The sequence below is a fragment of the Lepidochelys olivacea genome (genome assembly GCF_965140295.1).
Source record: "Lepidochelys olivacea isolate rLepOli2 genome assembly, chromosome: 3".
Taxonomy (NCBI): domain Eukaryota; kingdom Metazoa; phylum Chordata; order Testudines; family Cheloniidae; genus Lepidochelys; species Lepidochelys olivacea.
In genome coordinates, this window is record NC_140413.1 from 45785195 (window position 1) to 45848127 (window position 62933).

The 62933-nt window shown below is 44.0% G+C and overlaps 1 protein-coding gene and 2 pseudogenes across 4 annotated transcripts; all 3 read right to left on the reverse strand.

Annotated features, from left to right (window-relative positions):
• Positions 1-7420: 7420 nt before the first annotated feature.
• On the reverse strand, positions 7421-18815 carry LOC311518233 (glutathione S-transferase-like). 2 transcript variants are annotated; one of them, XM_084623842.1, is made up of 7 exons: positions 18634-18815; positions 14155-14256; positions 13891-13942; positions 12563-12695; positions 11413-11548; positions 8061-8192; positions 7421-7668 (listed from the first exon to the last, which is right to left on the reverse strand). In XM_084623842.1, the coding sequence occupies exons 2-7, from the start codon at positions 14239-14241 to the stop codon at positions 7543-7545; spliced, it is 666 nt and encodes a 221-aa protein (XP_084479968.1). In that variant the 5' UTR covers positions 14242-14256; positions 18634-18815; the 3' UTR covers positions 7421-7542. The 2 variants fall into 2 exon arrangements, with proteins under 2 accessions (XP_084479968.1, XP_084479967.1); XM_084623841.1 differs by having other exon boundaries at positions 14155-14261; positions 18634-18797.
• Positions 18816-26672: 7857 nt separating this feature from the next.
• On the reverse strand, positions 26673-37086 carry LOC311518840 (glutathione S-transferase 3-like; annotated as a pseudogene). The gene is made up of 4 exons: positions 37000-37086; positions 29906-29954; positions 27136-27258; positions 26673-26809 (listed from the first exon to the last, which is right to left on the reverse strand). The product of its transcript is annotated as a glutathione S-transferase 3-like (transcript).
• Positions 37087-49377: 12291 nt separating this feature from the next.
• On the reverse strand, positions 49378-59525 carry LOC311518841 (glutathione S-transferase A4-like; annotated as a pseudogene). Its single transcript has 4 exons — positions 59436-59525; positions 58356-58407; positions 55438-55607; positions 49378-49611 (listed from the first exon to the last, which is right to left on the reverse strand). The product of its transcript is annotated as a glutathione S-transferase A4-like (transcript).
• Between the last annotated feature and the right edge of the window lie 3408 nt (positions 59526-62933).

Sequence of the window (62933 nt, forward strand, 5' to 3'; positions counted from 1 at the left end):
ACTGCAAACAAACATGTGGTGTTAGTATTGACCATCAGGATTGCAGTTGTGCACAGAGGCCTCAGCTCTGTTGTGCTATGCCCCGTACAAACATATAACAAAGATGAGTTTAAGGGTTTGCAGGATGAATTACCCAATTGTACCAGATACCAGTAAAAATGAACAAGATGATAAGTTGCTGCCCTGACAGACGTTAAAAAGCCTTTGCTCAGCACAGAATGCTGCTTTTCATTCTTAGGTGCTGCTAAGTTATTTCAGTATTGGTCTCTTGTCCTGTATCACACTGGAGGAATAAAAATACTGGCTTCTCAGTGCCAAATCCTCTAGAATCCTGAGATATTCCACTAAAGAACACTAAACTTTCTAAACTACTACATGCCACAAGGGGCCACAGCAACACCTCCAGCAATATTGTTAACCTGTCCAACTATACCCTCAGCCCAGCAGAAGCAGCTGTCCTATCTCAGGGCTTCTCCTTCTGCCCCTCCACCCCCACAAACATGATACAGTTCTGTGGTGACCTAGAATCCTATTTTCGACGTCTCCGACTCAAGGAATATTTCCAACATACCTCTGAACAACATACTAATCCACAGAGACCTCCCTACCAACACTACAAAAAGAAGGATTCTAGGTGGACTCCTCCTGAAGGTCGAAACAGCAGACTGGACTTTTACATAGAGTGCTTCCGCCGACATGCACGGGCTGAAATTGTGGAAAAGCAGCATCACTTGCCCCATAACCTCAGCCGTGCGGAACACAATGCCATCCACAGCCTCAGAAACAACTCTGACATCATAATCAAAAAGGCTGACAAAGGAGGTGATGTTGTCATCATGAATAGGTCGGAATATGAACAAGAGGCTGCTCGGAAGCTCTCCAACACCACTTTCTACAAGCCATTACCCTCTGATCCCACTGAGAGTTACCAAAAGAAACTACAGCACTTGCTCAAGAAACTCCCTGAAAAAGCACAAGATCAAATCCGCACAGACACACCCCTGGAACCCCGACCTGGGATATTCTATCTACTACCCAAGATCCATAAACCTGGAAATCCTGGGCGCCCCATCATCTCAGGCATTGGCACCCTGACAGCAGGATTCTCTGGCTATGTAGACTCCCTCCTCAGGCCCTACGCTACCAGCACTCCCAGCTACCTTTGAGACACCACTGACTTCCTGAGGAAACTACAGTCCATCGGTGATCTTCCTGATAACACCATCCTGGCCACTATGGATGTAGAAGCCCTCTACACCAACATTCCACACAAAGATGGACTTCAAGCCGTCAAGAACACTATCCCCGATAATGTCACGGCTAACCTGGTGGCTGAACTTTGTGACTTTGTCCTTACCCATAACTATTTTACATTTGGGGACAATGTATACCTTCAGATCAGCGGCACTGCTATGGGTACCTGCATGGCCCCACAGTATGCCAACATTTTTATGGCTGACTTAGAACAATGCTTCCTCAACTCTTGTCCCCTAACGCCCCTACTCTACTTGCGCTATATTGATGACATCTTCATCATCTGGACCCATGGAAAAGAAGCCCTTGAGGAATTCCACCATGATTTCAACAATTTCCATCCCACCATCAACCTCAGCCTGGTCCAGTCCACACAAGAGATCCACTTGCTGGACACTACAGTGCTAATAAACGATGGTCACATAAACACCACCCTATACCGGAAAACAACTGACCGCTATTCCTACCTACATGCCTCCAGCTTTCACCCTGACTACACTACACGATCCATCGTCTACAGCCAAGCTCTGCGATACAACCGCATTTGCTCCAACCCCTCAGACAGAGGCAAACACCTACAAAAGCTCTGTCAAGCATTCTTACAACTACAATACCCACCTGCAGAAGTGAAGAAACAGATTGATAGAGCCAGAAGATTTCCCAGAAGTCTCCTACTACAGGACAGCCCTAATAAAGAAAATAACAGAACGCCACTAGCCGTCACCTTCAGCCCCCAACTAAAACCCCTCCAACGCATTATTAAGGATCTACAACCTATCGTGAAGGATGACCCAACACTCACACAAACCTTGGGAGACAGGCCAGTCCTTGCCTACAGACAGCCCCCCAACCTGAAGCAAATACTCACCAACAACCACATACCACACAACAGAACCACTAACCCAGGAACCTATCCTTGCAACAAAACCCGTTGCCAACTGTGCCCACATATCTATTCAGGGGACACCATCCCAGGGCCTAATAACATCAGCCACACTATCAGAGGCTCGTTCACCTGCACATCCACCAATGTGATATATGCCATCATGTGCCAGCAATGCCCCTCTGCCATGTACATTGGTCAAACTTGACAGTCTCTACGTAAAAGAATAAATGGACACAAATCAGATGTCAAGAATTATAACATTCATAAACTAGTCAGGAAACACTTCAATCTCTCTGGTCACGCGATTACAGACATGAAAGTTGTGATATTACAACAAAAAAGCTTCAAATCCAGACTCCAGTGAGAAACTGTTGAATTGGAATTCAGATTGCAAATTTGATACAATTAACTTAGGCTTGAATAGAGACTGGAAGTGACTAAGTCATTATGCAAGGTAACGTATTTCCCCTTGTTTTTTCCTACCCCCTCCCCCCGACGTTCTTGTTAAACCCTGAATTTGTGCTGGAAATGGCCCACCTTGATTATCATACACATTGTAAGGAGAGTGGTCACTTTAGATAAGCTATTACCAGCAGGAGAGTGGCTTTGTGTGTGTGTGTGTGGGGGGGGGGGGGGTTAGAAAACCTGGATTTGTGCAGGAAATGGCCCAACTTGATTATCATACACATTGTAAGGAGAGTGATCACTTTAGATAAGCTATTAGCAGCAGGAGAGTGGGGTGGGAGGAGGTATTTTTTCATGCTTTGTGTGTATATAAAAAGATCTTCTACGCTTTCCACAGTATGCATCCGATGAAGCGAGCTGTAGCTCATGAAAGCTTATGCGCAAATAAATTGGTTAGTCTCTAAGGTGCCACAAGTACTCCTTTTCTTTTTGCAAATACAGACTAACAGGGCTGTTACTCTGAAACCTGAGATATTCAAACGCTGAGGAATGTAACAGCCAATTGTATGTTTCATTCAATTGTTGCTTCTGGCTGCTTGATTAACTGTTTGCAGGAGATGGAAAAACTCTGACTCTCCCATTCATGTTGAAGGGGTACAATAAGGTTAGAACTTTGCAACACTTTACAAATCTACACAGCTATAAAATTCATAGTTTGTTTGTGGGTGGTGGTGGTGGTAGGGGGTTGGATTATTTTTGCAAGACACAAGAAATCATCTGATACCTCTTTGTTCTACTTTTCTGCTTTTTTAAATTCCCCTTTTAATTTCTTCCTCATTGTCTCTCTTCTTCCTTTGTCATCTAAATTCTTTTGTAATATTAAAATTAAGCACTAACTCCTGTAACTGATTATGTAAAAAAGAAAACCCTTTTGTGGTATATTGTGCCAGACTTCTTTGTGAAGACAAAGCCTTTTGAATTGTATTTTAAGATGAGGCTGTTTGAATCTGCACATCACACGATTCTACAGCGATAAAGCTATATTTTTTAAATGTACAAATGAAATCCTGCTAAGATCTTGTGCAAGGATTGGAAAAACTGGCTCACAAAATAAAAATGAGATTTTGCACAGAAAACTTTGAAAATCAAATTCACTCATAGGCCATAAATTAAAGAGATAGTATTAGCAATTACATTTTGATCTATTTCTGAACATGTCAGAAAGTGTGTGAATCCAAAGATTGTCAAAGTAATTCCACTTGCATATTAAAAAATCCAATCTCCATCACTTTTGGTATATTCTCTGAAAATTTCTTCTCTCCCATCTGTATTCCACTTAATTTCTCTCTCTCCCTTTGCAATTATTCTGAATTTCCAACTGTGCTATTTCACTCCTAAAGCATTTTAAGATACTCCTTGCATAAGATGTGCTCTACAAAGCAGGGGCTCACTGCTGAAAACACTTTCATGCACAATCTCATTACAAGGCCCAGAACCCTGTCCCCAACCCCTTTTCCCACCTGCTCACACACAATATTCCAGGTTCAGAAACCTCCTTCATGACTCCTTGTTGCTTGTTACTGGACCTGGAGAAGCAGGGGCAGAAAGCTGAGAGCATGACATAGAGCCTTCCATAAATCAGTATTAGTATTCCCTGCTTTGTGCTTTTCCCTTGTCAGCAGTCTATGCGCTGCAGAAGCAGAAAACCCCGGTGCGGGGTATACTCAGTGATGAGCTGCCAAAATCTTAACAATGGGTTCCCTCTTCACCCACGTGGGGTCGTTGCCCACCCTCGCCCCCTGGGACTCCTGCCCCATCCAACCCCCCCACATTCCTTGATGCCCCCCCAGGACCCCTGCCCCATCCACCCCCCTTCCCTGTTGCCTGACTGCCCCCAGAACCGGGCAGGAGGGTCTCATGAGCCACCATAGTGGGTGCCCACCCCACCCCTAAGAGCCAGAGGCACCTGATGGGGGGCGTGGTGAGGAGTCCCAGAGGTGCTTACCTGGGGCAGCTCCCAGGAAGCATCCGGCAGGTCCCTCTGGCTCCTGGGGGTGGGGGAGCGTAGCTAGGGGGGGAGAAGGGGAGCGAGCACTCCCCCCACTGATCACATCAAAAGTGGTGCCTTAGGAGCCGACTCCTTGGGTGCGCCGGGGCTGGAGCACCCATAGGGAATATTGGTGGGTGCAGAGCACCCACCAGCAGTTTCCCTCCCCGCCCTGCACCCGGCCCCAGCTCACCTTCGCTCCGCCTCCACCTCCTCCCCTGAACGCACCGCTCCACTCTGCTTCTCCGTGCCCCCCTCCGCCAGCTTTCCGCAAATCAGCTGTTTGGCGGGAAGCCAGGGAGGGCTGAGAAGCAGGCCGCGGCTTCTTGCTCAGGCCGAGGGAGGCGGAGGTGAGCTAGGGCGGGGAGCAGTTCCCCTGCATGCCCCCCCCCCCGGGTTACCTGCTGCAGCACGGGCAGCCCTCCTCAAGCGTCTCCCCCCGCCCCTGGCCCCAGCTCACCTCCGCCTCCCTGGGCCTGAGTGGGAAGCCGCCGCCTGCTTCTCAGCCCACCCTGGCTTCCCGCCCAAACAGCTGATTCGCGGGAAGCCTGGGGGGAAGAGAAGCAGAGCGGGGAGGAACATTCGGGGAGGAGGCGGAGCGGAGGTGAGCTGGGGCCGGGGGAGGGAGCTGCCAGTGTGTGCTCTGCACCCACCAAATTTTCCCCTTGGGTGCTCCAGGGCTGGAGCACCCATGGAGTCCACGCCTAAGGCACCACTTTTGGCCGGTCAAATTTAGAAGCCCTTTTAGAACCAGTTGTCCCTCGTGGAACAACCGGTTCTAAAAGGGCTTCTAAATTTAACAACCGGTTCTAGTGAACTGGCTCCAGCTCACCACTGGGTATACTGCAAGCCTGCCAGGCTGGAACAGTTTCAGTCCCATTGGGAATCCTGCAGTGGTAGTAGGTGGTACTGCACCCTGAGTTGCATCAGTCCCAGTGGAGCTCACTTACCAGATTGCCAGCTCAGGTGATTTTATCATGAGTCTCATGATATTTGGTATTTGTCTTAAAGCCTCAGCTCCTGCAGTCAGGTGATTATGTGAGAGTCTCAGCTTTCATTTACAAAATCCAAGAAAGCAGAAAACAAACCAAGACCCCCCTCTCCAACCAAACCAACTGAATCAACCAACCAATGGTAAGTTTCTAGTCCTCATGGCTGTAGAAAAAAAGCTTGAGAAGATGAACCCATGCCAGGATGGCCTGCTGTGCTGTAGAAGTATTCACCTGGGACGGGGGTGGGGCTCTTCCTCTGCTGCCCTCCCTCTGAGGTTCTGCCGGTTAGGGACAGCATTAATTCCACTGAGGACTCCACAGAAGTGTCAGGAGATGGACTAAATCAGAGCATCCCACACTACCTACATTTGGGGCTACCCTGGCCTGGGTGAAGGCCGCTACTTTGCACTGCCACAACCTCTTCCCCCATCCTTGGATTATGTGTCCCCAGAAGGCACTACACCCTGGTCAATGCTTTCAGAAGCTGCACTTGTGCCAAACTTAGCTCCCTTCCCCAGAGGAAGGAGATGAATGAGGTTGTGTCACAAAGAGCCAGGTGACTAAGAGCAGGCCTGCTTGGAAAATTAGACCAGCCTCTTAGTTGTTAGTTCAGAAATGGGGAGCCTGGAGTCAGGAGAGCCCTGCACGAAGAAGCATCCCCTGGGGTAGAACAGAGCCATGGTGGGCTGAGGAGGCCTGCCAGCACTGAAGCACAGCAAGGGGGGGAGGCTGAGAGTACCTTGTTTCAAGAGAGAAGAAGTTTGAGCCAGGCTAGGAAAGACCAGAGGGAAAGCAATTCAGTGTAGATATCACCTCTGCTGAAGCCAGGGATTCTCCCATCAGTGTAGGTAATATACCTCCCTGAGAGACGATACCTGGATCAGTGGAAGAATTCTTCTATTGACCTAGCGCTGTTACATGGCTTAACTATGCTGCTCAGGAGTGTCAGTTTTTCATATCCCTGACTGAAGGAGTTAAAGCAACATAATTTTCTAGTGGAGACCAAGCCTAAGACTAAGGTAGAACACTTCTGTTTTGTGTTTGTTTGGACTTTGATACTCCAGGAGGGGTGTACTTTTGTGAATAGGCCTGGTCTACATTAGAAAATTAAGTCAACTTAACTATGTTGTTCATGGGTGTGAAAAATTCACACCCCTGAGCAGTGTAGTTAAGACAACTTAACCCCCAGTGTAAACAGCGCTGATGGAAGAATTCTTCCCTTGACCTAGCTACCGTCTCTCAGGGAGGTGGGTTGCAGGGTGCAGAACTCCTCCTCTTGACGTAGGTAGTGTCTACACCAAAACACTACAACAGTGCAGCTGTTCTGCTGTAGCATTTTAAGTGTAGACAACCCCTTCCTTCAACAACTGAACTATGCTGAAGGCCATAAGAATCTTTGAGGATTAGAAGAAACTGAGGCAGGGTGACTGCAGTGCCACACCGTGCCAGGGGTGGTCATACTCTGCGACTGTACCCTGCAACCACTGTAAAGGAAAGATGTTTCTGGCCCATTATTGTTTAATAGGTTCTTCTATAAATAAATTCAAAACAGTGTGTGTAGTGTATACCATACTAGAAAGTTACAAGTCAATGTCTTTAAGGGGTCATAACTCAGTGGGAGTTTCTTTTCTGCTCCAGAGTTGAGGTTTTAACACCTATTTGCATCTAGATATAAGCTTATTATTAATTATTATTATTATTTATATTCTGATAGTGGCAACAGTGTGACAGCTTCCTTCCAAATGGAGAGGAAGATGCAGACACTGTCTTAAATAATCTTTTGTTTTCATATTTTATCAAGGACTTGACAGTCATTAAATAAACCACTGAAACCGCAAGAGTAATTAGATACTATTTTCTGTCACTGGAATGTCATTGCTTTTAATTATGGTAGCACTGATCATCTAAATTGGCCTGTTCTGTAGATTTTGATGACTTCTCTAAGTGGAACCTGGCATTTAATCTTTTTTGAAAATTGCCATCACTGTTGCCACATATTGGTCATCAGGTGGGGGCTTCCTCTGGCTTCCAGGCTGTAGGAATTTCTTAATTGTAGGTATGTTGCTTATTCTTGCTTTAAAAGCCTGAAATGAGAAACAACAGAAGCCTTAAGAGTAAGAAAACAACATCCAACTACTTCATAAATAAAAACTTCACAAATTAGTTTTGAAGAAACAGAGCTCATTACATGAGTAGCAGAGCTTAAATCACCTTAATTCCACAGACTTCTATTGTTATTATTACTTAACATTTATATCATGGTAACACTTATAGGCCAACCAGATCAAGACCCCATTGTGCTTGGTGCTGTACAAACCTACAGAAAATTATTGTTCATGCTCCAAAGAGCTACTGTTGATTTACACAGTTTTAATGAGATCAGAATCAGCCCAGGAACTCCTGTTAAATAAGCAACTTGAAGTCTTTGTTCTGCACAATTCTATAGCTGCTGGTTGAGCTTTAGTAACAGAATTACCTGTAACACAGGGAACTTGGAAAGCACAGTGGGCTCTTTCTCCTCTACCATTAAAATGGCTTCAAGCAGCTGTACATCTGCCCAGCTGAATCGGTTGCCAACAAGAAACTCTTGCCCGTGTTGTTTCAAAACCTACAGAATACAAGGGAACACAGATGTTATGGATATGAAAGAGATATATACACTGGATAAATACTGGCAACTGAGCTCATTGTTATACTTTCAAAGTATAGCAAGGTCATGGGCTTTGTAACAATCTTCTATGAAGCATCTGTGTGGGATTTTCAAAAGCACTTACGTGATTCATTGGCATCTGTGCTCCTCAATCGCTCAAGTGCTTTGGCAAATCCCACTCTCTGAATACAAAACCCTAGTATTAATAGCTGCAATAGAAAAAGTCTGAATTCTTGTACCTAGACGAGTATTTCCAGGTCACAGTAGAACCGTTCCACCCCTAGTCCAACAGCCTCTGTGCTTTTGAGGAGGACGAAAGTCTCAGGGAAGGAGAACATCAAGCTGTAGTGAGGGAAATGATCCCATAGTTGGGGTCTTTCTTCCAGATAATGTCATTGTGTTCTCTCACAATGAGGATACCCCTCTGTGGGAGGGGACCCCAGTTATTAGGAAGAAACAGGTAATAGTAATGTGGGACTTGATTATCTTAAATATAGATATTTGGGTTTGTGATGAACGGGAGAACTGCATGGTGAATTACAAAGGTTGCAGACATCTCAAGACATCTAGATAGACTTACGTGCAGTGCTGGAGAGGAGATGGTGGTTGTGGTACATGTAGGTACCAGTGACAGAGAAAGAAAGAAAAAAGGCCCGGAGGCCAAATTTAGGCTGCTAGATAAGAGATTAAAGTCTAGGATGTCCATGGTAGCATTATCTGAAATGCTCCAGTTCTACATACAGGGTCAGTTAGACAGGCAGAACTGCAGTGTCTCAAAGCATGTATGAGACAAAGGTGTTCAGATGAGGGACTTAGGTTTATTGGGATGTGGGGGACCTTTTGGGAAAGGAGGAGCCTATATAGGAAGGATGGGCTCCACCTAAACCAAAATGGAAACAGATTGCTGGCATGTAAAATTAAAAAGGTTATTGAGGAGCTTTAAACTAAGGGCTGAGGGAAAGCCAACAGGTGTGGAGGAACACGTAGTTCAGGCAGAGACATACCTTAGGGGAGGATTTATTAAAGGAGTTATTCTATAGCCTAATAAAGAGGAGAGGACAGAAACTGATAAAGTGCAGGTAGGAACTGAAGAAAAACAGTCAAATGAAAAAGAGTCCCATTCAACTACATTGCATGAAGACAGACAACTAAATATTGACAAATTTTATAAGAGCTCATGTGCAAATGCTGTAATGTAAATATTAAGATGGGTGAACTTGAGTGCCTGGTATTCAGTGAGCATATTGATATAATAGGCATCACAGAAACTTTGTGGAATGATGATAATCAATGGGACTTGGTAATATCAGGGAATGACAGAATAGGTCATGCTGGTGTGGGAGTGGCACCATATGTGAAAGAAAGTAGAGAGTAAAATATAGTAAAAATCTTAAATGACTCACACTGTACCATAGAATCTCTATGGATAGAAATTCCATGCTTGAATAATAAGACTATGGCAGTAGGAATATACTACTACTAGAGAGTCTACAAAAAAAAAACCTAAACAATAAGGAGGGATTTCAACTACCCGCATATGACAGGGTACATGTCACCTCAAGACGGGATGCAGAAAAATTTCTAGACTCCGTTAATGACTGCTTCTTATAGCAGCTACTCCTGCGACCCACAAGGGGAAAGGCAATTCCTGATTTAGTCCTAAGTGGCACACAGGATCTAGTTAAAGAGGTGAACATTGCTGAACCACTAAGTAATAGTGACCATAAAGTAATTACATTTAACATCCTTGGGGACTCAGCATGCTCAGTAACACTGGTGAAGCTGGCTGCCCTCACTCTGCCCTCCAACTATTGGCAGGCATGGGTTGTCTCTGCCAATTTTTTTAAAAGGCTCCAGAGGCGATCCTGGCAATTACTGGCTGGTACACCTAAATTCAACACCAGGAAAACTGCTTGAAACTATAGTAAAGAACCGAATAATCAGACTCAGATTAATACGATTTGGTGGGGAAGAGTCAACGTGGCTTTTGTAAAGGAAAATCAACACCTCACCAATCTATTAGAATTCTTTGAGAGCGTCAACAAATATGTGGACAAGGATGATCCCATGGATATAGTACACTTGGGCTTTCAGAAAACCTTTGACAAGGTCCCTCACCAAAGGCTCTTAAGCAAAGTAAACCATCATAGGACAAGGAGAAAGGTCCTTTCATGGATCAGTAACTGGTTAAAAGATAGGCAACAAAGAGTAGGAATACATGGTCAGTTTTCACAGTTGGGAGAGGTAAATAATGGGGTTCCCCAAGCATCTGTACTGGGACCTGAGCTGTTCAACATATTCATAAATGATCTGGAAAAAAGGGGTAAACAGTGAGGTGGCAAAGTTTGCAAACAATACAAAATTACTCAAGATCGTTAAGTCCAGAGCTGACAGCAGAATGTTACAAAGGGATCTCACAAAACTGGGCGACTGGATGAAAAAATAGCAGATGAAATTCAAGGTTGATAAATACTAAGTAATGCACATTGGAAAACATAATCGCAAATATACATGCAAAATGATGGGGTCCAAATTAGCTGTTACCACTCAAGAAAGATGTTGGTGTCATTGTGGACAGTTCTCTGAAAACATCTGCCCAATGTGTAGTAGCAGTCAAAAAAATCTAACAGAATGTTAGGAACCTTAAGAAAAGAGATAGATAATAAGACAGAAAATATCATAATGCCACTACATAAATCCACAGTAAACCCACACCTTGAATATTGTGTGTAGTTCTGGTCATCCCATCTCACAAAAGATAACTTAGAATTAAAAAAAAGTACAGAGAATGGCAACAAACATTATTAGGGGTATGGAACAGCTTCCATACAAGGAAACTCCCTTCCCATATATATCTATTGTCTCTTACTGTAGGTGATCAGGGGTGCAGTTTTAAAGTAACACACTGGGATTTATCTGTGCAATTCCCATTAACTTTAATTGCAGCTGAGAGATTACAAATCATTCTGAACACTGAGCACTTGTAAGGACAGGTCTACTCCTTTTTCAGACGTCTATCTAAAATAGGGGGTGTGGTCATTCGATTCCTTTTGTTCAGTTTGGCAACAGAATATTGTTCATTGCAAACACAGGCATTCGTTCTACTGCCTCCATTGTATGTCTTCATTCAATGATATGTAATGGAATGACTATAAATTGTTGCCTCACTACCACTTACTTTTTCATAGACTGGGAAGTATCTGGTTGTGGCCCTCTCGATGATTAAGGCAAGATTCCTCTCCTGAGGTGGAGTGAAAACAAAGGTAATGATCATTCCCATGAGATCAGCTGTTCCTTCCACATACATGTCAATGCTGGAGGGGGGGGAGAGAAAAAAGCATGTTCAAATTCTTTCAGGTTTTTCTTGCAAATTAGTAAAAGCAATTTTTGTATGATCCGTTACTGTTTGTATAATCGGCTTTTGTTTTATACGATAGCACTGTTAACATTTCACTGTTGCATTCATGCCTTGCTCCCTTTTTAATGACAATGCAGAATGCAAGCAAAGTTTTTCTGGTGACTGGTTCTTCTGGTTCATTTATTTTTGCTCTTAAAATAAACCTATTGCTTATCAAAGATTCTAGGTTGAACAGCCCTGGAAGCTCAAGTCCTTTTCAGCCACAAAACCAGTGTTGTTATGTAATGGCAGCAAAACCATTTTAGTACTGTATTACAGAACAAGTTATGACTGCTCTGCCTGTATTAAAGATGTTTCACCCACAGGAAAACTGCAGATACTTGGAATTCTTTACTATTGGTGTTGCAATCCCAATTTGCTCAGCAAAATACAATACAAAACAAAAACAATAAACTACAACACTAAGGGTCCGATCCTGTTCAGACCCATTTCAGAAACAATGGTTAAAACCTTAGTGCATAACAGCTTTTTCTCACCATTTCATACTCAACTTATCATACTACAGAAGTATTAACTGGTATAATATAGACCAGTGGTTCCCAAACTTGTTCTGCTGCTTGTGGAAGGAAAGCCCCTGGTGGGCCAGCTGGTTTGTTTACCTGCCGCGTCTGCAGGTTCGGCCGATCGCGGCTCCCAGTGGCCGTGGTTCGCTGCTCCAGGCCAATGGGGGCTGCAGGAAGCGGCGCGGGCCGAGGGACATACTGGCCGCTGCTTCCAGCAGCTCCCATTGGCCTGGAGCAGCAAACCACGGCCACTGGGAGCCGCGATCGGCCGAACCTGTGGACGCGGCAGGTAAACAAACCGGCTGGCCCAACAGGGGCTTTCCCTCCACAAGCGGCGGAACAAGTTTGGGAACCACTGCTATAGATATTCATTGTAGTTTATTAAGCAAAAAGGGGTGTTACAGTACAATGCTCTCTCTTTCAGATCCTTCCCGTAGAGGTTGTACTTGGCAGCTATGTAGCTGAGAATGGCTCTGGTCTGCACCATCTTCATCCCATCAATTTCCACCAATGGTACTTGGTCAAACAGCAGGGCTCCATCTTTCGAAAGGAAAATACAAGAAGTATAATGAACAGGAGTATTTGTGGCACCTTAGAGACTAACAAATGTATTTGAGCATTAGCTTTCGTGGGCTACAGCCCACTTCATCAGATGCATAGAATAGAACATATAATAAGAAGATATAGATATATATAGATATATATATACGCATACAGAGAACATGAACTTTTTCCTTTTCCTACTCCCTTCCTTTCTCCCTGCCCCTAATCCTCAATAAAAGAGCTGCAGTACATGTTCTGTGCACCACACTTTAGGAGAGATGTGGACAAATTGAAGAAAGTCCAGAGGAGAGCAACAAAAAATGATCAAAGGTTTAGAAAACCTGACCTATAAGGAAAGTTTAAAAAAAATAAATTGGCATGTTAAGTCTTGTGAAAAGAAGACTGAGTGGGGAGCTGATAACAACCTTCCCATGTGTTATAAAGATGACCGTGATCAATTATTCTGCGCAAGGGAGATTAGGTTAAATGTTAGGAAAAAGTTTCTAATTATAAAGGTCTTTAAGCTCTGAAATAGGCGTCCAAGAGAGGCTGTGGAATCTTTGTCATTCCACGTTTTTAAGTACAGTACAGGTTAGACAAGCACCTGTTAAGGATGGTCTAGGTTTACTTGGCCCTGCCTCAGCGCAGAGCCTGGGCTAGATGACCTCTTGAGGTCCCTTCCAGCCCTACATTTCTATGATTCTATATAGCTAACAAAGATGGACCAATTCTTCATCAGATTCATCTGCTTGTATGTTGTCTCTCCAATCCACTACTCTTCATTTGTTTGTGTATTTAGATTGTAAGCCTCTGAAGGCACGGATGACTTCCTTTATGTTTGTACAACACCCAGCACAATGGGCTCCCTACCTGAATTAGGGCCTTTGGGTGCTCCCATAATATAGAGATTTAATAAAAATAAACAGGGGCATGATCCTGGGAGATGCTGAGCTCCCTCAACATCGACTGGCTCCAATGGAAGTTTGGATGATTAGCACCTTGCAGGCATTACTTGGCACCAGACAGGATTGGGTGGTCAAGGTTAGTGATTTATTAATTTAATACATGATGTAAACGGAATTAAATGTGTCCACACAGCGGTTTACACTGGTTTAACTAAACTCATATAAAACCAATTTTAGCTAAATTGGTGCCACTTTGGGTGTAGAAAAGCCCCAGTCTGCAGTCTTACCTTTTATTAACTTTTGATACTGTTCTCTTGTTTCCAAAAATTCTTCTTCAAACTGCAAAAGGAAAGATGAAATAGATTAGTTACATTGTTATATTTCAGGCATCTTCTTTTAGGAAGCAACCCTGTCACAACAATGAGCCAAAAGGCAGAGTCATACACCAGCATAACAAAATAAATCATGGCTAATCCTGAATCAGTCCAAACAAGAGCACCCCTTTCAGTCCCTCAGGAGCAACTGGATTTCTTCATAAATTATGGACTAACCTCCACCCCAGCTGCTGCCAACAGCCACCGTATTGATTCCATGCGTCCTCTTCCATTGGGGTAGGTAAGTTTGGGTTTCCCAGACATGCTTCCTTGCTTCTGCTTCCCTGACAAATATCAAGCAAAGGAAAATGTTTCTGAACAAAAATGAGTTTTTGCTACAATGGAATGTTTACAGCACAATGAGGATTCAGGCCTCTGCTGCTGCACTGAACACTTTACTTAGGATATGTCTATACTACAAGTCCTACAGCTGCAGTAGTATAGCTATGCTGCAGTAGCGTGTACACTTAGCCCTGGTCTACACTACAAGTTTAGGTCGAATTTAGCAGCGTTAGATCAATTTAACCCTGCACCCGTCCACACGATGAAGCCATTTTTGTCGACTTAAAGGGCTCTTAAAATCGATTTCTGTACCCCTCCCCGACGAGGGGATTAGTGCTGAAATCGACATCGCCGGGTAGAATTTGGGGGTAGCGTGGACGCAATTCGATGGTATTGGCCTCCGGGAGCTATCCCAGAGTGCTCCATTGTGACCGCTCTGGACAGCACTCTCAACTCGGATGCACTGGCCAGGTAGACAGGAAAAGGCCCGTGAACTTTTGAATTTCATTTCCTGTTTGGCCAGTGTGGCAAGCTGATCAGCATAGGTGACCATGCAGAGCTCATCAGCACAGGTGACCATAGAGTCCCAGATTCACAAAAGAGCTCCAGCATGGACCAAACAGGAGGTACTGGATCTGATCACTGTATGGGGAGACGAATCCGTGCTATCAGAACTCCATTCCAAAAGACGAAATGCCAAAATATTTGAAAAAAAATCTCCAAGGGCATGAAGGACAGAAGCTATCATAGGGACCCACAGCAGTGCCGCGTGAAACTTGAGCTCAGGCAAGCCTACCAAAAAACCCAAGTGCCGCTTTGGGTCAGACCCCCAGACATGCTGCTTCTATGATGAGCTGCATGCAGTTCTAGGGGGTGCCCCTACAACCACCCCATCCATGTACGTGGACTCCTGCAAGGGAGTCTCACGCAACAGGGATGAGGATTTTGGGGATGAAGAAGATGAGGAGGAGGAGGAGGTTGAAGATAGCACACAGCAGGCAAGCGGAGAAAGCGTTCTCCCCGACAGCCAGGAACTATTTATCACCCTGGAGACAGTACCCTCCCAACCCGGGCTCCCGGACCTTGAAGGCAGAGAAGGCACCTCTGGTGAGTGTACCTTTGTAAATATAATACATGCTTTAAAAGCAAGCGTGTTTAATGATTACTTTGCCCTGCAAACTTGGGATGATTTTGTGGCCAGTACAGCTACTGGAAAAGTCTGTTAACATGTCTGGGGATGGAGCAGAAATCCTCTAGGGACATCTCCACGAAGCTGGCCTAGAGGTACTCCCAAAGCCTTTGTAAAAGGTTGCTGGGGAGGGCAGCCTTATTGCATCCTCCATGGTAGGACACTTTACCACACCAGGCCAGTAGCACATAGTCTGGAATCATTGCATAAGAAAACATGGCAGCGTATGGTCCCAGTGTTTGCTGGCATTCAAGCAACATCCGTTCTTTATCTCTCTGTGTTATCCTCAGGAGAGTGATATCATTCATGGTTACCTGGTTGAAATAGGGGAATTTTATTAAGGGGACATTCAGAGGTGGCCGTTCCTGCTGGGCTGTTTGCCTGTGGCTGAAAAGAAATCATCCCTGCTGTTAGCCATGTGGTGTGGGGAGGGGTGAAACAATCGTCCCAGAGAATTGGGTGTGAGGGGGGGTTTACTTGGGTTTGTGCTGCAGCCCCTCCTTTTAAATGGCCAACCGAAAGGGTGCTTGGTATGGGAAATGAGGGCGCTGCTGTTTGAAACCATTCCCACGTTATGAAGGTTAAAGAAGCCAAAACACTGTGGCTTTCCATGGTTGCCTGCAAGCTGAAGTCTGTTGCCCGGCCCTGCATGTGTGATCTCTCACACCAAACCGGCAGGCCCTCAATATAAGAGGCAAAATGTGACCTTATAAAGAAAGCACATGTTCTATGTAATGTTAACAGCTTGGTTCACCATGAAAGAGCCTACCCATTGTTCTCAAAAATGTGTCTTTTTAAATACTACTCTCCCTTTTTTCCCTCCCGCAGCTGCAAATGTTTCAACGCTCCCCCTATCATCTCCGTCCCAGAGGCTAGCGCAGATAAGAAGGCGAAAGAAAACGCACTTGCGATGAAATGTTCTCTGAGCTCATGCAGTCCTCCCACACTGAAAGAGCCCAGCAGAATGCGTGGAGCAAACAATGTCAGAGTCCAGGAAAGCACAAAATGAACACGAGGACAGGTGGCGGGACCAACAGGAGAGGTGGTGGGATCAAGAGGCGCTTAGTGAGGACACACAATCGACTGTATAAAATCGCTTCCTAAAAAAATCGACTTCTATAAATTTGACCTAATTTCGTAGTGTAGACATACCCTGACTAAAGTGACCATCGCTGTAGTATATCGACCCCCTCAAGAGGTGGTAACTAGGTTGACTGAAGAATTCTCAATGCTTACACCTTCTGGAATGGTTCCTCCAAGCTTGGTGGGCTTTCTGATGGGTTCCTGTTTGGAAACCTCTGCTCTGAAAAGCATAAGGCACTCTAGGACACAAACAGGGATAGAGAAAGTGGGGGCCTGAGCATGTTCGATGGTGTTCCTCTGAGGCCCATCCACTCACTCCTGTAGGATAGACCCTCAAAAACACCAACAGGGAAACAAAAAAAGCCTCATATATTTTTCCTCCCTGAGGATGTACATACTGTTTAAAGCGTGCTTGATCAAAACTTGACTTAGAAATCATGCAAATTGACAATCACCCTTTAAACAATTCTAAGAATCAAATCATTTAAGCTTTCTGTCTTGGTACGAAGACTATATTCACAGTAAACATAACGCAGAAATAATCACTTCCTCTTTATTAAAGCAAATAACTAATTGTGGCAGCTCATGGCATTTTATCCAGAAGAAAGATATTGTACAAATTTGTAGTTATTTGGATGTAAATAATGTTTAGTGCACGCTGTCAGTGTTTGCTGTCTGTACAGCTTGCAACACCCAATACTCCCTGATATGTTATCACACTTAATGAATACTTTTTACCCTTTATATTATGTCAACACACATTGCAACAACACACAATGTGCAGAAACTTATAGTAACTAAAGCTCTTCCATTAACTATGACAGCTAAAGATCTCATAAGTGCTTTTAAACCAAAATTATGGAATAAAGACTTTTCTATTCAGATCCCCTGTTGTAATCTAGTTTCTACATCAATTATGTGAAGTGCAGTCCTCACAAAGATTGTGCATTGTACACGTAAACAGAACAAATGGACTGAAAAGCTGTAGGTATTATTTAACATGGCCAACTAATAACAAATAATATGGCACTGAATATGACCGGAGTAATATCAAACCCAGATATCCAAATTCTGCTCTCTGTTACACCTTTGTAGATCCATAATAACTCCATCAACTTTAATCAACTGTATTTAAACTAGTGATATAGAAAGCAAAATGTACAGTCCACATTTTGGGTGGAAAGTTTCATGTGTGTTTTATTGTCAACTAAGATGAAAATGGTGCATGTGTCAGAACGCCACAGCCAGGAGTTGTGTGAGTTACACGTGGCAATGTACAAAATGATAGAAAATGTTTTAAATACTTTTGTCTAATCTCCACATTTCCCCTCAAGCAGTCTGTTTTCTATCATGAGCTCTAGGGGTGCATCCTTACTGGATTTTCTGGAGCAGCCACTTCACTATACAAGAATCAGGGAACAAAGTTAAGTCTTTCAAAAGCAACATTGCCTGCATTCAATATAAAGCAGCAGAAGTTTTTACTTTCATCCACCACTCAGGAGGGAGACAGGTTTTCACTATTCTTTGATCAGCCACTGTAGTTCAGAGCAGAGCACAGCATGCTGTATCAGCCAGTTTTCATGATCAGATCCATAGGAAATCGGCTCTAAGTTCCAGGCTTTCATTGCAATTCAGAACTTTACTCTTTCTCTTGGCTTTCTCTCTTTCTCCTGGCTGGGATGATTTAACGGGGAATTGGTCCTGCTTCGAGCAGGGGGTTGGACTAGATGACCTTCTGGGGTCCCTTCCAACCCTGATATTCTATGATTCTATGATTCTTGCTTTCTCCCTCCCCTCTCCTTTGGCTTTTTGCTCTCACTGTTTGCCCTCACTTTACAACATGCCTTATTCAAGACTGAATTAACTTTCTGGATTAATTTCCTATTTAAATGGTTCCTTTCTCCCTTCTTTTGTCCTCCTGTATAGCAATCAAACACCACTTGAACTGCCTTTGATGCAGGAGGCTAAATATTGTAAAGATTTTACATTAGCACCAACAACAGTAATGCTAAGGTGTTTGAAAGTAGCTTCATTGAACCAGCAGGTCAAACAGTTGAAAGTTAAACAAATTTCTTTTTATGTGAGTGAGTCTCAGTACTCACCTTCACGTCCTGACCCAGGCCGAGTTCTTCTCCTCCTTAACTGGGAACAGAAGTTGTCTCTTCAGGTTCTGAGAGTACGGAGCTTCTCCAAACTCCTCCCCTCATGGGTAGTCACACGCATACCTCATAGGAAAGAAAAGCTCCCCACTTCCTAAAGAGACCCCCACAAAAATAAAAGTTACAGTGCCATTTTAAAATGTGGCTGTACCTACTACTGTTATAAAATTACTATGAGTGAGAGAGAAAAATACCTTTCTCTCTGCTTTTCAGTTTGTTTTTTTGACTATACATAGAGTGCTGTCAGCTTCCTGGTTACATAACTACTCAGTATCTCCTGTTGTTTGGGTGGGTCTTTCACACAGCAGAGGAAAAACATTCAGAAAAACAGAGAATATATTACATTTGAATTGACTATAGTTCAAGTTGATGGTGATACTATTTAACAAATGAAACCAGTGTGTTCTGCCCCTAATCTGACTTTTCAGCCGTAGTTCAGGTTTGTCCTCTCACTGCTGCAATGTACAGGAAAGACACCTAAAATGTAGGACAACATGGGTCTGATTTTTAAAATCAGATTGCCAGAGCCTGACATTCACACATGCAGTTATCTGATTTGCATATGCATTCATGGTACTTGGACATGAAAAATAGATATGCAATTTCTGCCACAATTGGGCTTCATATTTGTAATTATTAATGCCGATTTTACAACTTTTAAGATGAGCCAGAGATGAGAAAAAATCAATTTGCCTGGGGTCCTACCCACAGTTTCCATACAATACAATTTTTTTGGCTTTGTTGCTTGCATTTAAGGTGAAATGGTCAAATCTGGACATCAAACTGGATGGGTAGATAGGTGGTCTAGCTTCTAGCAGCTAGAGAACTGAACTGGGACTTGGGCAACCAAGCTGCAATTCCCATTTCTGCCACAGACTCTCTGCCTGACCTTGGGGAAGTCACTTCTTCTCTGCTCTTGTGTCAGATACTAATACAACTGGCCACAGAAGCAGTTTACACCTACTAGGGCTATATCTATAGCAGGAGTGCTTTGCTGTTATAAATATATTGGGATACTATACTGGCTCCTGATGTGCACACAGTTATAGTGGCAAAGCTGTGCTTTATACCAATATAGTAAAGCTACCACCACAAGTGAAACAAGTTATACTGGTAAAAGCACAGTTTTGCCAGTATAGCTTTGTCTACACTAAGGACTCCTGCCTGCATGGCTATATTGGTCAGGACTCACACTTTTTCACACCCCTGACTGACATAGCTATGTTGGCAGCGGTTTCTGGTCTACACATGGCTTCAGAAAGCCACCCATGGATGTCCTCTCCCAGCATAGGTACCCAGATAGGCGCGCTGGAACAGGGAGGGCCAGGGGACCATGGTCCCTCCACTTTTTACCGGGCCGTAAGGGCGAGTGATGGGGGGAGAGGGTGTGAGTGGAGGGGAGCAGGGTCTTGAGGGGGAAGAGGCAGCACTGGGACGGGTCCTTGCGGGAAGAGGCGGTGCAGTACAAGGGCAGGGGAGAGGGGTGGGGCTTGGGGAAATGGGGTGGTGCAGGGGCAGGGGCTTGAGGGGCAGTGCAGCATAGGGCCACAGTTTGTGCACCAGTGGCTCCCCCGACTTTTAGGGCACCTAAAAGTGCCGCTCCTGTACCAAGAGCAGTTGAGGTGCACGTGGAAATAAGGAAGAACCTCAAAAAGTGAATAAAAATACAGACAGCAGAAAGGGGAAACTGCAGGGGTGGGAAATAAGTTGAAGGAAAAGTCAATGGAAGAAACGAGGGAAAGAAAGAAACAGAGAAAACAGAGACATGATAACTGTGCCAGGCTGTGTCTTTAGGGGAATGGGGAGAGAAAGAAACTTTCTAATTCATTGCAAAGGGCAACACCCCCTGCTCTCTAGCTTTGACATTGCAGTCAGCAGAAATCTTCAGTGATTCCGTTCCCATTTCCTCTTTGTAGTTATTAACTATTTTAACTAACACTTGCTTCAATGGCAGTCTCTGAGACAGCCCCCAGTTATCTTCTCTGCACCTTGGGAGCAGCTGCTCACTATTCCTCTTTGATTCCTCCTGCTTAGTCATTTTTCATTCTAAAACAAGACTTTGCCATCTGCTCTGTAGTTATTTATGTTCCATCACAGCTTTGTAGGAGAGAACTTGCAAAGTTTTACAAATAGCCGAATATGCAATGTCCACCAGGTCACCATTACCTGTTAGTTTACTAATGTTTTCCACAAATCTCTACAGCAGAGAAGGAAACAAGTTTTTCTTATCTAATGTGAATTAACGCATAGATTTCCTGTGAATTTTTTTTTATTGTTTTTAAAGTCAACTTTGCCTAAAACTCAAGATAAACAGAATAAGATTTATTGACAAGTCCATTTCCTCTGTTACATCCTCAATTCAACTCCCACTGAAGTTGAAAAGGATTTTCATTGACTTCAATGGGAATAAGATAGGCCTCTTACTAAGTGCATATTTCAACATTGCTCTATCTTCACACACACGAAATGTTTCCCCCTTTCTTTAAGCCAATTTTTATCTAAATCTGTCATCATAAAGAAGTTACACTGAAACAAGAAGCATGAGGAAACGTTATTTATTGAAATCTGAATGCACTCTCCCATTTTTAAGATATTGCTTATTTACTGACAGGTTTCAGAGTAACAGCCGTGTTAGTCTGTCTTCGCAAAAAGAAAAGGAGTACTTGTGGCACCTTAGAGACTAACCCATTTATTTGAGCATGAGCTTTCGTGAGCTACAGCTCACTTCATCGGATGCATACCGTGGAAACTGCAGAAGACATTATATACACGCAGAGACCATGAAACAATACCTCCTCCCACCCCACTGTCCTGCTGGTAATAGCTTATCTAAAGTGATCATCAAGTTGGGCCATTTCCAGCACAAATCCAGGTTTTCTCACCCTCCACCCCTCCCCCCCCCCACACACACACACAAACTCACTCTCCTGCTGGTAATAGCCCATCCAAAGTGACAACTCTCTTCACAATGTGCATGATAATCAAGGTGGGCCATTTCCTGCACAAATCCAGGTTCTCTCACCCCCTCACCGCCCCCCATGCCATCATGTGCCAGCAATGCCCCTCTGCCATTTACATTGGTCAAACTGGACAGTCTCTACATAAAAGAATAAATGGACACAAATCAGATGTCAAGAATTATAACATTCATAAACCAGTCGGAGAACACTTCAATCTCTCTGGTCACGCAATCACAGACATGAAGGTCGCTATTTTACAACAAAAAAACTTCAAATCCAGACTCCAGCGAGAAACTGCTGAATTGGAATTCATTTGCAAATTGGATACTATTAATTTAGGCTTAAATAGAGACTGGGAGTGGCACCCCCCCCCAGACGTTCTGGTTAAACTTGGATTTAAACTTGGAGAGTGGTCAGTTTGGATGAGCTATTGCCAGCAGGAGAGTGAGTTTGTGTGTGTGTGTGTTCCCCCCGGGGGGGGGTGGGGTGAGAAAGCCTGGATTTCTGCTGGAAATGGCCCAATTTGATGATCACTTTAGATAAGCTATTACCAGCAGGAGAGTGAGTTTGTGTGTGTATGGGGGTTGGGGGGTGAGAAAACCTGGATTTGTGCAGGAAATGGCCCACCTTGATTATCATGCACATTGTAGGGAGAGTGGTCACTTTGGATAAGCTATTACCAGCAGGAGAGTGAGTTTGTGTGTGTGGTTTTTGGAGGGGGGTGAGGGAGTGAGAGAACCTGGATTTGTGCAGGAAATGGCCCACCTTGATTATCATACACATTGTGAAGAGAGTGGTCACTTTGGATGGGCTATTACCAGCAGGAGAGTGAGTTTGTGTGGGGGGGGGGGGGCGGAGGGTGAGAAAACCTGGATTTGTGCTGGAAATGGCCCAACTTGATGATCACTTTAGATAAGCTATTACCAGCAGGACAGTGGGGTGGGAGGAGGTATTGTTTCATGGTCTCTGTGTGTATATAATGTCTTCTGCAGTTTCCACGGTATGCATCCGATGAAGTGAGCTGTAGCTCACGAAAGCTCATGCTCAAATAAATTGGTTAGTCTCTAAGGTGCCACAAGTACTCCTTTTCTTATTTACTGAGTTGTAATTTTGTTCAAAATGATTTCTACGGTATGTTGTTTCAAACAGTATTTGTAGATCATGTTCTATTCATGGCTTTATCTTTCTGGCATGTTCACATAACAGTCTAAAAAAAATTATGATTTACCTTCACATGATCCTTGCATCAGTTAACATGGTATTTTTATTGTATGCTCAGCACCATACAAAATGCAAATTACAGTCTTTTTAGCAAACAGCAGGGAACCTCTTTCACTACAAGACTCTATGTCTCTATCCTCAGAGCTGGAAGGAACTTTATCTAGGGGTAGCCATTAGCAAAGTGCATTTCAAAGGGTGACTGGACTATAAAAGTTAGGGGCAAAACACCCAAAGTATTCTATCTTTTTTTCTCTTTTCTGAATTGTTTGGCAACTCCGTTTAAAGTAGCTAACTGTTGTATACTGACCCCTTACAGGGAAAACAGACCTCTAATATCTGAACTCTCAGGAGAGCAGAACACAGGTTTTGGGGAAAATCTGGGACTAGGAGTGTGTTGGGGTTACTCCACAGGTAGTAACCCAGGCTGTTGGAAGCCAGAGTGTGACTGGAGTGTTGCTTGCTGGCTGCAGCTATACACACACTCAGGGTGTGACATGCATGCTGTTTGGCTGTTTGTGAAGGGCCCAAATTGAGAGGTAAAGCAGCAAAGCATTGTGAGGCACCCACGGTTGCAGGGCAGGTGGTAACACAACCCCTCCCTGGTTTGGATTGTACCCCAGAATATGACAATAGCCTATCTAGTTTGTGTGAATACTTCTGAGACACAAAGGGTGAGTCTACACTACAAAATTAAGTCAAGCTAAGTCAACTTACAGCCACCGCAGTAATTAAACTGCATTTGCATGTCCACACTATGCTCCTTGTGTCAGCGGTGCACGTCCTCACCAGGAGCATTTGCACCAATTTAACTGTCAGTGTGGAGCATTGTGGGTCAGCTTCTGAAAAGCAGCAACAGTTACAAATTCTGATTCAGACTGATGACTAATTCAAATCAAGTATAAGACTTTGTTATATAAAAACCATCAGCACACTGGTTCCTTTAAGCTATCTTTGGATAGGAGGCTTACGTTGCATTGCCTCTCATTGGGTTGGTACAAATGAATTTAACTGATCATACTTTTCATTGCCTTAAATATAATATTTTTCTCAGAATACCTAGGTATATAATCTGAAAATAGACACACTGGGATTGAGCATGGCTCCACATCAAATCAGTCACATTTGAGAGGTTAAACTCTTACTGTTTGCCCCAATTTATTCTTTTTGAGGTCCCAATCCTGCAGGTGACCTGACTTTCAGAGAGTCCCATTAAAATCAAATTAGGCTCTAACTGCAGATGCTTCAGTAGGAACAGGGTCTACAGAACTTGTACAATAATTACATTTCATTTTAAAGCCCAGATTAGTGGCCAGAAAATTGTTTATTACAGTTACAAGTTCACGAGTTTTCCTTTCAGCATTTTGTGCTGACTGTAAATTGTTCCTTCACTGCCACATACCTTTTCATAAACTGGGAAGTATCTGGTTGTGGCCCTCTCATTGTTTAAAGCAAGATTCTTCTCCTTTTCCTTGGGGGGTAATTTATGGTGAACCCTGATCACATCCATCAGATCTCTTGTTCTTTCCACATACATGTCAGTCCTGTAGAAAATAGTGACGCCCTAATCATTTCACCTTTTCTTTACAATTTAGAAAAATGATTGTTTTTTAGAGAGTTGAATTTTGTGTTACCAGGATTGTTTTTAACTACAGTATGAATTGATCTTTTAGAAAGGTTAATGATCTGTAAATATCTGTCTTTCAAAACAAAACAAAACATGCTCAACAGCAATGCCGAGGTTTCCTCTCTGAAGTGACCCTATCAACACAATCTTTAGCTGCATTACTGTTTTAGCTGAACACTGAGATCTCCCAAGTCCGCCACCAAGTCGCGCACAGAGAAGTAACCTAACTCTAAGGGCCAAATCCATCCTCCCATTCTTAGTAGCCTGACTGTCCACAGAGAAGATGCACGTGGATCCTTTCCACCCCATGCTCTGCAACCATGCAGGCCCTAATGTGTCTCCTTTGCAGGGGAGGGGCAAAAGGACAAATGGATTGGATCAAAGCACATTGTCTGACCCCAGCCCTGCACTTCCCCTTCCTGGCTCCAGTTACTTGTAGCAGAAAGCTGCCATAGAAGTAGGAAAGCAAGCATGGGGTTAGGTCTATGCCCAAACAACTGATCCTGAGTAACAGAATACTGAGAGAGGACTGTACTCATTCTCTCTGTGTCAAAGATTAAATGTTTGATTCTCTTCTATCAAAGTCAGTGGGAGTGTTGCTGTTCATGTCAACGGGGCAGGATTGGGCCTAAAGTGAATACACAAGAGACAAACACGCTAAGAAATAATTATTCAGATTAGAATTTCAAAGGCATATAGAACAAACAATTCCCATTCTGATCACCACCCCAGGGCAGGACTCCCTTATATCAACACTGACTGCTGAAGCTGTGGCAGGGATTATCTGAACAAGTAAATTATTTCCTGGGCAAAGTTAATGGAGAGACAGGCTAAAGTAAAGGGTTTGGCTCAAGGGTACAGTAATCTGAGTAATTTGATACAAGGTTGCAACAGTGGAGAGCCTCCTAGTTTAGGAACACCCAAATGGGCGTAGGAATTACATTGAACCTGCTCTTAAAGGCTGCAAGAGAAAGTGGCGTTCTTTCTCTTTGTCTCTTGCTGTGAGAACAGCTTTTGCTTCTGTTCACACTCTTGGGTTTCAGTTCCAGGCACAGGATTCAGGGCTGGATCCCGAACAGCACGGATGAGGAGTTTTGCAGGTAGATGTGCAAGACAACAGAACCTGAGACTGCAGAATTGAGAGCCTTACTGTGTAGCCACTAAGTGACTCCTGCCTAAGTAAGAGGGCTAAGGAGGGGATTCTGCAGCTAAGTGCCTCGTTTGCATACCAAGTGTCACCCTAACCCTGTCCTGTTAATTAATGCAGTGAGAACACAAGAGGTTTGAGATTCGCTGCCCAGTGTAAAGGACACCCTGTAGCATTTAGCTTTCCTTGTGTTCACTTCCCACCTCTGCTTACACTTGCACTAGAGCACAATCACCATGTGAAGGAAGTTATTGTTATTTCCTCTCACCTCTCTACTGTCAGTAGTTATAGTTTATCCCTGCTCACTTGCTCATCTGCCTTTGAGCACGAGGGGAAATATTTTGTTGGTTTTGCCCCATCTGTACTTAAAAATGTGTGTTAACATATGGATTTTAAAAACAAATATTTAACATGTTTTCAGCTGACAGTTTTATTTCCAATATGCATAGGGCATAATTTGCTTAAAGTGGTTTTGAAATCATTCTGACAACTAAATAGATGCATGTAACATCTCAGACCTGGGGCTGCAGCCTAAGACTGTGGATTTTAAACTACGTACCTTTCTTTTTTCAAACTGATCTTTTATGCATATCTCTGTGCTTCAACCATTAACAGTCACTCACTTCTGTTGTCACATTTGTAAAGAAATATAGCTTATATTTGTAGTAGTTCCCTGCGCCTGTTTAATTTTAGATTTTTTCTTATATGAACTCATGCAATCTCATTTCTCACTCATTACAATTGCAAAGCATTTGGTTTCTCTTACAATAATTGTTCTGTGGTAACCTTTTTTCTCTCCTTTCTAATCAAAGTGCATACTGTAAGTGTATTTCTATCAAGCGAGGAGCAATATATGCAGGCACTTTGGGCTGGCATTGTCAGCTCTCACAAGCTAAGTCAGATCTAGCCTGGTTAGTATTTGCATGGGATACCTCCAAGGAAAACTTAAGGTGCCCCACAAAGTGGTGTTGGTTACTTAGGCCCTAATCATGCAAGCTACTTTGCATGGGCAAACCATGTGCCGAGCTGTTCAAATCAGCAAGGTTCCACATGGATGCAACTTGCAAATCAAGCCAAAGTAGGTAGATTCTTCCTCCAGATTCATCACTGAGCCACTTCCCAACACTGAGCTACTGCAGGAGTCATCTTTCAAACAGGATACATAGCCTGGTATTGAAACATTGGGATTTTCACAGAGCCTAAAGAAGCTAAGTGCCCAGATCCCATTGAAATTAAGTAGAATTGGGCACGTAACTCTTTTACATACCTTTGAAAATCTCAGCCATACTTATTAGAGATCTCCTGGCACAAAAATAAGGGCATTCAGCCAATGACCTGACCAAATCTAGGTAACTGCATTCTGAATTCTCTAAATTCTCCAAGCATTGGAAATTGGAGGGCATTCTCCTTCCATTCCTGCCCTAAACTGTTCTGCACTGGAAACTGCTTTGGAATGGAAGCCTATATATTGGTGTAAGCTATTAATACTGTACATTGCTCTCTCCTTCCATAGAGGTTGTGTTTCCCTGCTATGTAGCTGAGAATGGCTCTGGTCTACACCATCTTCATCCCATCAATTTCCACCATGGGCACTTGTTGAAATAGCAGGGCCCCATCTGAGAAAGGAAAAATAATGTCAAGACACTGAGTTCCCATAACTGTCATATCATTGCACTGGAACCCGAGTAGCTGACTGGAGCCTGGTGCTGTTCTCCACATAAGTCAATGGGATGTGTGACACAGCTCGTTCAGTGTGAGCAGCATTGGCTGCTAATATTTCTGCATTTGAGAGACACTGAAATTCTACTGTGCTAAGCAGGTGTATATAATAAAATGTTGCCACTTATTGCACAAAAGATTAAGTGTGGTTGAACAGTAATTGTTTAGAACAATTCTAAATTGCTTAGAAAAAGAACGTGTAACATTTATATTAAGGATGCATAAATAGTTTACAGAGGATTAGAAGATGTTCTTAGCATGTTGCAGATATAAGAACATAAGTACAGCCATGCTGAGTCAGACTAGTTGTCCATCTAGTCCAGTGTCTTGAATTCCAACAGTAGCCAGTACCAGAGCTTCATGGGGAATGAACAGAACAGGGCAGTAGGACTGATCCGTCCAGTCATTCCCTTCTGGCTTCTGGCAGTCAGAGGTTTAGGGTCACTCCGAGCATGGGGTTGCTTCCCCAACCACATTGGCTATTAGCCACTGATGGAGACGATCCTCCATGAACTTATCTAGTTCTTTTTGAACGCTGGTATACATTTGGCCCTCACAACTTCCCATGGCAATGAGCTAAATGTGTTATAGATGAGTAATGTCTGTGACAGATGGCTATAATCACATCAGCAGAAGGTTTTATAGCTAGCCATAAGCAACATATCGACCTGTTGAATTGTATAACAACAGGGTAAGCACTAATGATAAATTATTCAAAAGTGTTAGAGCTGAGAGTTGCTTTCTACAGCTATACCCTAAATCAGTGCACCTGCTGTACCTGCTAACATACCTCCTCTCCTCTCTGACTTTTCACTAGTTTTAACCAGTTCTAGTCTAAAGTTTCTCCAAAAAATCTGGACATTTCTAAATGTGGGACATTCTAACTTGTGACGGTCCCTTATGGATCATACATCAGCTAGGAATATCCACAGTGCAAAGTGCTCTCTTCTCAACTTCTGGTATCCCCTTCGTCACGGTTACCAGGATAGCTGCACTGCTGTCCTTTCTTGGGGGTCTCCCTGAGTACAGCCTGCACAGGTGTCAGGCTTCAGGTCTCTGTCTCTCCTGTGGTGGAATTCTGCAATTTGCCCACTCTCTGACCAGGACCTAGGTTACAGCCCCCTAGGAGAGTGAGTTTGTGTGTGTATGGGGGTGGGGGGAATGTGAGAAAACCTGGATTTGTGCAGGAAATAGCCCAACTTAATTGTCATGCACATTGTGTAAAGAGTTGTCACTTTGGATGGGCTATCACCAGCAGGAGAGTGAATTTGTGTGGGGGGGTGGAGGGTGAGAAAACCTGGATTTGTGCTGGAAATGGCCCACCTGATGATCACTTTAGATAAGCTATTACCAGCAGGACAGTGGGGTGGGAGGAGGTATTGTTTCATATTCTCTGTGTATATATAAAGTCTGCTGCAGTTTCCACGGTATGCATCCGATGAAGTGAGCTGTAGCTCACAAAAGCTTATGCTCAAATAAATTGGTTAGTCTCTAAGGTGCCACAAGTACTCCTTTTCTTTTTGCGAAGACAGACTAACACGGCTGTTACTCTGAAACTAGGTACTGACTGTGACTACTTCAACAGATCCACCTGGGGTTGAACCCTGCCATAGTATCCCCTTTGGAAGCTTGTAACAGCAACTGATTAAAGTGACTAAAAAGAGCTTCTTCAGAACAAAGCATGATTTATTCATTCCTCAAAGGTACAAACCATTTAGACAAAGTGTAGCAACAGTAACAGGCTTACACACATGGCTGTTACTTACATCCTTTCAAGTTCCCGTTAGCTCAGCTTGCTCCATCCCTGGCAAGGAGCAGCCACCTATCCTGCTGTCTCTCTCTGTCTGTCTTCCCAGCCCATCATTTTATCTTAGTTTACTTCAGAATCCCCTCCCTGTTCTAGTGTCTTGGAAGGGTTAAGTCTCCTTGTACCGCAAGCCTTGAAACATCCGAGCCTCGAAACAACCTTCTTACAGTCTCCTTTGATTTAACTCTATGCATTCAGGCAGGCAGCAATACAATACTGAATAGGGAAACTGAGTCACATGTAATAGTCATAAAAAGTAATACAGACATTTTCCCAGTTAGTCATATCCCCTGTGCCAGAAGCTGAGTGTAGTGAGGCAGAGGAGTGGGTTACACTGACTTTATGCCCACTGCCCCATGCCAGAAAATCCCTAGCAGAGCACCTGCAGGTTGTTTCTACTCCCACTGAGTGAAGGGGGCTGGAGGCCTCCCCCAAGTACCAAACGCATGGCCACTTGACCTTTTTGATATCTGTTCAGGCCTAAAGCTGAAAAGCCTGGACACTGCTTTACAATATAACCTACAAATGCTGAGGTGGTGGAATCTCCATCCTTAGAGGTTTTTAAGGCCCAGCTTGACAAAGCCCTCGTTGGGATGATTTAGTTGAGTTGGTCCTGCTTTGAGCAGGGGGTTGGACTAGATGCCCGCCTGAGGTCTCTTCCAACCCTAATCTTCTCTGATTCTATGGTAAAAAAAAAAAAATCTGGTAGTCACTCAAGACTCAGTCTTCAGCCTCACCCTGTAGTAGCTTTTCATATTCTCTTGTTTCCAAAAATTCTTCTTCAAACTGGAAAGAGAGCAATAAAAACAAGATAGCTGAACTATGTATCAGGAATTATGAATCAGGAGATATCTGAGGGCTTTTCACTTCAGGGGAAATTTGAAAAACCCAATAATGCCAGTTGATTAATAGAGACAAGTAATGAAATCCCCCAACTCAACCCCTGTTCTGTGACCTGGGTTGTCAGAATGATGTCCACAAACGGAAATAAACATCATGTTTCCTATTTTAAAATAAAACTTTAGAAAATCCTCCTCACGTCTGGCAGCTACCACTGCACTTCTCAGTGTGGAACGAAGCCTCAAAAAGCAATACTTCGCCACAGTGGAAGGTGCCACCGGGGACAGTACCTTTTGCTAAGAAGTATCGCAGCTGTGGAATAAGGCTTCCATAATGCAATGTTCCATTTCAGCTGTCAGTTTTCTTATCTTGTTTTCTTTTCCCTGTTCCCTAAAATAAGTTTACCATCATTTCATGTCTCTCTATCTGATTCAGTTCTAGACAGATAGATAGATAGAATCTTTGGGCCTGTAGCAGGGAGACCATTAGCTTGTCTCCTGCTTGTGGCCAGATATGTTTTCACAGCTCCCTCTTCAGGGCCCCGGGGGAGTGCTCTGTATATAGCCTCCCTCAGGGTAATCATCAACTCTCCTCCTTTCATTTTTAACTTATCACAAGTAGGCAAATAGATTATGGTGTGCCTAGGTGAAAGCACTTTTGCTAAATGGGTTAGGAAAGGTGGGTGGAGTAATAAGCTGTACTTTAACAGATTAAAAGCAAGGAGCAAAAATGAATGCAGACAAGAGTGGAAGTGTGGAGTGCTTGTAAAGAGAGGAGGAGGAGTTTGAATGGTCTGTAGAAGAGAAGAAGCCAGTGCAGAGATTCAGGAAGTGTGCACATATCAAAGTGGCAGAAGAGAGATGATTTTGGCAGAAGCATTTTGGACAGACTGGAATTGAGAGAAACCACCCCCCCCCCCCCCAAAAAAAAAAAAAGCTGCTATCTTGACCAAGGGTCAAGCAATGGAGCTTAGGGATAAGAACCTCCCACATCAAGGACTTTAGTACAGAACAGCTCTTATTCTGCAGCTTGCTTTCAAACACCTGTGTCTAATAGGATGCTGGCAGACTGTGTTGTTAGAGCAAGAGACAAAAATCAAAGCCTCTGTATTTAAGTTCCAAAAGGCAATTGTTACAGATGGAAATACAGAAAAAAAACAGGTTTAATCCTCAAATTATTAAAAATTGTTGAAAACTATATGTTTTACTCTTGCCAGAGTCCAGCAATACTAATAACCATGTCAAATAACGAGCCACAGATATTAAATAAATGCTGTGAAACACCAAGTTCATGAGTTCTTGATTGCGTGAAGAAAGATAAATTTATTCAAAAAGCTTTATGCTCAGCACTAATACCTGGTTGGTACAGCCAGCCACGGCATTATTCATTAACATACATTGATAAGCCTGTCAGCTTTTTCAGGATCCTTGATAATACGTATTTTCTAATTTTTAAAGCAGTTGGGGATGACACAAACTATTTAAGATTTTTCTTCTTGGCCAAATTGTGGTAATTTAAAATGTTACCTCTGCTTCACTATTTCCAAACTTGAGTTCTGGAACTGCAGAATTCTCCTTGCCCTATAAAACTAATCCTTTCCTCTTGCTTTTGGAAATATCATCACCTTGCTTTTATAACAAGAATTTTCACTATAAAGAGACCGTGCTTTCCTAGCGTTGACACGACCAAGTCAATAGGGCTCTCTGTGAGGACAACACTGCAGTGGAATGAATTGCAGGATCTTTAATGTACAACTCTAAGGCCATCTCTATACTACGAAAGTACTCCAATGTTACAGAAATTGATTTTTGGGAACAGATTGTATAAAGTCGAGTGCATGCATCTATGCTAAGCACATTAATTCGGCGGTTTGCGTACACGGTACCGTGGCAAGCACTGACATTCCGAGAGGTGCACTGTGGGTAGCTATCCCACAGTTCCCGCAGTCCCCACTGCCAACTGGAATTCTGGGCTGAGCTCCCAATGCCTGATGGGGCCAAAAATTTGTCGCAGGTGGTTATGGGTAAATGTCGTCAGTCAACCCTCCCTCCCTCTGTGAAAGCAACAGCAGACAATCATTTTGCGCCCTTTCCCCTGGATTGCCTGAGCAGACGCCATAGCACGGCAAGCATGGATCCCGTTCAGCTCACCGCAGCAGTTATGACCATTGTAAACACCTTGCGCATTATTGTGCAGTTTATGCAGAACCAGCACCTGAAAAACCAGGCGAGGAGGCGACAACAGCGCGATGATGAGGACATGAACACAGATTTATCTAAAACTGTGGTCCCCGGCAATTTGGAGAGCATGGTGTTACTGGGGCAGGCTCATGCTGTGGAACGCTGATTCTGGGCCCATGAAACAAGCACAGACTGGTGGGACCGCATAGTGTTGCAGGTTTGGGATGATTCCCAGTGGCTCCAAAACTTTCGCATGTGTAAGGGCACTTCCATGGAACTTTGTGACTTGCTTTTCCCTGCCCTGAAGCACAAGAATACCAAGATGAGAGCAGCCCTCACAGTTCACAAGCGAGTGGCAATAACCCTGCGGAAGCTTGCAATACCAGACAGCTACCGGTCAGTCGGTAATCAATTTGGAATGGGCAAATCTACTGTGTGGGTTGCTGTGATGCAAGTAGTCAACGCAATCAGTGAGCTGCTGCTATCAAAGGTAGTGACTCTGGGAAATGTGCAGGTCATAGTGAATGGCTTTGCTGCAATGGGATTCCCTAACTGTGGTGGGGCCATAGACGGAACCCATATCCCTATCTTGGGACCGGACCACGAGGGCAGCCAGTACATAAACTGAAAGGGGTACTTTTTAATGGTGCTGCAAGCACTGGTGGATTACAAGGGACATTTCCCCAACATCAACGTGGGATTGCGGGGAAAGGTTCATGACGCTCGCATCTTCAGGAACTCTGGTCTGTTTAAATGGCTGCAGGAAGGGATTTACTTCCCCGACCAGAAAATAACTGTTGGGGATGTTGAAATACCTACAGTTATCCTTGGGGACCCAGTCTACCCCTTAATGCCCTGGCTCATGAAACTGTACACAGGCACCCTGTAGTAAGGAGCTGTTCAACTACAGGCTGAGCAAGTGCAGAATGGTGGTAGAATGTGCATTTGGATGTTTAAAGCATTGCTGGCGCGGTTTGCTGACTCGCTCAGACCTCAGCGAAACCAATATTCCCATTGTTAAAGCTGCTTGCTGTGTGCTCCACAACCTCTGTGAGAGTAAGGGGGAGACGTTTATGGTGGCGTGGGAGGTTGAGGCAAATCGCCTGGCTGCTGAATATGTGCAGCGAGACACGAGGGCAGTTAGACGAGCACAGCAGGAAGCGCTGCGCATCAGAGAAGCTTTGAAAACCAGTTTCATGACTGGCCAGGGTACTGTGTGACACTTCTGTTTGTTTCTCCTTGATGAAAACCCGCCCCCTTGGTTGACTCTAGATTCCCTGTGAGCCACCCACCCTCCCCCCTTCGATCACAGCTGGCTTGCAAAGGAAATAAAGTCACTATTGTTTTAAAAACATGTATTCTTTATTAATTGATTATAAAAATAGGGAGATAACTCACTAGGTAGCCCGGGTGGGGTGTGGGATGAGGGAAGGAGGGAAGGAAAAGGTCACTTTAAAACTTGTTGAATGACAGCCTTCTGTTGCTTGGGTAGCACTGGGGTAGAGTGGTTGGGTGCTTGGAGCTTTCCCCTGCCCGCGTTCTTGGCGTCTGGGTGAGGAGGCTATGGAACTTGGGGAGGAGGGAGGGCAGTTAAACAGGGGCTGCAGCGGCAGTCTGTGATCCTGCTGCCATTCCTGAACCTCCACCAGACGCTGGAGCGTGTCCGTTTGATCCCACAGTAGCCCCAGCATTGCCTCATGCCTCCTCTGATCTTCTTGCCGCCACCTCTCCTCACGTTCATCGGCCACTTTCCTGTACTCTGCGATTGTGTCCTTCCACACATTCTGCTTCAGTGCCAGACGACAGCATGAGCTCAGAGAACATTTCATCGCGCTTGCGTTTTTTTCGCCGCTTTATCTGAGATAGCCTTTGGGACAGAGGAGGGAGGCTTGAAACATTTGCAGCTGCTGGAGGCAAAAAAGGGAGTGAAGAATTTAAAAAGATACATTTTACAGAACAATGGCTATACTCTTTCACGGTGAACAACACTATTCATATTACATAGCACATGTGATTTTGGTACAAGATCGCATTTTGCATCTTATATTGAGTGTCTGCGGCTTTGATGTTAGAGATCAGACACACAGTGCCGGGCAACAGAATTCGGCTTGCAGGTGGCCAAGGTAAGGCATAATCTTTCGGCTTCTGCAACCTTCATAACAGCAGCGCCCTCCTCTCCCATACCAAGCAAAGCATGTTGAGTTGGCCATTTAGTGCTGCGGTTTTCCTGTTAACTTGCAGCAGCAGAAAGCAAACTAACCCACCCCCCCATCCAATTCTCTGGGATGATTGCTTTACCCCTCACCCCACCGTGTGGCTGGCATCAGGGAAGATCCCTGCTAGCCAAACGCAAACAGCTCAGCGCCAATGCCCCCCCCCCCCCGCACTGCATGGCTAACAGTGGGGAGGATTGCTTTTCAGCCACAGGCAAACAGGCCAGTGGGAACGGCCACCTCTGAATGTCTCCTTAATTAAATTCCCCTATTTCAATCAGGTTACCATGAACGATATCACTCTCCTGAGGATAACACAGAGAGATAAAGAACGGATCTTGCTTGAATGCCAGCAAACACCGGGACCATACACTGCCAGGCTTTGTCATGCAATGATACCAGATTACTTGCTACTAGCATGGCGTGGTAAAGTGTCCTACCATGGAGGACAGAATAAGGCTGCTTTCCCCAGAAACCTTCTGCAAAGGCTTTTAGAGTACCTCCAGGAGAGCTTCATGGAGATGTCCCTGGAGGATTTCCGCTCCATCCCCAGACACATTAACAGATTTTTCCAGTAGCTGTACTGGCCATGAATGCATCCCAAGTCCTCAGGGATACTTAATCATTAAAAAATGCTTGCTTTTATAACATGTATTATATTTTAAAAGGTACACTCACCAGAGGTCCCTTATCTAGCTTCGTTGGGTTGGGAGGGTATTTCAGCCAGGACGATAAAAAGATCCTGGCTGTCGGGGAGAACAGTGTGCTGTGTGCTCTCCTCAAGCTCATCCTCCTCCTCCTCCTCATCTTCCCCATCCTCAAAATCCTCAGGCATGGTGGAGAGTACCCCATCATCGGAGTCCACAGACAGGGGTGGGGTAGTTGTGGCGGCCCCCCCTAGCAGCTCAGCGTAGAAATGGCATGTCTGGGGCTCTGTCCCAGAGTGTCCGTTTGATTCTTTGGTTTTCTGGTACGCTTGTCTGAGCTCCTTAAGTTTCACGTGGCACTATGTTGCGTCCCTGCTGTAGCCTCTGTCCCTCATGGCCTCAGAGATTTTTTGAAATGTTTTGGCATTTCGTCTTTTGGAACGTAGTTCTGACAGCATGGATTTCTCTCCCCATACAGTGATCAGATCCAGTACCTCCTGTTTGGTCCATGCTGGAGCTCTTTTTCAATTCTGAGACTGCATGGTCACCTGTGCTGATGAGCTCGCCTGGCCAAACAGGAAATGAGATTCAAAAGTTCCCAGGGCTTTTCCTGTACACCTGGCCAGTGCATCAGAGTGCTGTCCAGAGCGGTCACAATGGTGCACTGTGGGATAGCTCCCGGAGGCCACTATCTTCGAATTGCGTCCACACTAACCCTAATTCGAAATGGCAATGTCGATTTCAGCGCTAATCCCCTCGTTGGGGAGGAGTACAGAAATCGGTTTTAAGAGCCCTTTATGTCGAAAAAAATGGCTTTGTTGTGTGGATGGGTGCAGGGTTAATGCGATTTACCGCAGCTAAATCCGACATAAACTCGTAGTGTAGACCAGGCCTAAGCTATTGAAGGAAGAATCCAGCATTGCGGCTAGCAGTATTTTTAATAAGAGCAGATAAAATCTGGGGTTCTGTGAAACCCATTTTTGAAGTTATTTATGTACTTGAACTGCACATTATCTTTTCTACATTTTTTAAAGCAAACTTCACAAAAAATTGTTTTGGTTGTGTTTTATGTTGGAAATGTAGATATCTTCTGCCCTGGAAGACTCTGTATACACACTTCAGTGGAAGGGAACTGGGTAATGTGACGGGGCAAGGCCAGATGGCTATAGAAAAGTAGTGGGAGATAGATCTATTAGCTCCAGGCTAAACAAATCCCTGGTACCAGGTTAAGTGAAATGGAAGCTGCTCCAGGTCAATTAAGACACTTGAGGCCAATTAAGAACTTTCCAGAAGGCAGGGAGAATGCTCGGTTGATTGGGACACCTGAAGCCAATTAGGGGCTGGCTGAAACTAGTTAAAAGCCTCCCAGCCACTCAGGTGGGTGTGCATGTCAGGAGCTGTGGGAGGAAGTTGTGCTGGTGGAGAGGCTGAGTAGTACACACCATATCAGGCACAAGAAGGAGGCCCTGAGGTAAGGGTGAAGTGGAGCTTGAGGAAGCGGGGGCTGCTGTGGGGAAGTAGCCCAGGGAATTGCACATGTCATGTTTCTAAAAGGTCAGCTACCATAGCTAATACTATTAGGGTCCCTGGGCTGGAGTAGAGGGTGGGCCTGGGCTCCTCCTGCCCCTTTGCCCCCTGATTAATCACTGAGACTGGGAGACAACAGAGACTGCAAGGAAGGATAACTTCTCCTCCCATCCCTTGCTGGCTTATGATGAAAATGGCTCAGTAGACTGTGACCCTTGTCTCTAGAGAGAGAAGGGTTACGTGGAGGGTCACAGTGAGCCTCTGAGGCGAGTGACATCTGCCAGGAAATGCAGGACCCATGGAGGCAAGGACAGAGCTTTGTCACAGTAACTATAATTCTGTTGGAGTGGTTTTTTTCCTATTACCTGGAAATAAATTCAACCAATCTATATGAAGTCACTTGATTTCTTTATAAAGAACAAACCTCGACCCCAGCTGCCACCAACAGCCAATGTATGGATTCCATTTGTCCTCTTCCATTGAAGTAATAAAGTTTGGGTTTCCCAGTCATGAGTTCAAGAAAAAAAAATTTTGAAAATCAACTCTATGATCAAATCTATTCCCCTCTCTCTTTTCCTTCCACACTCCTAGCAACGGATGCACTTTTCCTAGACAAGAGACTGCATTCACCAGCACTGTCACTACATAGTAAGTGAAACATGGGGAAGAAATTACATTAGCTCTAACACTTATGCTGTTATCAGTCCCCTTGTGGAGATTCTCAAACAGCTCAGGGTTTAAGGAAATAAGTTTTATCTGAGTCTTGGTACTAATCTTCTCTGAGTTCCCTCCCAGCTTCAGCACTTGCCTTTCCCTTCTTAAGTGAGGAAATGTGCCTCTAGTAAGGCAACACTTGAAACTCTTCCCTGTAGTAAAAAGAAAAGGAGTACTTGTGGGAGTTTTCACTCATCCTGAGCAGGAGACTCCCACTTCTGAGATGAATGAACCCAATCCTTTGGCCCCTATTTGTCAGTAAGTACATTTCAGTCTGTTTCCTAGTGCTATAGCGTGGGAAGATATTGTTCTGAATATGCCAAATGTTTCAAAGGGGTATCCCTTATTACTACAATGTGACATTTCTTTTTTTATATCTTTGGGATTTCAGTTCCTGTCTTCTGAACTGTAGTACTGTAACAAACATGAATTCTTCAACAGTTCATTGGGGATTTTCTGGCTTTTGGGAGGTTTGTTAACTAAATTCTGTTGTTCTTAGGGCGAGTTACTATATTTTGCCATCACTTTTCTTTTTATTGTTAATTCTTCTATAGTCAGAAAAGTACCTCATAGCAGGACTGAGAGCCTGATCTATGCATATCAATAGAGGCTGATGTCTGTGTATTTTTTCATGTTACAAGATTTGCAAACTTTACCAAAAACGAGAAAATTATGAGACTGGGGGGAAAATTTTCAAAGGCATAAGGGCAGTTATGTGTTATGTGTCTGGCTTCTATTGAAGGTCAGGCAGTGATGACTTTTCAGAAGATAAAGTATCTTGTAACATTCCCTCTACTTCAGCATAAGTGCCTAGCACTTTCTGCAAATCATTCCTAATAACGATCAGACCCCACTTAACAGAGATGTGAGCAAATTGAAGTAAGTTGATGATGATAGAATACCAGGGTTGGAAGGGACCTCAGGAGGTCTTCTAGTCCTAGCCCCTACTCAAAGCAGGACCAATCCCCAATTTGTGCCCCAGATCCCAACTGGCCCCCTCAAGGATTGAACTCACAACCCTGAGTTTAACAGGCCAATGCTCAAACCACTGAGCTATCCCTCCCTCCTTATAAGCATGTTAGCACCTTCCCACTAAATAGGGAAAACTGCCAGGGTGCCTGTTTTAAGAAATGCTAGGGGACTTTTGTTTTACTTTAGTCTGATCCTGACCCCGACCTAGTTGCACTCTCCTCATTTTTGCTATAAAGTAGCAGTGTACCAAGAGACCCTGGGATATCTTGTGTAGTAGAGGAGGACACCAAACACAACTCTATGCATTTTGTTTTGTCCCAAAGAGCCCCTTGCACTGCTAGGAGCCACCATGTATACTGAGGGCCAAATCCTGTTCCCGTTAAAGTCAATGGAAAAGTTCCCATGATTTTCACAAGCGTAGAATTCGGTCTTAAGTACAGGAAGCAACACTGTCCAAATTCCTGTTAAATGCAAGCTGTGGAGAATGAGGCGATTATCTGTATTTAATTAATATTATCTATACCTCAGTTTACCTGTTTGTTGTCCTTCTTGAGTGCCTGGAATTGAATCAAATGAACCTGTGGGGGGGAGGGGAGAGGAGGAAATAAACAGGAAACAAAACAATGACAAAGACCAGGTACCACCAGAGAGAATCCGTAGGGTCCTTTAGGCAACAACAGGGGAGCTATTAACTGGGACATGCCCCCATCTTGCTCCAACCAGGCTAGCAGGTACATTTTTCTCAGGTTGGAGCCAAGGATCTGAGGGGCACTAAACCACTAAAGACTCCAGTTTAGAGTGGAAGGGGTGTGAGGAGCAGCAGCTGCTGCTGTGGGGGTGGGAGTAGGGAGTTGTGAGAGAAAACACTGCCAGTGGAAAGTCTGTCTTTCCCAATCCAAAGGTGTAGGCACTTGAGTGAAGTGGAAAACTTGCAAAGAAAGGGTAATGTCTAGGTGAGGCCAGATGCATAGTGACTATTGTTTATCCCCTTCTCTCTGCTTGCTGTGTAACTTTGGGCAAAAATTCATTTGTTTTAAACACACTGTTTTTGAGTCATTTTAACTGCAGACAGGCTCCAGAAGGGAAATTTCTTCTGAGCGCCAAATACAGCCAGGCCTGTCCTTTTAATAGTTTGAAACAGGGGGGCTGCTGCCCTGTGACCAGTCTGAGTGTAGGTGAAGAAAGGAGAAGGAAGTGAAACCTGTCACCTGTGGTGTGCTCTCCCAAGGGGCTGCAAAGGGGTGGAAGGTACTGCTCACACAGTGACAGGATGGCAGGAATAGGGTGTACTGCAGTCTGGTGATTCAGCCTAAAGTGGGGTGAACTGCAGAGTCCAGCTCTGGGAGGAGTGCAGGTAAAGAGCTGTCACATGGCAAGGATGCCCACAGAGAGACTGGGGGAGCAACTCACCCCTGAACCAGGGCACAAGCATTCCAAACCAATGCTGCACCCAAACCTGTTGCTTGGGGCCCAATTCTGTGACCCCCTTACTTATGCTAAGTAGTACTTACTCCTGAGTGGTTGTGATGAAGCTGAAGTGGCTACCTGCACTAGTGCTAGTTAGCAGGACAAAGGGTTGCAGGTATCTGTACATCCCAGCAGACTATCTAAAGATCTCAGTGCTTCTAGAGATGGAGTGAGCTTAATTCCAGAGTTATGAGACAGGCTTACCTGAAACTCAGTCACTGAGCAAGGTGTTGGAAAACATGATGATCCAATGGAGAGAAAGCTAGACACTGGGATGCTCAGTACAGAATGTTTGTTCTTATCCCTCAATGCTCACAACTGAAAGGGGCCTTTCCTTAGGAAGTTGCAGAGCAATGTGTCTCAGTTATATTGCAAAGGCTGCCCAAAGCCCATTAATAATTACTACCAGGGAGCTGCAGTAGGGCATGGTTCAGTATTTTACAGCTTTTTGGTGGGTTATTAAATATTCAGGACTCCTGAAGAACAATGGACTTTAATCTATTACCCCTTTCTTCTGTATTGTGAGAGGTGTGATTGAAATTGATCTCACAGATCTGCCTTCCCCAAAGTTTGGAGAATAATGAATATTCTATGGGCTCTAGTAACAGAGTGACTAAACACTGGCAGGCCTGGATGGGAACAGCATTGAAGTGAGGGTTGCTGCCTCCTTAGCTATGTCCCCTACCCCCTTCCACGGCTATCTGAGGGACTCCACAGGCTTTGACCTGCATGAATGGGGAGAATGGCCTGATGTTTCTTTAGAATGCTCCTCATGGGAGCAGAGTTGGGGAGGGGCTGGGCTGCAGAGGAAACCAATCCATAGGGAACAAGAGTGGCCCTGCAGCATGCTGCACCATCCATGGAGCTGCTGGACCACACCCCCATGTGAAGGGCAGTCACCACATCAGTACTTGCTTGCATCCCTGAGAATCCTCCCCTCCTGCTCCTCAGGGGAGGGAGAAGGTGCAGCATAGGAGTTATTGATGCCTTGAGCGGCATTCATTCCCTTTCAGAATAGCCTCACGCCTCAGAGCCAGGCAGCTGCTGCTCCCCCACCTTGTCCTCGGTAGATCTGTGAAGATGGCACAGCTCCAGGCTCACAGACAGGAAGACACATGCTATGGAATCACTAAGGCCTGTCACCCCCAATTCTGGGTCCCAGGAACTATTCTAGTGGTTCCTCCTCCTTTCTGTTTGTGACAGGATGCCAGACAGCTCAGATCATGTTAATAAATACTGGAAGTAAAACGCTGGCAGTAGTAATGAAAGGTTTCAGAGTAACAGCCGTGTTAGTTTGTATTCGCAAAAAGAAAAGGAGTACTTGTGGCACAATTTATTTGAGCATAAGCTTTCGTGAGCTACAGCTCACTTCATCGGATGCATACTGTGGAAAGTTTAGAAGATCTTATTATATACACACAAAGCATGAAAAAATACCTCCTCCCACCCCACTCTCCTGCTAGTAATAGCTTATCTAAAGTGATCACTCTCCTTACAATGTGTATGATAATCAAGTTGGGCCATTTCCAGCACAAATCCAGGGTTTAACAAGAATGTTTGGGGGGGGGCGGGGGTAGGAAAAAACAAAGGGAAATAGGCTACCTTGCATAATGACTAAGCCACTCCCAGTCTCTATTCAAGCCTAAGTTAATTGTATCCAATTTGCAAATGAATTCCAATTCAGCAGTTTCTCGCTGGAGTCTGGATTTGAAGTTTTTTGTTGTAAAATAGCGACTTTCATGTCTGTAATCACGTGACCAGAGAGATTGAAGTGTTCTCCGACTGGTTTATGAATGTTATAATTCTTGACATCTGATTTGTGTCCATTTACTCTTTTACCTAGAGACTGTCCAGTTTGACCAATGTACATGGCAGAGGGGCATTGCTGGCACATGATGGCATATATCACATTGGTGGATGTGCAGGTGAACGAGCCTCTGATAGTGTGGCTGATGTTATTAGGCCCTGTGATGGTGTCCCCTGAATAGATATGTGGGCACAGTTGGCAACGGGCTTTATTGCAAGGATAAGTTCCTGGGTTAGTGGTTCTGTTGTGTGGTATGTGGTTGTTGGTGAGTATTTGCTTCAGGTTGGGGGGCTGTCTGTAGGCAAGGACTGGCCTGTCTCCCAAGATTTGTGAGAGTGTTGGGTCATCCTTCAGGATAGGTGGTAGATCCTTAATAATGCGTTGGAGGGGTTTTAGTTGGGGGCTGAAGGTGACGGCTAGTGGCGTTCTGTTATTTTCTTTCTTAGGACTGTCCTGTAGTAGGTGACTTCTGGGAACTCTTCTGGCTCTATCAATCTGTTTCTTCACTTCCGCAGGTGGGTACTGTAGTTGTAAGAATGCTTGATAGAGATCTTGTAGGTGTTTGTCTCTGTCTGAGGGGTTGGAGCAAATGCGGTTGTATCGCAGAGCTTGGCTGTAGACGATGGATAGTGTGGCGTAGTCAGGGTGAAAGCTGGAGGCATGTAGGTAGGAATAGCGGTCAGTAGGTTTCCGGTATAGGGTGGTGTTTATGTGACCATCGTTTATTAGCACTGTAGTGTCCAGGAAGTGGATCTCTTGTGTGGACTGGACCAGGCTGAGGTTGATGGTAGGATGGAAATTGTTGAAATCATGGTGGAATTCCTCAAGGGTTTCTTTTCCATGGGTCCAGATGATGAAGATGTCATCAATATAGCGCAAGTAGAGTAGGGGCGTTAGGGGACGAGAGCTGAGGAAGCGTTTTTCTAAATCCACCATAAAAATGTTGGCATACTGTGGGGCCATGCAGGTACCCATAGCAGTGCCGCTGATCTGAAGGTATACATTGTCCCCAAATGTGAAATAGTTATGGGTAAGGACAAAGTCACAAAGTTCAGCCACCAGGTTAGCCGTGACATTATCGGGGATAGTGTTCTTGACGGCTTGAAGTCCATCTTTGTGTGGAATGTTGGTGTAGAGGGCTTCTACATCCATAGTGGCCAGGATGGTGTTATCAGGAAGATCACCGATGGATTGTAGTTTCCTCAGGAAGTCAGTGGTGTCTCGAAGGTAGCTGGGAGTGCTGGTAGCATAGGGCCTGAGGAGGGAAACTACATAGCCAGACAATCCTGCTGTCAGGGTGCCAATGCCTGAAATGATGGGGCGCCCAGGATTTCCAGGTTTATGGATCTTGGGTAGTAGATAGAATATCCCAGGTCGGGGTTCCAGGGGTGTGTCTGTGTGGATTTGATCTTGTACTTTTTCAGGGAGTTTCTTGAGCAAATGCTGTAGTTGCTTTTGGTAACTCTCAATGGGATCAGAGGGTAATGGCTTGTAGAAAGTGGTGTTGGAGAGCTGCCGAGCAGCCTCTTGTTCATATTCCAACCTTTTCATGATGACAACATCACCTCCTTTGTCAGCCTTTTTGATTATGATGTCAGAGTTGATTATGATGTCAGGCTGTGGATGGCATTGTGTTCTGCACGGCAGAGGTTATGGGGCAAGTGATGCTGCTTTTCCACAATTTCAGCCCGTGCACGTCGGCGGAAGCACTCTATGTAGAAGTCCAGTCTGCTGTTTCGACCTTCAGGAGGAGTCCACCTAGAATCCTTTTTGTAGTTTTGGTAGGGAGGTCTCTGTGGATTAGTATGTTGGAAATATTCCTTGAGTCGGAGATGTCGAAAATAGGATTCTAGGTCACCACAGAACTGTATCATGTTCGTGGGGGTAGAGGGGCAGAAGGAGAGGCCCCAAGATAGGACAGCTGCTTCTGCTGGGCTGAGAGTATAGTTGGATAGGTTAACAATATTGCTGGGTGGGTTGAGGGAACCATTGCTGTAGCCCCTTGTGGCATGTAGTAGTTTAGAAAGTTTAGTGTCCTTTTTCTTTAGTAGAGAAGCAAAGTGTGAAGACGCTCAAACCCAGCCTCCCTTCCCTCCCTCTCACATTGTGACAGAAATTAACTATTTGATCCTGAATTGAGGATGTTAGAAAGTAACCTATCAACCACCTGGAGGCAGCAAACCACTGGGATCTGAACATTACAGGCTACTGAGCCAGAACTCAGGGAGAGCAACTGGCAGGTGTTCATCTTCTAAGTTTCTTGGAACTCAGGCTTGGGAAGGTAAATTATTTCAGTGTCACATGACAGGTCTCCTGTAACAGGATACTACAGCCAGTAGGGAAAGCTCCCATGGCAAAGGAGGTAGGGTAAACGAGAGAGTTCATGTTCTCTTCTTAAATGATTGCAAGCACTTTGGCGGACAGGATTAGAAATCAGAACTGTGACAAATTGGAGAATTGGTCTGAAATTAACATGATTAAATTCAATAAAGGTAAGTGCAAAGAACTTCCCTTAGGAAGGAAAAATCAAATACACAACAGGGAATAAATGGCTAGGTGGTAATACTGCTAAAAAGGATCTGATGGTTATAGTGGATCACAAATTGAGTATAAGCCAACAACGTGATGGAATTGGAAAAGAATGCTAATGTTCTGGGGTGTGTTAACAGGAATGTCATACAGAAGACACAGGAGGTAATTGTCTTGCTCTACTTGATGCTAGTGAGGCCTCAGTTGGAGCACTGTGTCCAATTCTGGGTGCCACAATTTAAGAAAGATGTGGACTAAATGGAGAGAGTCCAGAGGAGAGCAACAAAAGTGGTAACAGGTTTAGAAAACCTGACCTAAGAGGGAAGGTTAAATAAACTGGGTATGTTTATTATTGAGAAATGACTGATGGGACAGTCTTCAAATAAGTTAAGGGCTGTTATAAAAAGGACTACTTGTGGCACCTTAGAGACTAACATTTATTTGAGCATAAGCTTTCGTGAGCTACAGCTCACTTTATTGGATGTATTCAGTGGAAAAAATTAAAAAAAATGCATGAATGCATCCAATGAAGTGAGCTGTAGCTCACGAAAGCTCATGCTCAAATAAATGTTAGTCTCTAAGGTGCCACAAGTACTCCTTTTCTTTTTGTGAATACAGACTAACACGGCTGCTACTCTGAAACCTATAAAGAGGACTGTGATCAATTGTTCTCCATGTTTGCTGAAGGTAGGACAAGAAGTTATGGATTTAACCTGCAGCAAGGGACATTTAGGTGAGATATTATGAAAAAAATTTTAACTACAAGGATAATTAAGCACTAGAACAGGCTTCCAAGGGAGGTTGTGGAATCCCCATCATTGGAGGTGTCTAATAACACCTTAGACCAGCACCTGCCTGGGATGGTCTAGATGTACTTGGTCCTGCCTCAGGGCAGGGGGCTGGACCAGATAATCTCCAGGTCCCTTCTAGCTCAAATTTCTCAGATTAATCCAAGGATTAAACTAGAGCTGCAATTAACATTAGGCAGGTGACAACAGACATGAGCCAAGATAGACAGATCAGCCCAAAACTTCTCTTGGATGAAGAAAATACAGCCCTAATGCTGAAATGTCTAGTCAACTTCAGGCTTGGGAGCTTCCCAGAAGAGCATGGAATCTATGTGGGTGCTGGCAAGCATACTGTATTGTAATGAGTATGCTTCCCATTACATCACAATTGCCCCATAAATTGGTTATTCTTGCTGAGCAGCATCTTCCTTCCTACCCTGTAACTATTGCAGAAGTTGAATAGTGCCAATAGGAGAATGGGGAGAAATCTTTTTACCTGTAAAATGAGCTCACTTGACACAAAATATGGAATGTGATAGCATTTTACAGTGCGTAACTGTACTTCACCTGGCTCAAGCGTTGATAAACACACATGAAATCCCTCTGAAGATTCATTTGCCATGTCATAAACATACAGCTAAGGGTATCCTAAAATCCCTCCTTTACCTGCAAAGGTTTAAGAAGCTTTGGTTGACACCTGACCAAAAGGACCAATAAGGAGAGAAGATAATTTCAAATCTGTGGGGGAAGGTTTTCGTTTTGGGCTTTTGTTCTCTCCAGAGACAAAGAGAGAGACCAAGCAAGTAATCCAGCTCCTACTGAATGATACATCTAAAATTACAGAAATAGTAAGTAATAGCAAGGAAATACGTTAGAGTATCTTTTGTTTTAGCTTGCAAATTTTCCCTATGCTTAGAAGGAGGTTTATCCCTGTTTTTTGTAACTTTTAAGTTTTGCCTAGAGGGGAATCCTCTGTGTTTTGAATCTGATTACCCTATAAAATTACCTTCCATCCTGATTTTACAGAGGTGCTTCTTTTACTTTTTTTCTTTATAATAAAGTTCTGTTTTTTAAAGAATCTGATTGGTTTTAGTATCCTAAAAACCCAGAGATTTGGTCTGTGCTCACCTGTACCAATTGGTGAGGATATTATTCTTAAGCCTCCCCAGGAAAGGGGATGAAAGGGCTTGAGGGGAATATTTTGGGGAAGAGGAACTCAAAGTGGTTCTTTTCCTTGAATCTTTATCTAACTCACTTGGTGGTGGCAGCGAATGCCGTACAAGGACAAGAAGGGATTTGTGCCTTGGGGAAGTTTTAACCTAAGCTGGTAGAAATAAGCTTAGGGGGTCTTTCATGCGGGTCCCCACATCTGTACCTCAGAGTGGTGAGGGACCATGACAAAGCCAAACATGGCTTGGGGTAAGAGATACATGCCAATTTTTTCTCCTGCCCCCCCGTATGCCTTGTCCGTCTACAATAGCAGGAGCATTAGATTAGGAATTTTATTAACCCACGTGGAATGGATAAGTTTTAGGAGATGTGTATAGTTTGTATTTTGAAACTAGGAAAGAAAGTTATATCAGGTTATTAAAATTATAGGAATTTCTAAACTCTGATGTCCACTTCACTTAAAACATGTTTCAACAATTAATCAACAAATTAAAAAAAGAAAAGCAATACTACGCACATACAAATGAAATTATTTTATCAGGTTAGAAAAGGTCTTCCATATTATTGCTGAGTGAATATTTATGGAACAAGTTAGATACAAGACGGCTACACTCAATGATAGAACCTCCTAAGATGTTTAATAATGCAGGGGCAGAAGGAGATAAAAGTTTGATACAAATGCAGGATGTGGACATTTTAGAGCTGATATGTTTGTGTCTCACAAACTTGACTCACTTGAGAGATCTAGAATCATAGAATATCCGGGTTGGAAGGGACCTCAGGAGGTCATCTAGTCCAACCCCCTGCTCAAAGCAGGACCAATCCCCAATTAAATCATCCCAGCCAGGGCTTTGTCAAGCCTGACCTTAAAAACTTCTAAGGAAGGAGATTCTACCACCTCCCTAGGTAATGCATTCCAGTGTTTCACCACCCTCCTAGTGAAAAAGTTTTTCCTAATATCCAACCTAAACCTCCCCCACTGCAACTTGAGACCATTACTCCTTGTCCGGTCATCTTCTACTACTGAGAATAGTCTAGAACCATCCTCTCTGGAACCACCTCTCAGGTAGTTGAAAGCAGCTATCAAATCCCCCCTCATTCTTCTCTTCTGCAGACTAAACAATCCCAGTTCCCTCAGCCTCTCCTCATAAGTCATGTGTTCCAGACCCCGAATCATTTTTGTTGCCCTTCGCTGGACTCTCTCCAATTTATCCACATCCTTCTTGTAGTGTGGGGCCCAAAACTGGACACAGTACTCCAGATGAGGCCTCACCAATGTCGAATAGAGGGGGACGATCACGTCCCTCGATCTACTCGCTATGCCCCTACTTATACATCCCAAAATGCCATTGGCCTTCTTGGCAACAAGGGCACACTGCTGACTCATATCCAGCTTCTCGTCCACTGTCACCCCTAGGTCCTTTTCCGCAGAACTGCTGCCTAGCCATTCAGTCCCTAATCTGTAGCGGTGCATCGGGTTCTTCCATCCTAAGTGCAGGACCCCGCACTTATTCTTATTGAACCTCATCAGATTTCTTTTGGCCCAATCCTCCAATTTGTCTAGCTCCCTCTGTATCCTATCCCTGCCCTCCAGCTTATCTACCACTCCTCCTAGTTTAGTATCATCCGCAAATTTGCTGAGAGTGCAATCCACACCATCCTCCAGATCATTTATGAAGATATTGAACAAAACCGGCCCCAGGACCGACCCCTGGGGCACTCCACTTGACACCGGCTGCCAGCTAGACATGGAGCCATTGATCACTACCCATTGAGCCCGACAATCTAGCCAACTTTCTACCCACCTTATAGTGCATTCATCCAGCCCATACTTCTTTAACTTGCTGACAAGAATACTGTGGGAGACCGTGTCAAAAGCTTTGCTAAAGTCAAGATACAATACATCCACTGCTTTCCGTTCATCCACAGAACCAGTAATCTCATCATAGAAGGCGATTAGATTAGTCAGGCATGACCTTCCCTTGGTGAATCCATGCTGACTGTTCCTGATCACTTTCCTCTCATGTAAGTGCTTCACGATTGATTCTTTGAGGACCTGCTCCATGATTTTTCCGGGGACTGAAGTGAGGCTCACTGGCCTGTAGTTCCCAGGAACCTCCTTCTTCCCTTTTTTAAAGATTGGCACTACATTAGCCTTTTTCCAGTCATCTGGGACTTCCCCCGTTCGCCACGAGTTTTCAAAGATAATGGCCAATGGCTCTGCAATCACAGCCGCCAGTTCCTTTAGCACTCTAGGATGCAACTCGTCCGGCCCCATGGACTTGTGCACGTCCAGCTTTTCTAAATAGTCCCTAACCATCTCTTTCTCCACGGAGGGCTGGCCATCTACTCCGATGCTGTGATGCCCAGCGCAGCAGTCTGGGAGCTGACCTTGTTAGTGAAGACAGAAGCAAAAAAAGCATTGAGTACATTAGCTTTTTCCACATCCTCTGTCAGTAGGTTGCCTCCCTCATTCAGTAAAGGGCCCACACTTTCCTTGGCTTTCTTCTTGTTGCCAACATACCTAAAGAAACCCTTCTTGTTACTCTTGACATCTCTTGCTAGCTGCAGCTCCAGGTGCAATTTGGCCCTCCTGATTTCATTCCTACATGCCCGAGCAATATTTTTACTCTTCCCTGGTCATATGTCCAACCTTCCACTTGTTGTAAGCTTCTTTTTTATGTTTAAGATCCGCTAGGATTTCACCATTAAGCCAAGCTGGTCGCCTGCCATATTTACTATTCTTTTGACACATCGGGATGGTTTGTCCCTGTAACCTCAACAGGGATTCCTTGAAATACAGCCAGCTCTCCTGGACTCCTTTCCCCTTCATGTTAGTCCGCCAGGGGATCCTACCCATCTGTTCTCTGAGGGAGTCGAAGTCTGCTTTCCTGAAGTCCAGGGTCCATATCCTGCTGCTTACCTTTCTTCCCTGTGTCATGATCTAGTAACATCCTCCTGGCTTTTAAAAAAAATTACTCATTTTCCAGGGGTCATTTCCCACCATCAAAAAGCTAAATGCAAGCAAAACAGAACCCTTCATCCCACTGAAATCTTCTCTGGATTTTAGAGTAAACCCTTGGAGTTGGCAGAAAATGCTTATACTAGTGAAAAGTGATTATGCTGGAGGGTTCACCTTCCCTCAGAAAATCAAAATTTTCTAGCTAGACAATATGTGTATTAATTTTATTAACTCAGAACAGCAAGAGAAATTTAATAAAAATACATCTTACTAAATGCAGACAAGTAGCATAGTAATTAATATTTGTACATCGTGTTTTCTATTTGTTATCCACCTCTCTAGCATCACATATTTTTCAGTTAGCTCTTCCATTCAAGTGTGATATACCTTTATCTGTAGCTTACCAGCACATGTACATTCTAAGCAGTTTAAGTGTGAGTATATGCTAGAACTGAGCTCCTCAGTGCTATTTTAACCAGCCACATTAATTTGCTTACACATTAAAAGTTCATTCGGAGGACTTTCTTCAGTCTCCATATATTTATCATTAGGGACAGGTTTCCTCTGGCTGCCAGGCTCCAGAAATTTCTTAACACTGGGGATGTTGCTTATTCTTGCTTTAAAAGCCTAAAAACAGGAAACATCACAAGAATATTTAAAGGCCAGAACGTGAGAGGAAAAAAATTACATCAATTTGTGTAAAAGCAGAGGACCTGACTGAAGAAGGCAGTGTTTGGTTGCCATTTAACCATAAGAATGCCAGAGTAGACAAGGTGGGTGAGGTAGTATCTTTTACTGGACCAACCTCTGTTGGTGAGAGACAAGCTTTCGAGTCACACTGAGTTCTTCTTCAGGCCTGGAAAAGGTATGTAGTTCTCAACAGCTAGTTCAGGATTCCCAACACATTGATGTGTGTCTCTTATGTTTGTCACCTTGTGTGGCTCTATAGCTCACCAACTGAGAAACCTAGAAACCCCTCTAGGAAGGCTTTTCACAAAAGCCACCTGTGATATTCCCCTCTGGTGTTATCTGGACTGGTGACCTCCTAGGTCACCATAATCCTTGACTCTGGGAGCCAGCCTTACCCTGCTCTGCTGTGAGAACCCCCACTCATCAGCTGTTCATGCACAGCTTCTGGCATGTAAGCTGCTCCTTGGACTGTGCAACCGAATGACACTAGTCAATATCTCCAGTCCCAGACACAACCCTAGGAAACTCCGTCTTGCAGTGTCCAGTTATACCCGCTGGACGCTGCAAGCTTATGAGTTTCATCAGTTTAACAAAGAAATTGATATGTACCAGGCTTGTTATCCCAAGAGGAGTCTCTGATACACTTCAAACCAAACGCACTGCTTCAGGTAGAATAAACAAACTACAAAGATAAATTTTAAGTGATTATAAGTCAAAGCATAATAAGTCAGATTTGGTCAAATGAAATAAAAGCAAAACACATTCTAAGCTGCTCTTAACGCTTTCAGTGCCTTACAAACTTAGATGCTTCTCACCCTTCAGCCTGGCTCTCCCCTTTGATCATCACTTCAGTCGCTTGGTGTTGTGCCTGTAGATGTAGGTGGAAGAGAGAGAGAGCGTGAGCGCATGGCAAATGTCTCTCTCTTTTATCATGCCCTTTCTTCCCTCTTGGTTTTGCACCCCCCCAACCCTTCAGAGTCAGGTGAGCATTACCTCATTGCTGTTCCAAACTGACCAAAGGAAGGGGGCTGACTCACTGGAGAGTCTGACAGATTCTTTTGTTGCTGCCTAGGCCAATGTCCTTTGTTCCTGTAGGGCTGGGCTGGGTTTGTCCCATACATGCCCTGATGAGGTGTGAACTGCCTCTTAGGTTTTGGAGTGTTTTTGCCTGGGCTTATTTTTAAGCCATGAGGATACATTTTCAGCCTCATAACTACATACATGAAATTATAACATTACTGTAACAACCATGCTCAGTGCATCGTGAGCCTTCCAAAGACACCCAACATGACAAACTTTGCATTGGATACCATGCAATCATTTTATAAAGAAGAACATGGGGGTATACTATCATCTAGTCTGCACAACGCAGGCCACAGAATTTCACCCACCACTCCTGCAAAAAACCTCACACCTATATCTGTGCTATTGAAGTCCTCAAATCGTAGTTTAAAGACTTCAAGGAGCAGAGAATCCTCCAGCAAGTGACCCGTGCCCCATGCTACAGAAGAAGGTGAAAAACCTCCAGGGCCTCTTTCAATCTGCCCTGGAGGAAAATTCCTTCCCGACCCCAAATATGGTGATCAGCTAAACCCTGAGCATATGGGCAAGATTCATCAGCCAGATACTATAGAAAATTCTTTCCTGGGTAACTCGGATCCCACCCCGTCTAATATCCCATCACAGGCCATTGGGCCTATTTACCATGAATATTTAATTACCAAAACCATGTTATCCCATCATACCATCTCCTCCATAAACTTATCGAGTTTAATCTTAAAGCCAGATAGATCTTTTGCCCCCACTGCTTCCTTTGGAAGGTTATTCCAAAACTTCACTCCTCTGATGGTTAGAAACCTTCATCTAATTTCTAGTCTAAATTTCCTGGTGGCCAGTTTATATCCATTTGTTCTTGTGTCCACATTGGTACTGAACTTAAATAATTCCTCTCCCTCTCCGGTATTTATCCCTCTGATATATTTATAGAGAGCAATCATATCTCCCCTCAATCTTCTTTTAGTTAGGCTAAACAAGCCAAGCTCCTTGAATCTCCTTTCATAAGACAAGTTTTCCATTCCTTGGATCATCCTAGTAGCCCTTCTCTGTACCTGTTCCAGTTTGAATTCATCCTTCTTAAACATGGGAGACCAGAACTGCACACAGTATTCCAGACGAGGTCTCACCAGTGCCTTTTATAACAGTACTAAAACCTCCTTATCCATACTGGAAATACCTCTCCTGATGCATCCCAAGACCGCATTAGCTTTTTTCATGGCCATATCACATTGGCAGCTCATAGTCATCCTACGACCAACCAATACTCCAAGGTCCTTTTCCTCCTCCGTTACTTCTAATTGATGCGTCCCTAGTTTATAACTAAAATTCTTGTTATTAATCCCTAAATGCATGACCTTACACTTCTCACTATTAAATTTCATCCTATTACTATTACTCCAGTTTACAAGGTCATCCAGACCCTCCTGTAAGATTCTCTAAATTGGCAATACTGCCCAGCTTTGTATCATTTGCAAACTTTATTAGCACACTGTTAGCCGACAGCCAAGGATGTTTGGTGAGGTGCCAGCTATGCCTGTTTATACCATCCGTGACTTTAACCGCTAGGACGCACTGTCCCTTCGCGGCGGGCAGCCCGGGCTAGGCTGACTGATGCCCCAAGGTCCTAACCACCCGTGACTTTAACTGCTAGAGCTCAGAGCTCCTTCGCAGCGGGCAGTCAATACTGACTGACAGGTGCCCCAATGGCAGCACTAAGAGCCTCTCCACACCCGTGACTTTAACTGCTAGAGCTCAGAGCTCCTTCGCAGCGGGCAGCCAGGATTGACTGAAAGGTGTCCCAAGAGTTTGCCCCGTGGAGGCGGCACAACTCAACGCTAGGCTCTTAGTACGCTCACCTAATGGCCAGGCTTTAGAGCCAAAACGGCTGAGGTTCTTTAATTGTGTTGGCTGCTTTACAGTAAACCAGAGAAAACAAGTCAGGCTTATGCACAAATGGTTACCAAAATTTATTAAGCTAGATTCTAATCATGTGGTTACAAAATTGCTAGTGCCTTCTTATTTAAATGTAGAGATGTTACACACACAAACAAGTTACAAAACTGAAGCCACAATCCCAAAGAAAGAAAACAAAGTATAGAGCTCTATTTCAAAATATGTGTACACTAAAGATAGGAGATCAGGTGTGGGTGCTTCTTACCCTCCTTGCATCTCTCGATTCCAGCGGTGCCAAGCCAAGATCGGTCACTCAATTCCGCGGAAAGACGAATAAGGGACAAGGCGTAGGGACCCTCTTAGCTGCAGAAGCCTTGGGAGGCTGTCACTTATCTGACCAGCAGATAGATAGTGAAAAGCACTCAAAAATCATGGTGCTGTAGGTCCCCTACTTATACCTCTGTACTCCTTTATTCTCTTTCTCCTTTCTTATGCCAAATTGAGGCTGGTCTGTCGGGGTGACCCCAGCTTTCGCAAGAGTAGTTTACACTTGCAAGGGAGAGAAACAATAAGTTTCGACTACTGGACATTTCTTTTATCAGGGTAAATATTTTCCCACCTAGGATGTTGGTGTGTGTGCATCACGCTATTTAGTAGGGGCTAAGAGCCATGTCTGTCACAGGGCCTCTGCCTGCTGTGAGCTTAATCGTTGTATCTGTTCCCAGAGGCACATTGTAGCAGCACACCTGTGCTTTTCACAGCTTCAAAGGCTGTGCTGGAATATATGTTAAGTGCCCTGTTCCGGCTTCCTCCTGTGTTTCCAGCAATGCTGGTCTGAGGGGAGGGGGGGGAGGGGGCTGGCTGTCTGGCTACACACACTCCCACTTTTTGTGCCAAGGTCAGTAATAAAAAGATTAAATAAGATTGGTCCCAAAACCGATCCTTGAGGAACTCCACTGGTAACCTCCCTCCAGCCTGACAGTTCACCTTTCAGTAGGACCCGTTGTAGTCTCCCCTTTAACCAATTCCTTATCCACCTTTCAATTTTCCTATTGATCCCCATCTTATCCAATTTAACTAATAATTCCCCATGTGGCACAGTATCAAATGCCTTACTAAAATCTAGGTAAATTAGATCCACTGCATTTCCTTTGTCTAAAAAATCTTACTTTCTCAAAGAAGGAGATCAGGTTGGTTTGGCACGATCTACCTTTTGTAAAACCATGTTGTATTTTGTCCCATTTACCATTGACTTCAATGTCCTTAACTACCTTCTCCTTCAAAATTTTTTCCAAGACCTTGCATACTACAGATGTCAAACTAACAGGCCTGTAGTTACCCGGATCACTTTTTTTCCCTTTCTTAAAAATAGGAACTATGTTAGCAATTCTCCAATCGTATGGTACAACCCCTGAGTTTACAGATTCATTAAAAATTCTTGCTAATAGGCTTGCAATTTCATGTGCCAATTCCTTTAATATTCTTGGATTAAGATTATCTGGGCCCCCCGATTTAGTCCCATTAAGCTGTTTGAGTTTTGCTTCTACCTCAAATATGGTAATGTCTACCTCCATAGCCTCATTCCCATTTGTCATGCTACCATTATCCCTAAGATCCTCTTTAGTCTTATTAAAGACTGAGGCAAAGTATTTGTTTAGCTATTGGGCCATGCCTAGATTATCCTTGACCTCCACTCCATCCTCAGTGTTTAGCGGTCTTCTTTTTTTCTTATTTATATGACTATAGAACCTTTTACTATTGGTTTTAATTCCCTTTGCAAGGTCCAACTCTACTTGACTTTTAGCCTGTCTCACTTTATCCCTACATGTTCTGACCTCAATAAGGTAGCTTTCCTTGCTGATCCCTCCCTTCTTCCACTCCCTGTATGCTTTCTGCTTTTTCTTAATCACCTCTCTGAGATGCTTGCTCATCCAGCTTGGTCTACAACTCCTGCCTATTAATTTTTTTCCCCTTTCTTGGGATGCAGGCTTCCGATAGCTTCTGCAGCTTTGATTTAAAATAATCCCAGGCCTCCTCTACCTTTAGATCTATAAATTCTTCAGTCCAATCCACTTCCCTAACTAATTTCCTTAATTTTTGAAGGTCAGCCCTTTTGAAAACAAAAACCCTAGTTGCAGATTTTTTTTTGTTAATCCTTCCGTTCAGTTTGAACTGAATTAGCTCATGATCACTTGAGCCAAGACTATACCCTACAATCATTTCTTCTATGAGGTCCTCACTACTCACCAAAACCAAATCTAAAATGGCTTCCCCTCTAGTCGGTTCAGCAACTACTTGCTGAAGACAGACAGGCACGCAAAGCCTGAATACCCACAGTTCCAAGACCCCAGAGAAACAGGTCACAATTAGACTGGTAGACACACAGGATGTAATTAGACTGGATGTAATTTCAAATTAACCCAAACATCGACCAGCAGAGATTAAACACCCTTCCCCACAGCTACTGAAGGAATACTTGAAAATGTACTCTTTATAATGCTGCTATGTAATGTGATCCTACCTGAAGGCAACATCACACTATGCAAAGTCTGATTTTTGCAGCAACAGGAATACCATTTTTCTTTGTAAGAGACTTGGATTTTAACCCCATCACCTGCCAACTTCTGTGGTGGCTGCCTAGCCAGACTGATTAAAATCAGAGCAGAGCAACTTACTGGCTCAGATCTGTTAGATATAAATCACTAGAATACAACGAATTAGTGGGCCAGAATCTGATCTCAGTTACACCAGTGTAACTCCACTGAGGCACCGACATCTGTTTGCTAGATAAGCTCTAGTTAATCAGTTGGTTACTACAGAAGACTGAGTAAGAATAGTGTTGTTACAGTACATTGCTCTCTACTTCAGGTCCTTTCCATAGAGTTTGTATTTTGCTGCTATATAGCTGAGAATTGCTCTGGTCTGCACCATCTGCATCCCATCAATTTCCACCAAGGGCACTTGTTGAAAGAGCAGAAATCCATCTTTGGAAAGGAAAAAGGAAACAGTCCCATACTCCCACCCCAATCTTTTATATTGCCCTGGAAATGGGGTCCAATAACACTCTGATTTGTTTCCAGTTACTTTCAGAAGAACTGCTACTTTGGTAATGAAATTGATGTGAACTGTCAATGGGAGTCAGTAACAAAATTGTACCAGTGGAGTCAAAACAAAATCATTAATTGCAGGAAGGACCCCAGCTATTTTCATAGATGAAGGAAATAAAGTTACTTTGGTTCAGCAAACCTGGTTTTAAAAATAATAAGTTCCCCCTCAGCATGCCAAGCCTTGATTGTACACATCAGCATTTAGATTGGCACTGCAATACCGAGGAGAATAGCTACTTTAAAAGCATCAACAAGACTGAAGTATTTAATGCATTAGTGACACCCCAAATGCCAACATTTAAAGTGACCTACATAATGTATTTTTTCCAGCAGAGTGGGAGCAAAGGAGAGGCAGTTAATACTTTTCTACACAGGGGCCTTCGAACAACCCAGGGATTGTTTAGATAATATGCATGTGTCTTGTATTATGCTTTATCACATTAGGATTAAATACCAGTAAAATGACCAAAATAGATAAACTGCTCAAAATTCTGACTTAGCTTTTGTATTAAACACAAGATTCCCAGGAAATAAGATTGTGACGTTGCACGCCATAATGCTTTATAGACACATGCTTATGAGTGTAAATATGACATAACTGGAATATGTTTTATGCTAGATATGCCATGTAACATATCTATAAAAAGGTTATGATCTAATGGATATATTCATCCTATTTGTATGCATGTACATACAGGGTCAAAAGGACAACATGATGGATAGATTTGTTTGAACCAGCATGTAACAGGGGAGAAGCAGCACCCTAATGGGTAAAGGGGCTGCACCTCAATATGACAGGAGGGATGAATAATCTGTTCTGCACCTATATAAGAATAGGTCTGGAAGGGCACATCGTCGTCCAGCCTAGGGGGCAGTGGAGTGTCCCGCCACTGACTGAGCTGTGTCTATTGCCAGGGGACACATATTCGTGGTATGTCTGGTAGAGTATATAGGAAACTATTATTGTGCTTCGTTTGACAATAAACCTGGCCAGGTGCCTTCGTACCTTACTAGAATCTGTGGTCTTTGGGAGTTCTCTCGGGGTCTGCTGTGTCAGCTATCTGCACAGAGCTGGGGCAGCACACAGAGGGAACATGCATGAAGCCGACTGTTATCATCGAACAAGAGCAGAGCACCACACCTGTAGCTACTAACAAGAACATAGACTTGCGTATTGTATTTTATTTTGTTTGGTAATTTATTTTGTTCCATCTGTTATTACTTGGAACCACTTAAATCCTACTTTTTGTATTTAATAAAAATAACTTTTTACTTATTAATTAACCAGAGTAAGTATTAATACAGGGGGGAGGGGTAGACAGCTGTGCATCTCTCTCGATCAGTATTATAGAGGGCAAACAATTTTTGAGTTTACCCTATATAAGCTTTATACAGGGTAAAACGGATTTATTTGGGGTTTGGACCCCATTGGGAGTTGGGTATCTGAGTGCTGGAGACAGGAGCACTTCTTAAGCAGTTTTCAGTTAAGCCTGCAGCTTGTGGGGGACATGGTTCAGACTTGGATCTGTGTTTGCAGCAGGCAAGCGTGTCTGGCTCAAACACTGCAAGGTACTGAAGTCCCAAGCTGGCAGGGAAAACAGGCTCAGAGGTTTTGACTCAGGTGGCAGTCACAAGGGAGTTTCTGTGATGCGATCCGTCACAAAGATGTTTCCCTGAAGCACAGAAACTTAAAACTTTCTAGCACATGCAACGTAGGTTTGGCTGGCACAGTGTATGCTTCTATAAGCTTTTGCAGGGAGTTAAACTCAGACAAATTATATAAAAGTGTTTGCGGGAAGGGAACAAATCTCAAAATACTAGTTTACTCTATAGCACTGCTTTTCTTATTAATAGGAAAGTCTCATCAATTCTGACATTCAGTTCTAGAGAGAGTTAGGAAAATATCCAAGAGACTCCTATCATCATGGTATTAAGGGATCCAAATAGCTATCATCAGTTCTGGTATGAGGAGAACTGCATGGTTTGTGAGCCAAACAAACAAAACTCACTATGTCCAGTTTCAACACTAAGTACATACTAAAAATAACAGAGCCTGATTTGCCACATGGTAGCATTTCACACAGGTTTGAATGACTATACAAGGTGGAAGAGTGGAAAATCAGGCCAATTAGACAGGTTTCAGAGTAGCAGCCGTGTTAGTCTGTATTCGCAAAAAGAAAAGGAGTACTTGTGGCATGTTAGAGACTAACCGGTTTATTTGAGCATAAGCTTTCGTGAGCTACAGCTTACTTCATCGGATGCAATTAGAGTGACAATTCTGGATTCACCGCTTGTGTGATTTTTTTGCTGACAGAAAGGATTAATGTCCATTACAAAGGCACTGGCTGACGTGAAGAGGGACAGAACAATCACGCTCTGGGGAATTTGTTTCTGCCAGGTTAGCCTTTAGAGCTCAGATAGGTCTATTAATCCTCAGTAAGTCACTGTGACTGAAGAGCATGCTTGTCTGTTCAGGGCAACGTTCCCATCTACAGATGTCAGTACTCCATTTCACCTTGCTAGTATGCAATTGATTGATCCCAAACTACCAAATCTTCCCTTAGCCTTCCTTCTCATAAATTAAGAAAAACTTGGTCAAATATTTCAGATTTCATCCAGACTCACCTTGTAAGAGCTTCTCATATTGTTTCCTTTTTTCCAAAAATTCTTTTTCAAACTGAAAAAAGAAAAAAGCGCCACTCAGGATATGAACAGAGTTTTTTCAGAGCTCTAGAACCAAGAAGTCAGTTAAATGTGACTTCAGGATGGTTACTATAAGGGAGGGAGAGCAGAGAGGCAAATGTTATGGAAGTGCTCATTCAAGCTCTCTCTTAAGAAGTTGGGAGAGGACTAGGTTGGATATTAAGAAAAACTATTTCACTAGGAGGATGGTGAAGCACTGGATTACCCTGGGAAATGGTGGACTCTCCATCCTTAAGAGGTTTTTAAAGGCCCAGCTTGACAAAGCCCTGGCTGGGATGATTTAGCTGGGGTTGGTCCTGCTTTGAGCAGGGGGTTGGACTAGATGACCTCCTGAGGTCTCTTCCAACTCTAATCTTCTATGAAGTTAGAAATCTGACATCACCCTAGAAAGGACTATGGCTAATGTCGGTTTCCTTCCATTTCACTTGCCTGTCTTTCCCCCTCTGCTCAGAACATCTGCATAGCTTCCAGCAGATCCTGATCAGTTTGCTCAATATTCCCTGCTCAGCCTCATACATACCAAAGAAGACGAAATGCTTTTGGGATACAGTTAATTCTCTGCCAGAGAACTAATTAGTCAGCTGAAACTACAAACCTTGAGTAGGAGTCACACTGGTAAAAACTGAACACCATGAAAGTGGAAAGACCAGCCCAAAAGATAAAGAAGAAGATAAAGCAGACAGATGGCAATCCTGCCTGCCCCAGATTGTGCATGTTACCACCATAACTGATGAGCTGGATATTAAACATTTCACTGACAACTAATGTAGCAAATATTCAGAATCAAACTTATTCTTTAACATAATTTAAAGTGGCTTTGCCAGAACGTGGTCACACCCCTCTATCTACCCAGACTAACGTAGCATCTAGTGCAGGTACGAAGAACTTCTGTTTTGTTCATACACAATTAATTCCACTTTATTTTTTGTTTACCCCACACAGCTTTAAGTTTGAGCTTTGAGGCAGGTATATACACAGGTGGTTCAAGATACCAAAACAAACCTCAACCCCAGCAGCTGCTAGCAACCAGCGAATCAATTCCATTTTGCCTCTCCCATTAAAGTAGTAAAGTTTGGGTTTTCCAGCCATGACTTCAAATCTTCAGTCACCTGACAAATACATGGAAATGAAGAGTTACTACAAGGATCACCTGTAAGTTATTTTTTAGAGTAATAGTTTCCAGGATGCCTGTCTGAGAGGATGAAATGTTTTCTCTAGAACTAATTCAGCATCTCTTCAAGTACTTTTTTCTAAGTTGAGCAGTTTTTATCAATGTATAGCATTTAATTGAGGATTTTTTTTTCTTCACTCCAAGAACTTAAGAAAAAGCCAGGTATGAGCAGTATAGGTACTGACTTCCTAGAGCTGGAAGCTGCAGCAATGGCTCTAATATGTAACCGTCTTAGGACTTTATACTCCTGCCAATCACTGCAGTCTGAGTGCTAGCCACATAAAAATTAATTGCAATAGCAAAGTCCCTAGCAGATTTCATGGAGTCTCTGGCACATCTCCCTTTTGGAGAAAAGGAACCAAAACCAACAACTTTACTTGGTATAGGGGTTTTGCAGCAAAAGTCATGGGGAGCAGGGGAGGAAGAAGAAGGTCAATGCTGAATGTCATTCTTATAGTGGTCTATTCTCAGTGCACAGTGTGTACTATAACTAATATACAGGGTCCCCTCCACAAATGATATATAAACATTATAGTCATCCTACATCAAATACCTCTGCAGTGAATTTCGTAGCATGGGTTTCTCCACCCCAAACAATCTTTGTTGCCGGCCAAGGGGAGTGTGGAGCCGGTGCCTGGGGCGGAGCAGCACATGGAGTCCCGTGGCCCCTCACCTACAAGCTGGACCCACTGCTGGCCGCTTCTGGGGCACAGTGCGGTGTCGGAAAAGGTAGCCTTAGCTGGGCAGCACTGCCAATGAGACTTTTAAAGTCCTGGTTGGCGGTGCTGACCAGAGCAAGGTGACCCAGTGCTTTACATGCCACAACCCAGAAGTGGATCGCAACCCATGGTTTGAAAAACACTGTTCTAGGCTACGTATGCACCCTCATGACAAGCACATACTCAGCATCTCCAGATATGCCCTAACCATGGCTCCCCCTCTTGCTGGAAAATGTGAACTACATACTAAAAAGATGACCATTAAAAACAAGAAAGAATAAAGGTGCCTCACCCCAGGGACACAGGAGCGTCTCAGGGTACAGCCTGAATGGGGGCTCTCCAGGCCCCTAATTAGTGGGAAACAAATGAAGAAATAAATGAGCACTAATCAAACTCTAAAAAAATCAGTTGGGAAAATAGGTTAAATGCTCTAGATGTTTCTAAGCTAATACCACGAAAAATCATATCTGAATCAAAGAGGAGGCAAGATGGTAATCTGAAATATGGGATTCCGTTAGTTATGTACCAGAACTGCATGGTAGCGGACGATGAATACTATATACCATTAAAAAAATGAAAGCCTGGGAATCCATTTTCTAATGCTCTAGAACAGGGGTGGGCAAACTTTTTGACCTGAGGGCCACATCTGGGAATAGAAATTGTACAGCAGGTCTGAATGCTCATAAAATTGGGGTTGGGCTGCGGGGGGGGGGGCGGACTCTGCGGTGGGGCCAGAAATGAGGAGTTCAGGGTGCAGGAGGGGGCTCCGGGCTGGGGCTCCAGCTGGTGGACTCTGAGTTGGGGCTGGAGATGAGGAGTTTGGGGTGTAGGAGGGTGCTCTGGGCTGGGATCAAAGAGTTTGGGGGGTGGAAGGCGGATCAGGGCTGGGGCAGGAGGTTGGGGTGCTGGTGGAGGCTCAAGCTCTGGGTGGTGCTTACCTCAAGTGGCTCCTGGAAACAGCAGCATGTCCCTTCTCCAGCTCCTAGGCAGAGGCGCAGCCAGGCAGCTCTGCACACTGCCCTGTCTGCAGGCACCACCCCTGCAGCTCCCACTGGCTGCGGTTCCCGGCCAATGGGAGCTGCGGGAGTGGTGCTTGGGGTGGGGGCAGCGTGCAGAGTGGAGTTCCCTGGCTGCCCCTACGCGTAGAAGCCGAAGGGGGTCCATGCCACTGCTTCTGGGAGCTGCATGGAGCAGCCCCCGACCCTGCTCCCCGGCTGGAGCACCAGAGCGGGACAAGCCCCAGACCCCACTCCCCAGCGAGAGCTCAAGGGCCGGATGTGGCCCGCCAGCCGTAGTTTGCCCACCCCTGCTCTAGAACATCCCTTTCTAGCCCTGGTGATTCAAGATTTGCTGGAACTTTAAATGATTTCTTGGATCAGCAGTCTGTCAAACTGGTTAAGACTTAATATAGAAGGAGATTTCTGACTTGTGTAAGTTTGGGTCCATGAATAGGGTCTCATTTCTTTCGCTGAATAGCTCTTATAGCAGCATGTAACCATTCAAACTTTTTAAATTGCTGAGCTAGACTGTGCTGCCAGGAGAATGACTCTTTTTTTTAAATTATGTGCTGAATAGACTAGTGTTTGGATCTCAGTAGGAGCTGAATTTCATTCTGCAGCCGTAAGCCAAGAGAGCGTAGAGTTCCAGCTCCACCAGTAAGTCAGCTAAATAACTGCTCTCAGCAACAGAAGTTGGGCCAGCAAAGGATATCACCCATCTTGACTCTCTATTACCCTGGAACCAACATGGCTACATCAACAGTGCATATAACTGCATAATGGGAAGTCTCTGCTGGTGTGGCGAATGCTTCCATCTGTACAGAGATTTCTGAACCACAGGTGCAGTGATCTGGGAAAGTGTATGCTTGCATATGAATAATAGACTACAGTTTTCAATGTTGCAGTGTCCCTCATGAGTAGGGAAAAAAGAGGCCTTTGAACGGCATTGAAGATGTCTTGTGCAATACTACAGCTAATTGCTTGTTAGTTAATGGGCATAAAAACAAAAGACAAATGCCAGACTCCAGCTGGTTACTGATGTCCCAGGAATAAAAATGACTGAAGCTAGCCAGCTGCAGCAAACAGAGTTAGGGGTCTGCTCCTATTCTCTTAGTCAGTGAAAACAAACATTGCCCGATAATATTTGCAACCCTAATATTGCAGCTTTGTTTCAGTGCATGAGAACCAGAGATTATTCTACCGCCTAAGCTGAGCAAAATGCAAAAGTAAGAGTCTTCGCTATTTATGCTGTTTCAGTGTGTTTTAATGGCCTAAGGCAGTCATACTCAGACCTCAGTGGTTCAGGAGCCAAATGAGTGATCAGCAGCGTGAATTCATAGTTTCCTTTGCTATAGTACTATTCATATATGAACAGTATGACAGGGGAAATAATTAGTCACTATTCTCATAGCAACTAACTTAATTGGTTAATAAGAGAGTAAAGCAGCCTGGTTGGTTAATAATTAAATCAGTGTTTTAATATCATGCGCTGCAAAGAGCTGTAAGAGACGCATTAAATAGCCACTTGCAGCTTGTCAGCCACAGTCTGAGTATTGCTGGTTTATGGTGTGGGTTGTAATACAGGTAAAGACAGTTAAAAACAAACAAACAA

Coding starts and splice junctions, on each gene's coding strand:
- LOC311518233 (XM_084623842.1), bottom strand. CDS start 14,241: ATGTCTGGGAAACCCAAACTTACCTACCCCAATGGAAGAGGACGCATG. Junction 12,696..13,890: donor GTATCAAAAGTTAATAAAAG/GTAAGACTGCAG, acceptor TCCTTTCGAAAG/ATGGAGCCCTGCTGTTTGAC. Junction 8,193..11,412: donor ACTTCCCAGTCTATGAAAAA/GTAAGTGGTAGT, acceptor TGTATTCTGTAG/GTTTTGAAACAACACGGGCA.